The sequence below is a fragment of the Vanellus vanellus genome, assembly GCF_965231255.1.
Source record: "Vanellus vanellus genome assembly, chromosome: 13".
Taxonomy (NCBI): domain Eukaryota; kingdom Metazoa; phylum Chordata; class Aves; order Charadriiformes; family Charadriidae; genus Vanellus; species Vanellus vanellus.
Genome location: NC_138918.1, coordinates 620883 through 682247, shown reverse-complemented (window position 1 = coordinate 682247; position 61365 = coordinate 620883). Strand labels below are relative to the sequence as shown.

General features: G+C 42.3%; 2 protein-coding genes across 2 annotated transcripts; one reads left to right on the top strand and one right to left on the bottom strand.

Annotated features, from left to right (window-relative positions):
* Positions 1–4071: 4071 nt before the first annotated feature.
* On the bottom strand, positions 4072–36986 carry LARS1 (leucyl-tRNA synthetase 1). The gene is made up of 32 exons (XM_082489821.1): positions 36975–36986; positions 35488–35606; positions 32115–32202; positions 31375–31455; positions 30792–30932; positions 29493–29654; positions 28695–28807; positions 28227–28290; positions 27623–27690; positions 27047–27272; positions 25828–25915; positions 25648–25724; positions 24927–24980; positions 23842–23982; positions 23098–23175; positions 22087–22172; positions 21930–21995; positions 21744–21826; positions 20935–21073; positions 18631–18843; positions 17168–17225; positions 16197–16260; positions 15412–15595; positions 15091–15181; positions 14094–14234; positions 13413–13553; positions 13207–13317; positions 12000–12110; positions 9817–9921; positions 8076–8171; positions 6961–7093; positions 4072–4442 (listed from the first exon to the last, which is right to left on the bottom strand). Exons 1-32 carry the CDS (start codon positions 36978–36980, stop codon positions 4237–4239), a joined length of 3534 nt encoding a protein of 1177 aa, XP_082345947.1. The 5' UTR covers positions 36981–36986; the 3' UTR covers positions 4072–4236.
* Positions 36987–37760: 774 nt separating this feature from the next.
* LOC309677235 (RNA-binding protein 27-like) lies at positions 37761–60949 on the top strand. The gene is made up of 21 exons (XM_082490004.1): positions 37761–37896; positions 40613–40731; positions 41577–41701; positions 44219–44325; positions 44904–45097; positions 45913–46170; positions 46729–46962; positions 48091–48225; positions 50319–50468; positions 52313–52460; positions 52740–52893; positions 54101–54364; positions 54489–54617; positions 55458–55580; positions 56133–56207; positions 56315–56479; positions 56896–57000; positions 57107–57298; positions 59078–59164; positions 59630–59740; positions 60398–60949. The coding sequence occupies exons 1-21, from the start codon at positions 37838–37840 to the stop codon at positions 60482–60484; spliced, it is 3021 nt and encodes a 1006-aa protein (XP_082346130.1). The 5' UTR covers positions 37761–37837; the 3' UTR covers positions 60485–60949.
* The last annotated feature ends 416 nt before the right edge of the window (positions 60950–61365 follow it).

The following is a 61365-nucleotide window of genomic DNA, read 5'->3' as shown; positions in this document are numbered from 1 at the left end:
GCGTTGGAGAATGGAACAGGAACACACAAAATTAAAAGATTCTGTCCATTTTTGATCACACACACACACTACATATTTGGAGTGACCTTGTGGAGGAGGAAAGAAGATTCATGAGATTAGTGCTACTGTTCTGCTTTACTTTATACCAGTTCAAGACTTTGGTTGCTCCCGCACCTCCTGTGCTCCACGCTCCTCTCCGGCACCCTCCTCCTCCTCCTCCTCCTCAGCGAGGCACGAGTGCTCCCAGAGCAGATGACGAAGCCCATAAGGATTTCAGCATCTGGCAGCCGTGTCACCACAGGTCCCCTTGGGTGCTGACAGCCGTGCTGTGACCTGCCCTCAGCTCCCCAGCCCTGCTGGTCACGCACCGCACCAGCCACGGCTTCGCTGGAAGGGCATTCAAGGGCCCATTTTTCCAGGGTGGGGGTGTCCATCGGGTGCTGGTGGCGTCACTCTCTGCTCCCGAGCCCCAGCAGCCCGGCGCAGCGCCCGCGGGACAGGAGAGGGGGCAGCGGGGGCCGCGGGGAAGGGGAGGCTGAGGAGACCCCCAGTCCCTTCATGTTAAGCAGATGGAGCCAAGAGCCCCACTCTGCCGCAGCACGACAGTTTACCGCTCCCACGTGGACAGTTCAAGAACCGATTGATACAAATGGGGACCCTCCGAAGCACAGTACAGACATTACAGACAACCGCTCTAACCCAACCTGACGGGTGCCCTGCCCGGCTCGGCAGCACATGGCAGCTCCGGCTCCTGCGGGACGATCGCTGCTGCTCCCGCTGCAGCACGGAGTAATTCACCAGAGGTCACGCAATCCTCCTGACACAATAAGGCACTGCTGAAGAATAACTGTTTCTGCTTTAAACAAAATATAGATTCTGGATACTCTGCTGGTGCCACGGAGTCAATAATTCTTCTGCCTGCACAGCCCGGAGGGATTAATAAACTGCTTTGAACCGAATTCCTGGGTAAGAGGAGCCCTGCCCAAGCCTCGCTGCCCAGAGAGATTTTACAGCGTAATATGCGACAGTGAGCGCTCATTTCTCATCAGCTATATGGTTCTATAATAGATTTTTATTTGTTTTTTTTTTACTATGCCAGATTATTTATAACGTTGACCAGGGATAGGGCTCCTGACTTCACTCCTTACTTGAAACCAGGAAGAACAGACGTCCCATCCTCCGGCGTTCCCCAGGAAAGAATCAACAGTGACGGGACCTCAGCGACGTCCAGCCAGGCGTGGAAAGGGACGCCTGGGAGCAGCCCCAGTGGGTGGCACAGGTGACATCACCACACTCCGCACCATGACGTCATACCAGTTCCCCACGCCAGGGCAGCCCCTCACCCCGCTCCTGCCGCCCCCGGGCAGCGGGAGGTTCACAGGTCAGAGCGTTCAGCCGCATCAGGTTCGGGGACGGAGCGAAATCCCATGGACGAGCAGGTGAGCGCAGCTGCAGCACGACTGCCGCGCCGCCAAGAGCCCGCGGCGCCCGTAGAGCCTCCCTCCCCGAAACACACCGAACCCAAACCCGCCAGCGGCAAAAGCCGGGGCCAGCACTTTGCTGGTGCCGGGGAGGTTTAATCCATCAGGGGCTGAGTACTTTGTTTTTATAATGAGACAAATTCATCGAGCGCCTGCAGTCAGGCACAGAGGAGGAACAGGTTCCGCGGTGCCACGGTCGCCCATCGCTGCCTCCTGCATGACGCGAAGGACCCCCGGCTGGACACACACGGGAGACAACCTGATGGAAACCCGCCGCTTCTCTTCCCTGCGCCCAGACGGGCGGAACAGCGGCACGGGGACGTACCCCTTTCACTCCAGAAAACCCCTGCAGGGGGACTCGAGCCTGCCCTGTCCTGAGCTGGTTCTCCCACGGCGGACGTCGCTGCGCGGCGACGGGCTCCCTCCAGGCTGGCGCCGCATCAGGCCGTGCCGCTGGTGGCACTTGTCCTTCCTCTGACCTTTTCCAAATTATTCCCCCTTCCTTCCATAAGAAACGTTATTTATGCCTTACAACACATCGGAGAAAAGTATCCACACGTTTTCCTGAGGAGATGAAAACTGAAGGGCACAGAGAGCCGAGGCAATACCCCACGGTGCGGCAGCAGGAACCTGGACGCGCCGGGAAACAGCAGCAGTGACCTTGTTGGGTATGGCTGCGAATTTATATATTTCGAAAACTGGCTCAGTTAAAAAGGAGAAAAAGATTCCCTTTCCAGATTTCTCTAACCAAAATCGTAACAGGAAGGGTACTAAGGCCAGAATTTTGTTAATAATGTGGGAAATCTGATATCTCTTCACCCTGTTACCAGCTTTTATCAGGGAAAATGCACAACCACCAGCGTAGCAGTGACATCTCCTGGAAGCCAACAAACCACTGTAGACAAAAATTCCAGCTTTTTAGTTCTACCTTGCTCATTAACAGTCAGTTTGGCTGATTCACTTGAACACCGAGGCTGTATGAAATACCACCGCTACTTCACGTGCCCCTGTGGCAGAAATAAAAAAGCAAACCAAATGGCACAGGCACCCCCCAACTGTTCCCGAGCGAGAAACCCCGAGATGAGGTCTGGGTGTGAAACAGCCACGCGCTGACAGAAACGTGGAGTACTCAAAGGTATGTACCAGAGCAGCACTGGCACAGGCACCTCACCATCACCCTCCGAAACGAGCTCCAAACGCCTCATGAAAACAGGCACATATGAGAAGCGGCGCTGGGTGTGTGCACTGGGGCTTATTTTTCCAGTTTGGGAGGGAATTTACTCAGAATACACGCAAGTCAGCCTTCAGCAAAGCGCCGAGTCCCGGCGGCAGCGCGGGGAGTGACCTGCGCACCACTGCACCGGGTCCCCGTGGCCGTGCGGCAGTGACGGCGCTTCTCGTCCCGCGGCTGCGCCGAGGCACCTCCGCCAGGCGCAGAGCGCCGAGGGCCGAGCGCACCCGGACCAGCAAGCAGCCACCGCCCACCACAGCCATTCCTCTCTTCCCTCCCGGGTTCTGCAGCAACGTGGGAGACCCATGGGGGTTGGGGTGGCCAAGTGTTTGCCCCCCAGGCCCTGCAGCAGCCGGAGCATTGAGCCCCGACCCTTCCACCGGCCGCTGCCCCGCGCCCGGGAACTGCCTCAGCCCATGGCATCACCCGTTTTCTCCTGACAAGCAAACCTTCTTTGAGAACAGCGGGAGTAGTTGCTTAGCAGGACTGGGGAGAAGCCGTAGCCGAGGAAAGCTGGGACCACAACCCCCACCTGCCTCTTCAAAGGGAAAGCCAAGGGAGGGGCAGACAACGGCAGCCCCGGCCAGCAGCGCTGGTGCTCTGGGCACGGCCGGCCTGGGCTCCTGCGCCGCTCTCCTCCCACACGTAACGTGTTGTTAGAGGAAGTTCAAGTGTTAAGCCCTACGGAGCAGCGAGAATTGTGAAACAGCCGAAGAGCAACGGGGCAGAACGAAGCGTGCTGCTCGTCAGCAGCCTCCTTCACGAGTTTGCCGACAGAAGTCCTGAAGCTGCACACGTTGATTCCCAATTCAAAAGAAGGGAAAAAGCAGCCTGTGATAGGCATGAAACTACCAAACCCCATCAACTTAAAACCTACAAAAAGAACACTTAACCTTTCCACTTAAAATAGATTTATGAGTATTTATATGAAAGAATAATGGAGGAAAAGTCAGTCTTTAACAGCGTTTGCCACAGGCACTCCCGTTTCAAGAGCTGAGAAGCACAGAAAATTTCCTATTTAACTCTTGCTAAAGAGCTCCTCAGCGTCGAATTACTTCTGAACCGCCAGTCCATGTAGAAGTGCCCTAACGGTGTCGAGTCATCTGGGTCATTGAAAAGTAATGCAGAAGTGTGCAAGCAACTTGTCCCCCTCTGTTACAGGAGGTTTACAACCAACCTCTCTACCCAGACCCCAGCCTGCTCAGGAGGCAGCGGAGTTCTGAGTGTGGGACTCCAGTTTGCTTCCGAGAACGCTGCCCACAGCTGAAAAGGAAGATTCGCCACATTAGCGTTCAGGATAACTGTTTCTTTCCAAGAAAAGCCAAAGGGCCAGAGGAAAATAATTTTATTGTATCCACATTTGAAAGAGTAGGGATGAACTTGCATGCTAATTAGGTTGGCTTGGGTGGGCGGGTTTGTTTTTTTTTTTACAGAACAAATTGTCATCTTTTTTCATTACAGATGCTTTCAAAGTCACGCTACGAACTTTCTCGCTGCCAGGGATCAAGCCAGGTACGTGCCAGTTTAATGAACCAGATAAACAATCGTGTCACCGATGTCCTTTGTCAGACCATTCTCAGAAATGCGAACACGTTTCTCGTCCAGGTCAATGTGGAAGACGGCCTGCTCCAGAATGGGCGTTTTCTCCGCTTCTTCTTTGCCAAGGACTGGAACACGGCGTGGCCCGAGCACAGGGTCATCAAACCGCATCAGCTTCACTTTAGAGAGATCTGCAGTAACGAGACTGGCTAGTCAGGCTACGGGATCTACACGCAAGCTGTAGCATCAGCCGAATTAATCAAAACAACACTTAATACTTGGTACTTTAAAATATCTGCTCCAAGGAAATACAGTCTCTCGGGAATAACGTTCACATGAAGATTTACACCCACTACAAAGATGTCATTCGCTGGTTACAAAGCAAGCGACCAGCGGCAGCGGGGATAAGCCACACAGGAACACCAACTCCCGACACCACCCTAAAGCACCAAATTTGCCTGATCCGGTCTTGGGACAGCTACGAGTAACTGAACAGTTATGGTATCATTCTCTGAGGAATGAATTTCAGAGACTGGGAGAAAGGAGAAGGTGAGAGTTGTTTTAAATACAATTCCCTAGTAACAGAAAATAATACAAGGCTGCTAAGCAGACCAAGGAATCTTTCGGAAGCCTGGGATCTCTCAGCCAAGCCTTCCTCCAAGTGCAACCTTCCAGCCCTCGTGCACCAACAGAACACTGACACCTTCTGGAGAAGGCAAAGAGCGAGAGAGAGGCACTGCTTAATCTCACTTGTTTTAAATCCCTTCAAAATATCTACCTAACAGGCGGCCAGGTGATACGCGTACACATCTACTGCGGATACAGTGCATTTCCCCCACCTATATGTTGCTACTTTATCACACGTCCTTCCCTGTGTGCACCATCATCAGTACGCAGTTGTCTTTGTTCTGCAGATAAACATTAATATAAACACAAGCTGTTGAAAGATACAGAAAGAAATGACTCTGCTGTCACAAGCTTTTGGATGAGGTCCAGTTTGCCTTTTATACCCAGCTCATGGTGCTTCGGATTTCTTTGATTCTTAATTCCTGCATTCTTCAACAAAAACACAGCTGCTGTTCCTTTAAGAAAGCTATTTCCTTTCATTACACTGTCCAGAAACTTAACGCTTGTTTCAACGATGTCTAACATGAAATTTTATCATACTATTCCGTGTTTTCCTAAAATATCTCTCCAAGTAGGTGAAGTGAAGAATACCAAAATTATCAACAAGTAGGCCAGAAAAAAAAAATTGCTTATTTCCAAGAAAAACTGAGGAAAAGCACCTGCTCTGAAACACTGCTACTAACAAAGACCACCTTTAGACTGTCAAGGTACCACGAACGTTTAAATTGACGACAGCAGCACTCCAACGAGGCAGCTGTTACTCCAACTGCAACATGGCAAAAAACTAAGAGGCCGAGATTTTCTCAGTGCCACACAACGAGACAGTGACAAAGATGAAAACAGCACCTCTCCTCTTCTGTCCTGCACATCACCTCAAGAATTTACACGGCAGCAGCATAGCCCTGCATAAAGTTACCAGACAGAAAACTATTTCGAAAGCAAAGAAGCAAGAGGAGGCAAAGTAATTACGGGCAGCAATCCCAGCGTTTTTTTGCCAAAAAAAGGCATCTCCACAGAGTCGGATTTTTCCCCTACGCGGGAATTCAGGTTCCCAAACCACAATACACCAGCCACTTCGGAGCGCTCCGCACGCCCCGAGTAAATACGCCGTAGCAAAAGCAGCACCCCCGGGCTCGGCCTGGAGACCTTCACCGGAGCTTTCGCTGCACCACCACCGAGGCACCAACTTCTGGCAAGCGAGCGGCGACCGCCGTCAGACACAGCGGCAAGCTCTGCCCCCCCCGCCGCTCTCGCTTGGGTCCCCACCAGCTCACACCAGGGCACGGAAGAGGCAGGGCTACAACAGCTTAACTGCAAAGTGGGTTCACGGGTGATGAAATGCTTTTGTCTTAGTGCTTTCAGGCTGGAATCCACTATGGCCGCAGACCGAGCGCTCTCCAAGAAACTCTTCCAGTACTTATTGCCTCTCTTACCACCGCAGCGTTCAACGTTTAACAGTTGAAATAAAGTATCAGCGCATAAAGACTAGAAGAGTAGAGAGGGAAGAAATAGCTCAGAAGATCCAAAAGGAATATTAAACTAGTTCCCACAGGGCTTCCTAATTCGAGTTTGGCGTAAACAGCGGTAATTGATCGGCTATTGAGCAATTCTTCAGTAATCCCAATTTTAAGTGAGCAGATAGTTTTCCACTATGAAATTATTAGGAGCCAACATAGCAACTGTTAAATTAATTCACCCTAGGCTAAATAGAAAAATAAATTTGACAAATTTTTTTCAGCCCTGGGCTCCAAAACAGAAGCAGCAGAAGCTGCCTATAACCAGAGTGGGACTAACTCTTTTTCTTGGAAAGTCAAAGCACAAGGGGAAATAAAACCCCTATTAATCTCCGGCTGCAACTAGGTTTCGGTGTGGCAGAACAAAAGACTAATGAGGCAAACCCAGAGAAAAGCCTGCCTATTTGCAGATTCTCTCTTGTCCTGGTCACTCAAACACAAAACTTCTTGCTCCTTTCTAAGCATCTATGACAGCAGCACCGACTTCAGCAGCTTTGTTCCCACTTCTGTCCTGGAAACATTAATCTAACCAGCGTGTGACAGCTGTATGCCTGTGCTAGTGTTTTACCTTTGATTCCTCTGTCCATCTTCATTAAGCGTCTGATCACTGTCTCTCTGTTGTCTCCTTGCCTGATTTCAATTTTTGTAGAGAAGTGGCCATTCGATGGTTGAGGGTTCACCAAAAATACAGACACGCTGGGCTGTAAGGAAGTTAATACAAACATTAAAGGAGAACGTTCCTCTGGCCTCAGAGGAAACGTGAAACTAAAACAAATAAACATCATCTGTCGACAAATATTCCGGAAGGACAAACTTCATTTAGAAAGGCTGACTGCCCTTGGCAGAACGCGAGCACTCCCACAACTCTTCCAAACATCAGCCACAGTATACACAAGCTTTTAGGACATACTTAGGGAAACAGTATTAGAGCTAGAAATATTCATACACGATACCAACGTTGCAGAGTTTCACTAATCTTACACATTACTCACTAATTCTTCCACTAATTCTCCACGACACAGCTGGAGGAGTACTTTTGAAAGGTTTTATTTTTATGCAATTGAGTGCCGTGTATTAGCCCATTAGAAACCAACGGATAAAAACAAGGGAAGTATTAAAAAACACTTTAAGATTCAGCAAACGAGTAATACAAAGTTTCACGTGGAAATTTATAATACCTTAAAACAAGTATAATAAGCAACATAACTCCTAAATAACAGTGGTGAAGTGAGGTTCAGCCACACTTGCACAAGACCTTCTCAATTCTCTATCATTTGTGGCCCATGTTTTAACGGGAATACAATCGGCCTTATCTAAAGAGCAGTAGTTGAGCCATATGCTGAAAGAAACAGATATAAGAATATGCCAGTGCTCGGGTCACACGTTTGTAACTGTCTTCAGGTCAAACCATTACATTGTGCTGGCTGGAAGAGCCTTAAAGTGAGGTACAGTCACAGTCAGAGTTCTATACAGAGGAAGAACAAAAAAATCGTATTTGCTTCAGGAGACGTTTCTTGTTTTGAAGGGCTGTTGGATCAAAGACAACAAAATTCCAATATTCACGTCTGATTCAAGGTTTTACATGGCATATTTGCTTTTGTTTGGTTTTTTAATTTTGGGGTTGTTTTTTTTTTTTTTTTAAGTAAGTTTTCAGACTTCCAATATCTGAATTTCTGATTTTACCTCAGTTCTGAATGTGGAAAATGGTTTTCCAGGACAGCAGTCTTCTTTTATTTTATCTTCTGCTTCAGATGCAAACTTCACTTCAATATGATCCAGCTGTTAAGGAAAAAGGCAAAAAGAGGGTGGGAAGGGAAATAAGCAGGAGTTTAATCGCTTGGGAGGGAACAACAGGAGTTACCAGGTCTATCAAACAACTGTTCACGTAGTACAGCGGAAAGTAAACGTGCCTTGACCTAAGGCAACAACAGCACGCCCAAAATCACAACGTCCTGTTTTGGAGGGACCTCTGAGGGTCACCTCCCCCCTGCCCGAAGCGGGACTACCGCCCGCGCTGCGCCGGGTCCGGCCGGAGGCCAGAGCCGCCGCGGCCTCCCCGGGGCAGCCGCCCCCACGCTGCGCCCGCAGAAACCTCTCCTCTCGGCCCACCCCAGCCTCGCCAGCGGCACCTACAGCCGGCCCTCTCCTGGTTACCGTCCCTCCTCCGGCCACTCTGCGCAGCGGCTCTCTGCCAGGCCTTCCCCTCGGCCAGCCCCAAGCAGCCCGCCTCCCCCAGCCCCGGCCGTCCCCAGGCTCCTCTGCTCCTCACAGCCCCTTCAAACCGGGGCTGCGGACTGGGGGAGGCGGAGAGGGGGGCACGGCACCGGCACACACTCCCAGTGGGGCTCAGCAGAGCCCAGTGGAGATGGATGACTTCCCCTGACCCGCCAAACCGCGTCCTATACGGGTAACTCCTCCTAACGTAGGTCAACGCGCAGCGTGGCTCGTTCGCAGCGACAGCACACTCGCATTAAGTTTATCTTAATCTTGAGAAGCCCACAGAAAGCCGTCTGGAGCAGAGCTGAGGGCCGGCCAGCCGGCTCCAGCTTAGAGAGAAGCGTGGGGTAATTCTGCCCTGCTACGGAACTTGACGATTCCTGTTAAAACTTCGGGGGATTTCACAGCCCAGTTCTTAAGTATCTCAAGATTCTCCCTCGTGAAAGATCCAGTGTTTAAAAGATCCAATAAAGTTAAATAAATAAAGTCCAATAAAACCACATTTTTTCCATACTGTACAGGTTACAAAATGAAGTTTTGCAATATATATGTACTGAACAGGTGCTTTCTTTTTTTTCCCCTTTTACAGAAACCCTGCTAACATTATTAACACGTTGCCTGTTGAGCTAAACTCTGGTTAGCACATGGAGCAGCGCAACTGCTACGAGACTGGTGTCCATTTTACTGCGGAGCAGAGCTTTACAAGCCCTGCCCAGAACCGGCTCCTTGAAGAGGGCAGGGTGATCTGCTCCAGCCAACGCGCCGTGGTGAGAGTCCAAGGATACAAGGCTGAGGACTCTGACCGTTCGTGCTAGTAAAGCCTTGAAACATCTCCCTCCGATTTCTTCAGCTGAAAAAGCGTAAGTCGCTGGCTGGCTCAGAGAAAAACATCTCTTCAGAAGCGTCGCTGGACTTTGCTATCACAGATACAACCAGCACTGCAGCAAAACCCACCTCTCTTCTGTGGGAAAACATTTGTCTACTGCACAACTACCACTACGTCTCACGTCTCTATTTAACAGATTTATACACCTATATTTGACAAATTTAAACAGCAAGATCAAAATACAGATAGCTGATAAAAACCTATCACTTGAGCAACGTACACCCAGAAGCTAATGTGAACAGGCGTAGAGCCCTAGGAAAGGCTGGGCCTCCAGCTATCCCAATAAAAACCAAGTAAAGAACATGCCAAGTATATACCAACCTCCAGGGAATTTGTCAAATAGACAATATTCTCCAGGAGCACTGCACGTTCATCAAATTCCAGTTCCAGATCAAGAACACGTGAACCATTCTTCTCCAGATTTTCCTGTCAAAGGAAAGAAAAGGATTAAACCCCTCTAAATGCTGCGAGTAAAATGATGCTTCAAAATGGCCAACTATCTACATTAGTCATGAAAAGAACAGGCTTTTAAATATGAAAGCTCTCTGCTGGCACAACATGCTAACGTAGGAGCAATAATTTTCTTGTAACAGGGTTTCTTCTGCAGGGAATTAGTGACACTGATGGGAGGAGTAAGAGCAATTAGAACACATTTTTAATATAGAATTGAAAAGGTGTTTGACATTCACAGTTATTTATAATCCCTACTTAATGTGCAGGTTGAGAATTCACAAAATAAGTCAGCATTCCAGTTGGAGTTCACAGCAGGAAATTCAGTCTTATGACCCAGTTTCAAATAAAGGACAAGCACACAGCAACTGGACATGTTCACAGCAGTTGTAAAACAAGTTCGCTCAGGGAAATAACAACTGCTTTATACGTTAACATAAAAGTAACTTAATTAGTCCAGAAAGCCAACAGCAACAGTCACAAGAGAGAGTATTACAGGCAATATAAAACCATGTGAAATTTTTTTTTTTTTTTAACTAAAACAGAACTTCCTCTTCGGAATTGAATCTGTTCCTGTCTTGCCTTCATATGCTGAGCCAGCTGTCTCCTTTGAAGCTCTGCTTTGTCAGACTCAGCACGCTTGTGGTTTCCTGGTTTCCTTGTCAGTTTAATGTGAAGGATTCCCTACGTTAACACTGAATTGTTTCCCTTTGTAAATCACAAAGTTTCTTCTACATTTAAACTCTCCTTTGATGAATAGGAAGCACAAGCAGAAACGCTCCTTGTACCGTGGAATTGCTGAATAATTGGTTTCAGAGAAAAGCATACTGATGTAGGGAGTCTGAGCTCAGAGGTTTCTACGTCTTTATGTGGCATCGCTTACTGCTCTTTAAAAGTGAAAGGATCGATTATTGGGTAAGGCGCAGCACGCCAACCCGCTCCCTGCGCGCCCCTGATCACTATTAACTACGGACATCAAACAACAGGCGTGTTTCAGACCCAACGCACTTGTAGGACTGACAGCCTGCCTGACCTTTGCCAGCTCTATCCGTTGATCTAACACACCAGTACGTCGCTTTGCAAACTCCACTTAGACAGGAGGCATCGCAGCTGCTTGTGCTCTCTGTTCCCCTGGAGGCTTCTGAGCCACCATGAAAAGGAATAATTAGAATAACCCTACAGAAAGGGCAAACGAGCACCTCCATATAAAACATGACAAAGCTTACAAATAGAAGACATTATTACGTGCATTTTCCATTACTAATACCTCTCAACTTCTGCAGATCATGAGTAGAAGTCAAAAAGGTTTTAAATCTGACTCCACACTCCTTTTTTTTTTTTATTTTTTAAGATTTTGCTTATTCTTTGCTTCTTGAATTTTCCTAGTTGCTGTACTGAGTTTTTATCTGCAACAGCGAGCACGAAAACATTTCTTTAAAATGAAAATGCAAGCCAAGATTTTCATAGGCTTGCATGGCTCTGGGAAAATGACAATGAAATATCAGAATATTAGTGATAAAAACATAAGAATGATACAAAAAAACCCTAATTCCATTCAGGGCTCAGAACACTCCCTTCTTTCCTCTCTTAAATGTAGTGCAATCAGTTATCTCCAGCCTTGTTCCTAACTTTCTAAGCATTTTTGTCTCCAGAGCAACATCTTATTCTCATTTCAGCATGAAGAACTGGAAGTGTCAAATGCGATGCATTCCAAATGTAGAGGAACCCACTGGTATTTGAAGCACAGACCGTATAACCTGCAAAATACACTACCAAGCCTCAGCTACACCATTCCTTCACTGGGCCAATTCGGGTAAAGACATTTTTATTCTATTTTTCTTCCAGGGATGTCAAAGTAGTTTATAAACAAAAACATAAAGATGCCAAACAAGCAAGGGACAGGACAGAGACCGAAGGCAAAAGTTAGAAGGAGATCCAGGAATGAAAAAGGAAACAATACCCGTATACGGAGTTACGGACTATCCTTGCCTTTGTCTGACACGTTTCGTTCACGAAAACTTTTTCTATACAAGAACTGTCCCTCTGACACTTACCTTAATCATGGCAACAAAAGGCATAACCTTCTTCATATACTTCTTCAGCTCCGGCAGGGTGTTAAGCTCGCTAGCAATTGCTTTATTGTCTGGCAGTTGGCCTCCACTGACCTAAACATTGATGAACATCCATTAAGAAGTATAGGTATTATTAAAAAGACGTGCCCTTTAATGTCATATACCCTTCATGCTTCCCCATAAACACCAGCAAGGTTTGTCATCATCACTGATTCCACATATAATAATTTTCCCACCCCTTTGAAACATTAAGAGTAGTATTTTAAAACTTTGGGAAAAACCCAGATAACTACTGCCATTCAGGCAACTCAGAATTAGTCTGCATTTTCTTTATTCTTTCCAGTGACTATATATTAATACACTGACATTTTCTACCAGAATGCATTTTAAATCTACATTTAAGCCTTATCACAAGCACGTTTTTAAGCACTAGTTTCCTGAACATTTGGGGTATTACATCCAAAACTTAGCTATTTGCATTTAGTGCATCACACCAAACAGCAGATTTTAACACCGATGCAGAAAAAAGCCTACAGAATGCCCAAAGTTTAATATTCGTTTATTTCAACACCCCAAGTTGAAAGAGTCACGACTCTAATCTATCAGCTACAATATGGCTTTGTTGAAGCTGAGGACGGTTCCTCAAGATGCCAAAAGCCACTCTCATCAGCTGCCCCACATCCAAAGCACAGATTCTTCTGCTCTCGGAAAAGCTTATTTCTTCTGCTTACGACTGATGTATTCATTTCAAAATATTTCTTGTAACATCACTGAATAGTTTACACCTATTCAGGGACCAAAACAAATGTTTCTAAGCCCACTCCCACTGTCAGGCAACATTAATCCCTCAGTCAACAATGTATCCTCAGAAATATACTCGGGAAGAGTATTTTAAAACCTATCCACTTACAAATGAAAAAAATAACAGAACATGGGCCACTTTTTACTCAGATTGTCAAAAAACAAAGAAATCGTACTGTCAAATCAATGATACTCCTTGGGACATTTTCATTAAGTACCTACATTTGCCAGACATAGTTGTAAAAGCATAAAAAAAATTTAAAACTATCTTGCTTTATATTTAGATAATTTGGTAACAAAGTACAGCTTATAAACTTGTTTAGCTAGAAAAAAGGAGCCCACAAAAAAGCAGGTAAGCAGCCCAAAGAAACATGAAAAGGACGACCACCTGATAGTGCTTGCGCAGAACCGATAAGGTGGTGTGCTGCCACGGCGGGTAGTTCTTTGCCACGTAGATGGTACAGTGAGAAGGCTTCTGGGAAGGTTCTTTAGTACTTTTCTAAGGACACAAAGAAGAAGAATTAGGAAGGAGAGCTAAGGCAACAGAGAGTTATCAAGTATGCACACTTAAAAAGATGACCAAGCAGACCTCACCTTTCCTTTCACAGGTGCCATGTAGTTCTTGAGACGGAGCCGGAGGTCATGAGCTACTTCCATGAGGTACTGAGAGGAGCGAATTAATACCTCATCCACAGGACCTGCTGTCGGCCAGGAGGCTCTCATGATGGAATCAGGCTTTGAAGAAAGGAAGAAGTGACATGCACCGAGATGAACACACATGAGTATCTGGTGGGTTTTCAACCCATTATAGCTTGACTGGAAACTGGAGTTAAGACGGTTTGAACCCCAGTGAGCACCCACCTGTAACTAGATTGTAAAGGAGGAAGTATACAAGCATTTATTTGCAAGCACGTTAAGGACTACACGCACCTGCCATACGGCTACACAACTTCATCTACAAGCACAAGGCAATTAAACAAACGACTAAGTTTCGCGCACAAGTGTAGGAATACTGGATTATTTGGGTTAATTTTAGATGACCTCTCTGCGAGTACACAGCCAAAGTGACTTGCGTGAAAGTTTCATATATCATCACAGTCACAGGCTAACTCTAGTTCACTGTCCTACGGACAATACGCTATTATGGCTCTTCGTGTTCTAAGACACGTTTCTCCTACTGGCAAATGAAAGACACCCATAAGCCCGGTACGGGCCTGACTGAAAATCAGTAAAAACTTAGATCCAAACCAAGTGGCAAAACTGAGACTTCAGTACCTTTCCCAGCAGCGACCAGATGTGCTCGCATAAGTGGGGGCAGATAGGAGCCAAGAGCAGAGTCTGAACCTCAATAAACTGGAACACCAACTCTCCGTGCATCCCTTCTATCGCCAGCTCACGGTATTTATCTTTTGCTGCCTGAAACACAGCCAATGCAACCACCATTAACACACTCCAGCTGCCATGGAGAAACACTTAGAAGAAGTCACACGCTATTTTTTTGCTCTAATATGCCTTTAAAAGGTAAGCAGCTTAAAAGTCAACAATGGACAGTTACAAGAACTGTATTTTCCTGAAACACCTGAGTGTGAATCTGTCTGTCGGCTATTTGATTTTTGCATTAATATGATACTTTTAAAAACATGTTTATTGGCACAGACATAAAAGACAAACATATCTACAACCATGTATCAGGTACTATCATCCCAAATAGCTTGCATAAAGATACTAATAAGCACTAAGAAAAAGGCAATGAATATGATGTATCATTATATATATAATTCAGCCTTCTTAATCATATTCCTGAATATCGCAAAGGAGCCACATAAAGGAGTCTCTGTAATTCATTAAGTGAAGTGGCATGGTTCAGCAGACACTCCGGAGACATGGTTCGTGGAATATATCACAAAGCACTCTGCTTCCAAACAATTTCGTTGACGTATTATCTGGATTTCTTGTGAAGAGTTTCTTATTACAAAGGGGCTAAATAAAGGAAACACTTTTTAATAGTGTCTTTTTTTGAGCAGCTTTTTGCTCATATTAGATATCTGGACTATTTGCAGCATCACAGTTGTCTTCCTCTGGACCTTTGAAAAAATGACTCAAGCAGACCTTTATAATTTCAGACTTATTCCATTAAAGTACTCTTGTTTCTTGGCACAATTCTGAATCCAATTCAGCTGTATAATTAAGGATCAGAGACATCAGGATCAAAAGAAATCCACAAAGTAACAAATACCAAGTGTTTTCTTATACCTAAAAAGATAGCTCCTACCTGAAATTCAAAGAAGCCGGTTTTCAGAGCTTCCTTAAACATCATCTTCTCATAATTTTGATCTGTCTTCATTATACCTGCATTCATTTCACTAGGGAGGGAAGGGAAGTGAAAACATCAATATCGCATAGCCTACCCCACATAATGGCAACACTCTGTAAAACAACACTATCGACGTCACCAGTGCAGCACAATCGCATAACCCATTCTGTAACGTGTTTTGTTTTATATTCATTAATATGCAGGAAAAAAAATAACTACAAAAATGCTCCTTGCGAGGAAAAAATGGACCAAAGTGCATTATTAGCCTTTGTACATTACCTGGCAAAGACTCTGTCATTGAAGGTGTTGGCAGGACCACTTCTTAGACTGTCTCTGTTTGCAATCATCTCCTTTACCCACTCCACCCATGTGTAGAGACGAAGAATACCAGCATCTGCCATGGCTTCCACAAAGTTGGCATCTTCAACAGTGTCTCCAGCATCAGCCAAGGCTAAACGCATGCCTGAAAGAAAGTTGATCAGCTAACAGGGCCAGCACGTGATTAGCTCAGAGATACAGATGCAGGGACTCAAAATTAATTACAACTAACTTTTCATTATGAGTTAATAAAATGCAAAGCGAATTTACAAACTGCCTGGCCAACTAGAAAGAGGTGTCTCAACGGACGCACTTCACCCAGGAGAGGCACACTGCCCTCCTTAGGAAGGAAACCAGAGAGACACCAGGAACCAGGAGACGAGTACAACCACTGTCCGAACAACAAGAGCATGCAAGAAGGAACCAGGGCACGCACGTATACACACAGTGCGCAGCGACAGTACGTGTCGTGTGTTGTGATCTCTCAAGTGAGTGTGGAAGAACGAAACAGGCACCCTCTAGGGGCTCCCAGCACCAGGAGCAGTCCTTGCTTGAAACAGATGCTGCGCTAACATGCATCCCGATTTTGTAAATAGAGCTCGGCTTTTCAAACAAGACCAGGTGGGAAGCACTGGATTTATTGCAATTCATTACTCCAATAAACCCACTGCTCCTCTGAGAGCAAAACACTAATTTTAGTCGTTTTGGCGTAATTGAAAACCAGACGCAGGTCAGAACATACTTACCATCTGCAGAAAACTTGTCAACAGCCTGAGTTAGGGTAAGAAAGTTGCCCGTAGATTTAGACATCTGAAAGAAATAGAAGAGTCCGTGTCTTCTCACGCATCCATTTTGTTGTTGGATAAGCAAGACAGACTCAACAAGGGTTTGAGCAAACCACTGAGAAAATGTTTTCTCATGAGCCATAGCAAAAGCAATTTGGTAAACCTGAGTGAAAGCAGACTGAACTTCGCAAGCGCTCATCTAACTCCTGAATGTTGAACATGTCCCGAGGCTGGCCTACGTTGTTACGGCTGAGGCCCGTACAGAGCACAGCCGCAGGGCAACGGCAGCTGCCGTCTGCATCGCTTGGGCTCCGGCCCAGACTTTGGCAGGCTTTGAAAAACGGGACAACTGGTACCAAAATTTAATTCCAGAAATTACCTAAATTAAACTTAAATATTACTTCAAAATTGGCATTTTCAGCTCACCCTGCACTGATTTTTCAAGGAAGACTCTGTGGGTTTTTGTCTTCATATTGAACAGTCTCCAAGGCCTAATTCCTAAGTTCAGGCACTTTTAAATTCAATTAAATTCAATTTCATAACTTGTATACATCAGCAAGTTATTGGCACTAACCTTTTCCCCCTCACTGCCCCTACTCCAATGCTTAACAAAGCTAAAATATAGCCAAAAAAAAAAAAAAAAAAAATCATTCTACATTCTATATTACCCTAGAACTTAACAGAAATGCACTGAAATCTCTACTAAACTGGTGAAGCTATAGAAGAGCTAACTTAGGAAAAGCATCAGATAGACTTGGAGGAAAGGCAAGTCTCTACCTCTGATGAATGAAAAACTGGAGGACACCAGCGAAGAAACTAGCATTTTCACTATCTCCTCCGCTTAAATTCTAAGAAGGATTTTTCCAGCCTGGCTGGCAAGTGCCTGTTTTGACAGCCGCCAAAGCCACCGCATACACGAAACCTCACTATACCTTTTCAGAATTGAGGAGGAGATGTCCATTTGCTCTCACAGCTACTGGCCATTTCTCTCTGTTTCAAGACAAGATACAAAGCGTTTGGTAAAGTAAATACATTTTCTCTTTTAAAAAAAAGAGCAAACATTTCATGTTCCAGGACAGGGACGAACACCTTAAGGGGAATCTTCAAAAAAAAAATACCTATGGGGTGTCTTAAAAAAAATAAATTAAGGAGTGTCCTTGAAGATAGAAAGAACTACACTATAAGGGTTAGGAATTATCGTTGCTGAAATGCAAAGCAGGGAGCATCACACCTACAATTATACTTCATTTACCCCAACTCCTTCTATTCAGCTGTCTTTAATTTCCAGACCAGTGATTGGCATTGCCCACCGGCACTTGATAGAGCGAAGTCCCACCTATCTCCACCAACGGAGGAAGCAGGTATCAAATTCCCCGGGATCACCTTTACTACACATGAGAAAACAGCTTTTCCTATATACAGTTTTATACAGCTCTTAAGCAGACATTCAAGGGAATGCAAACACAGTATATTAATGCACAGAACTACATCCTTCTGGAAGCACCAAGTGATCCGCAAAGATTCTCAACCTGTACTGCACAATCTGTATGTATACACCATTTTATGATCCTTGAGAAGTAATTAAGAAAACTTTATTATAATAAAGTTACTTAAAATCCCAGTGCAGGAACACAAATCAATACTGGAAGACACATAGGAGGATATATTTACCGAAGATATCTGACTTTTATAAAATAGGCCAATGAAAGCTAACATTAAAATTTGTTGTCCACTTTTAAACATGCTTTTTCACATGGCGCCCTCGTTTGAGCATTTCATGCCTCCATAGATAGCCAAAAGAAATTGAAAATAGCATCAAACACTGCAATTCCAACATCAGCTGAATTCGGATTTAGCTCTAGATGCTGCTACTTAGTATTCTCTCCACTCCCAAAGAAGGAAAAAACCCTAAAGATACTGAAATGGCATTGGTGTATGTTTTTATACATATTCTCTAAAGAAGCACCAAGCCAAGGTACTGTTTAGTTCGGACACATAAATCCTTAGGTTTGCTCTACAGCTGATGGAAACGGCCATCCTCAATTGTGCTGCACACTGGAATTCCAGAGTTTAGAACAGACAGGATTTGAGCAAGTCAACTGAAGTCATATTATGCAGTTAGATTTCAGTTTTGCTTTAAACAGTGTTTTAGAATTTGTATGTTAGAATCTTACATCTTAAAATCTTTAAAAGATTCTAGAAAAAACAGGGGAAATAATGGCAAAAAGCCTTCAATTTCAGTAACTTTTACTATAGACAACTGTAACAAAGCTGCAATATGAAGTAAGACATTTTCAACCTAATTCTGAATGTTGTAAAGTCCAAAAAAGCCATTAGCAAATGTACCAGAACTACAAACTCCCGCACACCTGCTTTGCGTTATCTCCAAACTTACCTTTGATCTGACCACATAGCCACGTGATTATAGAGATAGTACGACAGATGATTTGGAACAAGATCTTTGCCAGAAATTCTGAGATCCACGGGATACCAAAATTCAAACTCCTCCTTTAGCTTGTCCAACTTTTCTTTTGGAATCTCTGTTTTAGGAAACGGAGCTGCCTTGAAGAAGATGTAGTCCCAAACTTCTTTGCTCATTTGATGTGCCCTGCACAGAATTAGTCCCATATTGACGTGGCAGTAAAAGTTCCTCTTACACCCCACAGCATTTTGATTAAGACGGCTTAAAACCATTGATTCACTCTCACAACATACTCCATTTGATAAGCAGAGCAAACACGGACAACGGGTTTACGGGTACTTTATCGAAGAGCAGATGAGTGAAGCCAACATTAGAACCAAAATCAGAACTGGGACCTGCTCGAGCCATGCCCTGCTTAAAATGCCCACTGATATTTCCCAATAAAGCACAAAGACTCCCATAAAGAAAAAGTAATTAATAACTGAAGCATAATCTTGAATGTCCTGGAAACCTGATTATTTCTTTTCCAAATGCCACCTCCCCCCCCCCACTTGCGACCTTAACTGAACACTGAAAACCTATTACCAGCACCTAAACCTCTCTGCCCTCCCTCGCACTGGGTCATAGAGCCACTGCTTCTGCCTTCCATGACAGCGAAGCAGCAAGAGTACAAGAGAACCACTGTACATTTCAAGGTCGCCTCCTTCCTGGAAAAATTAGTGGCCTTTTCCCACTTCCAATGGAATTAATCTGTTCAAAATTAACATTTACTATACGACACATTTTACCAATTACTAGAGGTAGGATCTACAATTTTGAATGAAAACACCGGTGAGGTGCAGCTTAGACCCACAGTTCTGCAGCCACTGGCCTGCATTAAAAAAAAAAAAAAAATATATCTTTCTTGTTTCTACAGAGATTTTTATTCCCAGCTCCTTAAAATTTCACTGGAGTCCACCAGATACTACCTGCACACATTTCAAATGAAGTCATTTCAAATCAAAGTTTACTGTTAACATCTACCAAGGTGCTTTGGCCTGTGTTAAGCAGAGAGGAAAAGCATTCTAGATCCCAAGTACCTCCAGTACGTGTTGAACAACTAGTTCGAAGGACAGTTGATACCACCAGTCTAGAATAAAGTCTTATGTGCACCAGTTTACTGGTTTAGATCTGGTAGTTATTGTTCTATGTTTTAAATTACCACTGGGTGCTGTGACTTGGCTCCTATGTTTGGTGCCAAAGATCGCTGTAACCGAATGGGGACTGACACGACGCGCCGTAAGTCCCCTTTTGCTTCACCCCACAGAGTAAGTCTTAGTAAAAAGTGTTTGCTAACACTGTAAGAAAGATGTTATCTACTTGCATAGAGTAAGCTCTAATTGTATATACTTAATTACATCAAATCTATAATTCAGTTCTCAGGATGCTCACTTCAAAGTTCGTTTCCAGACATGACTAGTATGTAGGCAGCCTCTCTATAATTAGAGAGGTTTGAGCCAAAATTAAAACCTTGCCAAGACTTTCAGAACTATTTCTGTTTATAAGAATCTTCACGTTGGAAATGGTTTTCAGATTAGTTATAGGTAAGTTCCAGTTCCCATGTGTAAACTGCTCCAGAAAATAGTTCACAAAACATGCAGAACTAGAGCATAAGATTCAAGGGAAGATCGGCAGTGGCTTTTTTCAATTCCAGGTGAGTTGTACTCTCGGATCTCTATCACTGAAAGTTCACAACCACTCCAAGAGGTCACAGAGCAGTCTTAGAAGGTATTTTGGTACAAAAGCCTTCTCCCTCTTACTTTGAAGGTTCCCACATACGAGTTGTTGATAAAAGATGGTGCTAAACTTCTAAGAGAGCTACCAACTTTTAATGCAGTGAGAAAAACCAAGTGCTGAAGCGCACAATATTTTGTAGTTGCAGAGCAGTCTCAATAAGCAGAGACACTTCTGCAGCCACTGAAACCAATCACCCAAAAACACTCGGCAAGGACCATTTCAAGGCAAGTAAAACAAGTATTAAAAAAAAGTGATTTACTCTACATACAGTTCTGCTCTCGGGGACATTCCTCCTCTCCCTCTGGCCGCCAAACTCCTTTCTTTCTTATTTCCCTTCGGCAGATTTGCTGTAACTTAGCTAACAGCGGGTTAAGTTTTAACAACGAGGCTTTTTAAACACAAAAGCCAAGGATGGGCCTGCTTGGCAAGTCTTTGGCAAGAACAATTCGGGAGCTAAGCACACCTAATTAAACAAGCAGCTTTATAATTCGCTCTCCTTACCTGATGCCTAGAGGGGATTCTCCTTGGCCCCTCAGGTCACCTCCCTGCAGGAGATGAGCCACTGTGTAATAGGCCATGTAGATAGTGGAGTCGGAGAGAGACTCTATCAGCCACTGCTCATCCCACGGCAAGCGGGTACCTGGAAGAGAGGGAAGCCAGGGCTCAGACCCGGGCAGCACCACCCCTCCTGACAGGCGTGACAGCCAAGCATAGGGAAGCAGTTTATGACTTGCAGCGGGACAGATATACACACACACACGTGTGTATATGCAAGTACTCGTGCTTATGCTTTTAAAAATCCTTTTTTTAAGAACCCGACTTCTGCATTTGAATATTTTATTAAAGAGAAAGTACTTGCTACTTTTGTAGTCACCTTCTGAACACAGCTGTCAAATTTCAGCTCACGATGGTTTGCTGTGTATCATAGTGCATTTATAACAGTTGTCCCATGTCATAGGCTACACAAGATGAAGGCTAGTCAGAATTTAAGGAGAACACCCAAGAAATGTTATTCTTTCTTTTGAGGTCCCTTCCAAACCATTGGCCCAGGCAAAAAGCTACCTACAGAGATGCTGCGTAGAATTACTGCAGCAAGGCAAAAACTAAATTCCCCTGGCCACGTGTTTTCAAGAACGTGTGCCTTCTCCGGGGTGCTGGATCAAGGTGTAGTGTTGGATAAATCTGTTCTAGACTTTAATAAATAAATAAATATATATATTTTGGATTCTAGATAGCACTTAAGCCTTTAAATGAAGCGAAGAATACCATCTTCATGAAGCGCTGAGCAAGAAAAGGAGTGTTTCACCTACCTAGGCCATAGGTCCTGGAGCAGGCATGCTCCTGTAGCCAACCTAAAGTAGCTTCAAAATTTCTCCTAGTCTCTTCACAAAACCTGTAAGAAATAAGCAATTACTAATTACTCCTCTCAACCCTCTTAGACCACTACCACCACCCGCAAATGATCACTCCCCTTTCCGTGCACTTTTATAACTCACGTCTCCAGATGTTTCAAGCACTCTGATGCCTGTTTCTTCCAGTTCACTTCACCATAGTCTAAATACCTACAGTCAGGAAAAGTTTATTGCAATAAAGCAATCCACAAGTAGGATATAATTGGCAGTAACTTTATAACTACAGCTTTACTTCACTTACCACTGGTCACAAAGGGCCACGACGCATTCGTCGGCAGACCTCGACATAACTTGTTTCTCAGGTTCCATATAAATCATGGCTTCATCCTAAGAGTTGAAAGGGCAACAAAATCTAAGTACTTAGCAAAGTCTTGAAAATCCTCACATCTTACTGAAAAGCATCCTCTCCACTCTAATTTGTTTTACAGCATTTATTGCATGCTTTCACCACTGCACAGGCTCTCTGCCTCGGTACTCACTTCAGTCAAATGAGGGCAATACTTGACTATGTACTTCTCTGAGGTATAAGTTCACATAATTTTGTTAAGGATGTCTGCATGCATGACGAAAGGGAGGACAGAAGCACAAGATATCACTCATTGACTATGCTCCTACTGATTAAAAGAGCTACTAAAAATCCGGGGGGGAAGTGGTAAAGAAGAAGTAACGGTGAACTTTAATTCTGCCTTCACAAACTCCGTATTCCGATGTGCGATGAAACGGGACAAAGTGTTATACTATAATTTCAACATAACCATGCTGCATCCCCAGGGGAATACTGACTAAATAACTGAAGCCTCTCTCATTTCCAATCCTCATCAGCAAAGTCTTATTAGAGAAATGATATGATCACTGTTCATTTATTAGCCTTCCTTCTCCGCACGATGAGCCCCAGAAATGAGGCGTCCGCCTGCCACGGATCGCCTTTACGGGCAGGCTTGAAAGAGACTGGCGATTTAGATCTTACACCTACAGTATCTTCCCAACTGTATCAAAGATTAAATCAAACCACCAAAATATTTTCTAGACAAGGTGGAGGGATGAAGCAGGCAGTGAAAGGTCTCCAATTAAGCTATTCACCCCACTTAGACACAAGGTCTTTCTTTTGCCAGTATTTCGTGCTCTGTAGCTATCCAAAGCACCACTAAGAGGACTGCAGAACCAAAACAGAGAGGTTTCTTCAGCAACTCAGCTACTGCGAAAAAGACAAAATTGATAATTTAAAAGGAGCTGTGTGCGAACTAACACATACATTATCCACCATCATCTTCTGAATAAGTTTCTTGACATCTTGAACTTTTTGTCCTTTGAATCCATCCACCAACATTACCTGTAAAAGATGGGTCATAGGAGTTGGTATTACTTTTTTTAATTAACAAGAAATAGGTGCAATAGCTCCTTAGATCAACATAAAGAAGTAGTTGTTACTGCGGTCCTTGACACGCAAAAAATAGGAATATAGGGTTTTTCATTAAACAGATGGTCATCTTTACCCAAAATGCATTTGTATACATATCAGCATGCCCATAGGCAATCTAACACAGCTAGTCAGAAATAAAAACTGTTGTCAGCTTACAAGAAAATAGCTGAGGAATGCATCATAGTAAGCCGTTACACAAGTAAAGATAAGAGATTAAAAAAAAAAAACCACCCTACACCACACACCACCACATTGCTCTGTTCATGTAAATTTCCAAATCAACACTTGTAACAAATCTGATCAACTCCCCAGAAGGTGACCACTCGCTAGGAAACTGGACCAAGTGTCTCAGTTTGGAGTCACGCTCCACTCTCTTTCTTCTGTTCTACAGAACTCCTCCAACTGCAGAACTTGACCGCAGGAGAAGTCTGAATAAGAAGTAGTCTGGGGAAAAAAGAAAAAAAATCTCTTTCTTTCAGTCTTTTTTTTTTTTAATTTTGTTCTTGATCTTTACAATTTTTCTTCTCCTAATCAAACTCAGCGAGAAAACACTTATCAACATCTTTTATTACTTACTCCCTCATAAAATCCTTTCAGGTACACTCTCTCCTTGGCCTCAGCAAGTTTCTCTCTGTCATTCTGACTCTGGATTTTGAGTTCATCACAGACTGACGGAGCACAAAGGTTGCCATAGCCTGGGATTTCAATGATGGGCACCTGGGAATTGACAAAACAGTCTCAGATACTCAGTTCAAATTATCTCAATGTAATAAAATTAGCACAAAGATTTATTTCCCAGATTTCACAGGCTTCACTAGAAGCGACGCACTGAACGAAACCGAGACAAGCGCGTATAGCTTGGTTTGCAGTCCCGAGGCAGACCGGAGTCTGAACCAGAGACTATGAGGGGAAAAAAGGGCAGCTATTAATTGTTACCTGAAAGCATCTGTGCTGCATGACATCGTGGCCAAAAGCAGCATTAAACAAAGAACCCTAATGGCAGCAGAAGCAGGTGCTAGGGCTAATGTCAAACTTCTACTGTATTGTGCCGCTCTGTGTACGTTTGCAGCATCTATTACTGATCGGGTTACGCAGGACTTAAAGTATCAGCGCAATCCCACTCATCAAATTAAAATTCCTGGCAGTCCCCAGTGTGACTCCTGATCTGCCCCCCTACAAGCCATAACGCCAGCACTGAAGCTGGCGAGTGGAAGCGAGGGTAATGCACAACGTTGGGACGGCTTTACCTGTAACCTGTGTTTTCTCATGAAAACGGGTTCAGCCATGAGTCTGCGTGAATAGTAAGGGACTTCAGCTCTTTGCGTAGAGCAAGTACAATAATGATCTGGCCGTTAAGGCTGGGAGTTTTAACCAACAAACAGGTTATCAGTATAATGATGCGATCCATTCTCCAAAATAGTAATGCCCATAAAAATTAATACTTTCATTTATCTCCGAGTATAGCATAGAATAACGAATCTTGGTTGCAACCCCTAACAGACCAAATAGTATAACTCTAGAAAAACAGGAAAACTTGAAACTTTTCAGCCGAGGATGATTTTAAACAGAAATTCTGGAAGAGGCGGGCACAGTTCTTGGCATATTTCTCAGTGACTACAAAGTCACGTGTACTACAGATGGACACATTTGGGAGTACTTACCGGTTCAAACGGCAGGACCATTTCATCTTTGATGCCATACTTCACCCTCAAAGCCTTTGAAAGTTAAAAGAAAAACGATGCAATATGGTTAGAAGAAAAATCTTCTAGATTTAAAGGTTTTTATCAATTCATATGGTCTTCCTTGTACATAAAATTTTGTTATAAAGCAGATAAAGCCAGTTTCCTGCCTTCTCACTATTTCTCACACCTGAGTTTAATCCCCAGCCCATTTCCAGATGACTCTTTATGATAATCGTCCACATTTCCAAGAGGGAAAAACCCACTACTGCTCTACCCTGAAAACAAGCGGGACAAAAACTCAGTAGCCAGGGATAGCTGTTTAGACACTCGTGTACTCTTGAAGCTGTAATAGCAACAGCTACCTTAAGTCTCATTTGCAATTCATACAGAGGTCTTAATCTTGCCTCTGGAAGTTATTTCCACAACTGGAATTTATTTCTACTTCACTGGTACTCTTCTATAGCTTAAGATACAGCAGAAGCTACATGATTCTTGTCCAAATCTCTTCTTGAAGACTGCGGATAAAAAAACATATCACAGCCCAGATCAGTTTAACTTCATTTATTTTTAACTACTTTGATTTCAAGTTAGAGCTGGCAAAACTCCAATTAAAGGGAGTTTCATTTTACCCACTGGACATCCACTTTTGACCCTCCACACTATAGAAAAGAAACAGAAGCAAATCAGTTAACAGACTGACCTGTTTTTTTTTCAAGTCTCTCAGGGCTGCAATGTCATCTGGAGCATCAGAGGGAACACTTGTTACCACTCCAGTTCCTTGACAAAGAAAGAAATAAAACAGATAAAAAGATCAGTGAACACATATTGAATGCGCAGTGCGCATCAAACAGGCTTTGGCAAGATGCTGCTCTAAGGTTACCTTTATCCTCCTTGATCGTGAGCATGGGAAGAGCGTATATAACTTTGTAGGCGGTGAGAGGTGCTGAAAGCGCAGCGCCAAGAATCTCCTATGCAGGACAAAGGAGTATCATTACAATAAATAGCACTTTTTCAGCCTAGCTAAATAAGCTCTCCTGGCTGATAGTCTTCAAATTTGCTGCCGTTCCTTACATATTACAAACAAATAAATTTTAAAAAAATTATATGTATAGTTAGACAAGAAGAAAGTACATATGAAAAAGCCCCTGTGTACCATTTGAGACAATATATGGACTGTTTACTGGTAGAAAAGTCAAATACCAGATCATATAGACAAAGTAATTCAGAGAAAGCAAAACTACTAAAGTGTAGAGTTGGAAAAAGATAGTAAGCAGGAGAACAGTTTGCCTCCAACTATCTGAAGCACATCAGCATCACAACAGGAATGAATTAGGAAGCCAGTGTCAAAAGCTGAATTAAACAAAGGCAGGAAAAGTATATTGTCAAGACCATTTATGCACTGACAGGAGGTAGTCTACATGTTGTAGTTACCTTCTACCTCTCTAATTTGCTTGAATTCACATCACGTCTACTACAAAGAAACAAAACCTGTATTTTCTACTTCATCCTTCAAAGCAGGACCAAGAAAGACTGTGAGAAGTTTTAGCGAACAGAGATCAAGTGATGTAAAGAGCACGCAGGTACTTTGTATTAGGATGAACAAATGCCACTAACTACACTTACTCAAAGCACACAGGTTAAGGATAGCAAATACCAAAACCACTAACACTCAACTACTAAGCTAAGAAAGCTTCACTTACAAAGATGTATTGGAAATTTCAACATCAACAAAAAGCCTGTTTCATAGAACCCTTTCTAGCCATTACTTTTTCTGTCCCTTTCCATTCCTCCAAGAAAGTCATCACTCTTCCCAGCATGCAGAAAAAAAAGTTACTTAAAACCATTCATTCACCCAGTAATGCTAAGGCACTAGTAATGCATTTGTTCGCAGGTAAGCGCATCAGGGTAATCTCCCAGAAGTAGCTGTAGTTCGGCTGCCAAGAAAGCTGTCTTCTGCTTGCTTTTTTAGTCACTAAACACTCCGAAATTTTTGAAATAGTTCCTGTATTTTCTTTGTAAATAGAATTCTACCATCACCTTTGTAAGCGTAAGCTTCACAGGAACAGATAAGCCTGACCAGCAAGCTGCAAGATGCTTACTTCTCCCATCAGCTCCTTGACAACAGGTACGACTCCGTTATCTTTTGTAAAGCCCTGGTAGGACATGTTCCTGGCAGCTCTTTGGGTACAGATAAAAATATCCCCATTCACAGTTTCAAAGCCGATGTACTTCATATCTGGGCGAACCCAGCAGTTAGTCTGTCCAAACATGGTCTCTGGCCTGAGCGTAGCAGCCACCAAGAAGATATTTTTTCCTCTTAGGCCACTGGGGGGAAAAAAGTATTTTATAAGTCACCAAAATAAAAACATTCAGGGCAATACAGAACATGCTTTTAAGCTAGTATGAACTCTTAAGTAACATTTCCTAAGCAATGAAAGTGGGTCATTATCTTCTTTGTGGGTTTTTCCTTTTTTTTTGTTTTTTATTTCAAACTCCAATCTGAGTTTCACACAGACTAGCGAATATAGCAGCTCAAAACAGAGACCAAGTCTTTGAAGTGACATAAATAATGGGGTGAAATTACATTCTGCATTAGGCAAAACAGACTGTCTAATTTAATGGTCACTTCTGGCCAGAAGATAGAACCTACTCGCCATTATGAATTCAAGACCTACCTTAATTTTGCGGGATAAGGATCTAACACCTTCATTTTTATCAGCGTATATTCTTGAGGCCCGACACCCTACAATTCACATAACGCAGCTATCAATATAGGACACTGACGCAAGCAGCAAAGAAAACAAATCTTATTTTGTAGTAACCTAACCTCAATGCTATTTAAGGCACCAAAGCTTTCGTCAAAGTAAATCGTATTTCCATTGATACAAATGGCTGTTTATTAAAACACAGGCTGGAGAGAGAGGTTATACTTTACTCCTGTGTCAAAAAATGTCCTCGCCACAGCCACTATCTCAGCAACATGTAAGTTAATAACAGCTTATTTGTTTTGTTCCAACAGATAGATGATGGTGTGATGTAGTGATCTTGCCGGCACAAATTGCCAAATAATCACAGAAAACAGCTACGATGGAAAATACTATCCACAGTTCAAGGCAAATATTCTCAATAGAGGAGTTCATTCAATTTTCACGTGTACTGACAGCTGAGAACCCACAACTCTGTACATACAAAATCCATTTTGCTCCAAATACAATTTAGGTTTCCATTCAGCTTTTCAGATCATAAGCAATACATAAAAATGTCAATTAAAAATATTACCTCTCCTGTTTGCCTGTCATGATCCATGCAAGGCTGTCCATCTTTTGGAGAATAAATTGTGTATCTGGAAAAAGGTATATTTGCACTTAGTAGCAAATAAAATAATGTGTAAAACATGAGAAAAAAATATCTTTATGAAAAAGAAACCTCTTAATGGTATTTTCAAATTTTGCATCAATGTTTCCACTTATGTTAACACTCAGTTTTTGCAAGAGCTTTCAGTACTGGCCCTATTTTGCTTTGAGTTGGCACCCACGGAACAACTAAAACCGGAACACAATCTCACACACTTTGCTAGCACAATAAACGCACTACTTTACTGTGACTAGGAGAGCATTTGAAACGAAAGGATTTCAGCCTAATGTGAGTTATAAGCATGTTCTAGGGACGTGTCATCGGGTTCTGTCTTTGGTAAAACTGAGCTTACCCGTAGTCACAATAAACTCAAGAGTTGAGTGGCAGGCTTACCGTTTCCCAAACTTAATCTTATTTCTTTCCTTTAATGTAAGAAATTGCCATCGTACAAAGGAATCATAATAAGGATTAACATCCGTAGTAATGAAAGAACGCCTCCAATCCACCTGGAAATGCGTAAGAGTCTTCGGTAAGTAAATAAAATAAAGAAATTCAAGGAACTTCACAATAGCAAAATCATTATTTTAGAAATAAGAAGTTTCTCTCCAAAAAGTTAATGCAAGTACATATCACACAAAGGGTGCACGCTTAAAAACATAACTATGCAGTCTGTATGTGCAGGGTCTTTCAGAGCCGAGACGTCAAAGACTCCAGGCCCTGCCTGCCGACTGTGAATTTTAGATTTTTGTAGTAGTTTTAACCAATTGCTCCAGCCAAATTTCAGCACTACCTCATTTCATAATCTCTACTTGTCTTTATTTTTTAAAATCTGTTGTCAGCAGGACAAGTATCTTTAACATGATTCCTCTTCCTAAAACTACCGTCAATACTGATTACAGAACAGTTATCTAATACGGAAACAAGAAGTGAAAGTCGTAATTCCTTTATTCGATTCTTCTTTCCGGTTGTGATCACTGGATAGGGTGTAAGCTCTATATAAAAAAGCACTTAATTATCACCAAGACTATTAAAAGGTTAAACGAATAATTCCAAAAACACCAGAAACATTTCCACAATAATGTTGGTATTATGCAGAAAATCTTCTCAAAGGAGAAGCAGCATATTTGCGAACACAATGACAATACCAGTACGACTGCTTGCATAACCGAGTTTTAGATCTCAGACAGTTACCTTCAGGCCCATGCTCTTCAGATCCTGCACAGCACGGGGAGGGAAATAATCCAGCCAGTGCTCAGCTTCAGAAAAACTGACTACTTCTTCATCAGAAAGACCCAAAGACTTCATGATTCCCCACTGGTATTTGGAAGAGCCAGTCTTGGCAGCAGCCTTACTCTGAAAGGATAAGTGAGATTAGGAAAGAGTGCACGTTCTGGTGTTCACAATAGCTTTATATGCTCGAGAGCATTTTTCTCTATTAATGTCATGCTTTCTACTTCCAGATGTAGAAGGTAATACAAATATTCCAGCATCCTTTCTCTCGCAGTGAAGATTAATAATCAGAGTTTCTGATCTACACTATTGCCCAGCTTGTATTCAACCACGCAGACACTAACCCCTCTTTTCAACCGTTCCGTGCCTACAGCTAGCCGATACCTCTGCAGAAAGGGTGCGCCGTGACGGACTGGCAAGAAACGACCGGTTCACCGAGGACCTTGTCAAACAAATGTGTGGCTTTACCATGAAAAGGTGGAGCAATCCTGCACTATACCCTTGTATCAAAAAACTCTTCTGCTGTTACTTTGCTCATAGTACTTCTTCCAGCTACCGTCCTTTGATGATCTCGTGTCTCTACCCAACAGCAACTTACTACCTGCACGAGTAGGCAAGATCATATCTTCCAGCGATGTAGAGCAGACTGAATCCCAGATCGACTGCTTCCAGGGTGATAATCTCTTTCGCATACACAAACAATACACCTAAGAACATCTCTACATTTGTCCTGATTTGATTATTTTCCTCGCTTTGTGATACTCCCAAAATCATAAATCTCATTTAAATACCTAAGCCAAAATAGTTTGGATGATTTTACTTAGCGTATCTATCCAGAATAGGCTAGATAACAATTTACAAGAGAATAGTCAGAATAGTAGGCATATATATATTCCCGACCGCTGAGAAAGGGGGGTTATTTCCCACACCTTGTTTGTGAATGCTTCATGCAAGGAAAAAAAAAGAAAAGAAAAATCAACATATTACTCTGGATGATCTCATTTTTCTCAGGAAACTATTAAACGGTGCACCAGCTCACCTTTAAGATTTCATGCATTAAATGGTATCGCAGAAAGCATGCAGTTGCTGCATTTTTTTCAAGCCGACCTAAAAAAATACCCAGCTATCTTGGAAAAAACAATCTAATTATCTGTATCACAGGTTTCTCTGAGGAGTGTGAAGGAAGAAAAACCCGCAACGTGTACTTTGAAGCTTTGAGAGCACAGCTACCAATCCAGAAAGTCTTTGTCTAAAGTTTACCTTCTTGCCTTTTGCTTTGTCTTTGATGATAATTTCTTCTTCTTTTTTAGCAGAACTTTCTTCCTCTTCTTCCTCCTCATCAGGAAATTCAGGTGGGCAGCCATATAATTCCATTTCTCTTTTTAGCTTATCCGCACAAGCCTAAATAAGAGTTATTGGTAGTCTATCAGCACTTTTCCACGGCAATTGCTTCAATCGTAGCTAAGGAGTGCTTTTTACTGATAACACTTTGCATTCCACTACAATGCCATAAACTTTTTCTGGACATTCCATTCACTTCTGGGACATCCTGCAAGTTCAAGAATGCCCTCCACGGCAGGAAGGGCCTTACAGGGAGCATTTTCTTGCAAATGAAAAAATACAATAGGTAAACTTAATTTTAAAGCATTTTATTTTCTAGAAAGTCACAATGTATAACTCAAGTACAACACATCTGTACTACAAGTTCAGGTTCAAATCACACTATCTCGATGAATTTTTGATTAAATTAGCATCACGTTATGGATGGACAGCAAGCAACGCCCTAAGTAGCCTTAAGTATAAACGACACTGAAAGAGCCCGCAGTGACTGAGACCATCTTACCTTTATAGGCATCCCGGTGCAGTGGAGACCAAACGGAAACAAGCAGGTCTTTCCCTTCAGCCTCTGGTACCCAACTGCGAACTATATAAAGGGGAAAAATGCAACAAGAATGGCATACGGCTAAATCAGCACCCTGCTCAAAAAAATAACTGTAACTCCTTCTGTAACATGAAACTATTGAAAGATAGACAAACGCAGTCAACAGCATCTAGGAAGTTAATCAAAGGAAAAGAGGGTGAAACCAGATTTTGTCATCAGGTCTGCCACTGCCTGGCTGCCTAAGCACAAGCTTTCCTAATTTTCAGGGGGCTGTTTTTGTCTAGAGAAGAACGAGTGCAAAGAAGAGATCGATTTTGTGGAATCCTATCCACTAGATAAAGCCTGCTAACATACAGGTAACAGAGCGCGGTGTCCACAAACAAGGGACAGTAAGATTTCTTGTGAAGTTCGTGCCATTTAGCAGCTAGACAAATGGTAAGCAGCAGCACCTCCTAAAAATCTCGGCAAAGATGGAAGAATGAGTACGTGAAAACATCTGCAGTCTAGTCTCCTAGAATTAAAAAAAAGCAATCAGTGGTATTTCCACTGAAAATACGGGGGAAAAAAGGGAAGTTTGAATTAAGTCATTATTGAATCTATAAAGTAATTAACCAGGCATTCTATTAGCTCAAAATTTAACTACAAAATTAGCGCTTGTTCTGGAGTAGTATTTAAAGGTATTAGCAAACGAAATTTTTTACCTCACATTTAGATAAAGAAAACGTGTGTCCCAGGTGAAGGCGGCCGTTCATGTAGGGGTAAGGAAAGGTAACAAAGTACTTTCCTTTGCTGAGAAGAAATTCAAAGAATTAAAAGATGTAATTAGGTTTTAAAATGACCATCAGAAGATGCAAAAGTAGAACAGTTAACTGATATGTTCACCCCACAGTGACATTAAAATACCTTGCTTGCCAGTAAGAGGAGTCTTTGATTTTAAAGAACCGATATACTAAAGGTTTTACGTCTTTTAAAAACGTGCAAAAGAAAACACACATATAGGACTGACATCACAGAGAAACCCTGAAATAGATACACCATCTTCCCAAAGGTGACAAGTTCTAATCCTGCTGCTGTAAATTAATTACCAAAAAGGCTTGAAGTCATTCATTTAATCTCCCACTGTCCGAGTTCCGTTCTTCCAGTGGCAGACTGTAAATAACTACTCATTTCACAGAGCTATATTGCTGCGCAGTTTTGAATGCATATTACATTGTTGTAACCTCACCTCTGGAGCAAGTAAGACAATTTCTAGATCTTTCGGACATTGTAAATTTCTGCCTCCACTTGAGCACTCTACTTCATGCCTCGTCTTTCCCCTTCAGGCAGTACCACTGATGTACAAACATTCATAAATAAAGGCCAAGCCATTTGCTTGCTTGCAAAACATTACAATTTAAGAGGCGGCCACCTGTTACACCACTTCAGTTATTATCAGGGTTCAGTTTGACTTTCCCACCTAACAAATGACTAACCTCATATAGCCAGGGTCACAGCTTGGTCCCTCAAAGCAACCCAAAGGACTAATGCTGTTCCACAAGGAAGCCTCCCTCTACACGGTAAAAAGCATCGATCCTACTGATTTGAGAGGAACTGTGCTCCCGGGCACGCTCAGCACCTCCCGAGGTTCTGTCTTAAACAAGTTTCTCAGGGTTACTCTGGGGCAGAAATCAAACCGCGAGTTAAACAGTGTTTCCCAACCCTGTGGGATGCTCCCTTTGCCCGTGAAACACGCTTCCACCAGCGGCTCTGCTCCATCCCCTCCTCGGGCGGCCAGGAGCACAGCTCAGCGGGCGCTGCCACCCTCCGGTCCCCGGCGAGGGCGAGCAGGGCTCCTCGGCAGCACCCACCTACCCCGGCAGCCCCGGGGCGACGTGGAGGGCTGGAGCCAACGCTGAAGCAGACCGCATCGGCGCCGCAACAGCAAACGGGGTCCAAACCAGCCCTACGCACACCTGCCATTTTAGAAGGCCCTTCTAAACTTCCTGAGAACTTCAAAAGGCAATTATGAAACCAACCAGGAGGGAGAAAATTTAAACAGAGAAATAAGCACCGTCTACGATCAACAGACAGCAGCTTGGGAATATCCTACCACAAGACCAGACAGCCATTATCACAGCAAAATGTTATGTTGACCAAAACCAGCACAGACCAAAAGCAGAATGCTCTATAAATCAAAAGATTCCTTAACTAACAAATAAGAAAACCAAAGTAAAATTCACAGCAGTTCAAATGAAGAGGCAAATACCAAAAAGGAAAGGAAAAAGAGCCAGATAAACCTCAGTACAGATTCACGCACAGAGATACTGTCAACAACTGAGTTTATTCTTTTATTTTAACAAAAGAAAAAAACAAAGGTAATCCTACCAATGGCATTATTACATGGAAACGGCAGAAAACGAGATGGTTCAGACACAGTCCCTCCAGAAACACAATGAAATTATGTTAGCAGAGGAAGCTTCAAGCAAAGAGGCAGAGATTCAACAAACGCAGTGACTGGAACTGAAGTTAAAGAAATTCAGAGTTAATAAAAATCTTTAGATAATAATAAAAAAAGAAAAATCAGGAATGTTGTTAGCCATTAAAAGAACTTGAGAAGATCTGTGGTGGAATCCCATCCTTTTTTAAGTAAGGGTTAGATTTTTTCCTAGGGAATCTCCTCTAGTTCAAACAGGAATTATATCAAAGAATTTATTAAGTTTGGGCCGACCACGTTACAAGTCACCTCTCCTGGCCCATTTTCTGTGAATAATATTGACACAGCTGTTCCTGCTATCATTTCCTAGGATTGAGTTTTCCATGAATAGCAATAGATCTCTTAAAGCAGCTTCACCTACATCATAGTAAAGCTTTACTAGCTCAACGCAAGAGAAAACACTGTAAGTAAAACCTTTTCCTGGCACGGGATGAAATCCCACTGTGACTACATAAGGACTGACCACAGAAACGCTGATGCCAGCATCACCTCTCTCTCCTCTAGGGTAGCTTCCAGTAGCAACAGCTATCTCATAACAACAGACAGAAGTTTAAGACAACATCCTGAAATAAACACATGGCATTTTAAGTCTAAGCGTAAGAACATCAGTTTAGGAAAGCAGCTTTTTCTCTATTTATCAGGTGGTCACATGTTACCATAATGAGCACTGAAATTTCATATTAAATCACTCCATATTGTAAAACTGACCTACTACTTTCATTTTCAGTCAGAAACTAAGTATTAACTACAGCATCAAATTTCAACCTGTAAGATAGTGAATATTTAAAAGCACCAACTGCGTTTAAGCAAAAAAAGTTCTACAGCGAGAGCAACACACCCCCCCACACACAGCAGTTTTTATTACACCTCCTAATTTAGCATTCAAATCTTCTGACCCATTTAAGTCCTTCACTGTTTACTCAGTCCTGAGACTAATTTTGCTGGAGCTCCAGATCACAACAGAAGTGGTGCACACTGAAGCTCTACGACTAACGAGGTAGTGGGACAAACGCCTGCAATATAGTTCACTTACTGAAAGCTGTCACAGCACCGCATCAGGGGAACGGAAATGACCACACGCCTGGCCCCCATCCACTCCTACACAAAGGAAAACAGGTTGGCCTACACCCGGACCAAAGATATTTGCTTAATAATTTTATTATTTGCTCGGCAAAGCAGAGCGAGTACACACCTTCCGTCAGAGAAAGGAATGGGCCTTTCTAACTGGGAGAGCAAAGCCCCTCCCACTGGTAAGAGCTCAGGCATCACATTGAGGAGCCTCCTCCATGTCAAAAAGTAGTAGTCATCAAAAAGAATCTGTTTTTAAAATCTCAAAGGGTACTGACACTACCAAGGAACGAGGAGAAGGCTTTTTACATCCTACTGGACCTCAACCAACACAGGTACACCACTGATTTATGTTGTCAACTACAGAAATGCCAACTTAATGCATAACTAAGTACCTCCAGATGATCCAAGAACATTATTCATTCAAAAGAGGCCACTTTTTCACCCCCTGGGTTTTGAAAGAAAAGAGTTCACTTGAAAAGACGTTTTAAGCACTTAAAGATAAAAACCTAAAAAAAAAAAAGTAAAGATACCTCTTTTGGTTCTGCCTATCCGCAGCATTAATCTCAAAGACTCGCTCATCATCCCACTTTTGCTGGATCTCTTTTTCAATTTTCTTCAGGAAATCAACTTTTGCTGTCCCTTTACGTTCCTGTTAAATGGAAAGAGGAAGAAAAATCTGGCTGAATGGGTTAACAAATACAGAACTGTAATATATCACAGGCCACTCCTGAACTCCTCTTGTTACTGGCAAGCATGTCTCTGGGCTCCCTAACACTGCAGCATAATCTCACAACAGAGCACCGTTAATGTGATCAATGATCAGACCGTGTAAATCTGTATCCTTGACACTCAGCCTTCTGAAACAAGACCAAAAATCTCTGAAGAAAGGGTTAAAATCCTTTTCCCAAGGCAAAGGACTCTACAGTAGCCAACATAACACATAAAATGCTAACTAACTGATCACCTTACCAACAACTACCAAATTCAAAGGTGCCTGAACTGAGGAGACAGAAGTGGGCAGATATAATAAGCAAAAAAAAAAAACCTCATGGAATGCTGGTTTTGTTCCAGGCTCTTCACAAACCCCATGTAATGTTTCTCCATCTTGCTACGTGTTAAGTGAGAGCAGCAGGTCCTACGCCAGGAGAAGAGTCCGGCATACAAGTCGAACTGTAGTCCAGAGAGGGAGCTCTTCAGGTAAAGTATTTCAAACGATTTTAAACTCCATCGGTGTTTAAACACCCCCATTAAGCGTTAAATATTCCTTCTCCTCGTTCCTTTATTGTACAACATCGCAAGTGTCAAAGGATACACCCACTACAGACACCGCAGCCATAAAGCCTGACAGACACAACCTTTGAGGGTTTGGGGTTCTGCCCCCAAGACCAAGGCACTACTACAATACCCGGGGCAGAAGTGGCGCCTACCTTCACCCACGTAAGCAAACAGAACCCCGACTAACAATGAAAGCACTGCAGCAAAGCTCAAAGTACCTTTAAAATAAAAGCAAAGGCACTGTCAGGCAACGACAGGTTCTAACTCACGCCGCGAAGTTTAGCTGAGCCTCCCGCCTCCCGCCTCCCCCTCCACGCCACTGACTCACCCACCGCGGCGCGACTCTACCGCTTCGCTCGTCATTAGCTCACCCCGAGCCCGCGGAGCCGGCTGCAGGAAGCAGCCCGGGCCTTCAGAGCCTTTAGCACCCGCCTACGGTCCCGGGAGGGGCCGCCCACCGACCGCCCGGCTCAGAGACCCCCTCCGGAGCGCCACGGAGAGGGCCCCGCCGCCCGCCACAGGGGAGCCCGCGCCGCGGGACCGCTCTCCGGCGGCTCCGCACACCGGGGGGACGACAGCCGCACCGGCGCTGAGGGGAGCGCGGGGGGCCCGGCCATCGGCCGTCCGCGCGCGGAGGGGCCGCAGCCCCAGGCGGACGCCCCACAGCGGGGCTCGGCCGGGCCGGGCCGGGCCCGCAGCTCCCGCAGGGCCACGCCGGCAGCCGCGCCCCGCCCGCACTCACCGCCATGCTGCCGCGCCGCCGCGCCTGACGGGAGACGGAGCGCCACGCCCCGCCACGCCCCGCCCCCCGGGGCCGGGCCAGCGCTCCCGCCGGCGGCCGGGCCGTACCAAGGCGGCGGGCCCAGGGGTTACCAAGGCGGCGGGGTCGGGCCGGGCCGTACCAAGGCGGCGGGCGCGGGCCTTTCGCATCGCGTAGGCCGCTGGCTGTGTCAGCCGAGGCGGAGGCAGTGCGCCTGTCCGCGGCCACACTGCCCTCCCGTGCCCGGCGGGACCAGAGCCCTCCCGGTGCGCAGTCACAGCGCGGGCAGAGCCCCGCGCCGGGGCAGTAGCGGGGGCGCGCCGCTGCGGCCGGGTTTGCCAACACAACGTGCCGCGTCCTTGGGGCGGCGCACGGCCGCGGCCAGCGCGGGTCCACCCGCAGAAACCTCGGAAAAGGGGAAAATAAAATTAATCCCCCTGCCCTAGGCGGGCAACACTGCCCGCGCCGCCGCGCTCCCGCCGAGCCGCTGGGGGCGCCATCTCGGCGGGCTGCTCGGGCTGGGGGCGCGCTGCCCCTTTAAGAGCACCCCCAAAGATGTCGCACCCGGGGTTCATGTGCTCGCTCCATGTAGCCTGCTGGTTTTCTGCTGACCTTCGCCACGGCACTTCGCTGCTGCTATTGGCTCGCAGAGCACGAGCGCCGCTGTCTGATTGGTGAGCGGCGGCCTGGTCCCGCCCCGGCTATGCCCAGCAGGTTGCGTTGCGGGCTGGCGGCTAGTTCCTGTACTAGGCCTCGGCGGGGGAAGGGGCCGGGGCGAGCGGCTGCAGCGGGGAGCGATGGCGGCGGCGGTGTAGAGCGGAGCCGAACGGAGCAGCGGAGCCACCATGATCATAGAGAACGTGGACGCTCTCAAGTCTTGGCTGGCCAAGTTGTTGGAGCCGATGTGAGTGCGAGCGGGGGCAGGGCCGGGCCAGGCCGGCCGGCGCTGTGGCGGCGGGGCAGGGGCCGGGCCGGGCCCCGCCGAGAGGAGGTGGGCACCCGCGGCTGGGCCCCGGCCCCGCGGAACGGGCCTACCTGGGGGGCCGGGGCGCGGGCGAGGCGGTGTGGCGCCGGGCCTGCCCCGCCTGCCCTTCCTCAGCCCGGGGCCGGGGGAGCCCCGTGGCCCGAGGCCCCGGGAGGTGACAGGGCCCGGCCCGCGGCCCCGCCGGTGGCTCGGCCGGTGGCCAGCGCTTTGAGCGCCCGCTGGGTTTACGGGAGGCTCCGGTTGAAAGGGCCGCGGCCGAGGGTTGGGATTTCCCACGGGCCGGGGAGCTGAGCCTGGCCTTTGGTCCCCAAATCCGCATGCCGGCTGCGGTCTCCGTGTCGGGCCCCGGCAGAGCCCGCCTGGCCCGGGCCACAGAGCGCTGCGGTGTCAGAGCGTGGTCTCCCAAGGCCCGTGTGTAGCGCAGCCCTGCACACAAAACTGTAAGCCAATTAACGCGAGTCGCAGGAACGACTGAGCAGCCGGTGGGGGATGCCTGCGGGAGGCTGTCAGGGCTTCGGCTAACTCTTGGCGGAGGGGGCTGGGAGGAGTGGTGGCTTCTTTCTTTTATGAGTGGTGGGAGAGAATTCTTTGGAGGAGTTTTTCTTTGGTAATGAAAACTGCGGTGTCTCTGAAGAGCACCTCACATGCTGACGGAATACCTGTGGCGCGGGTACGGTGAGGTGTTGGAAGAGTTTCATCTGTAGCAAGGGTCTTTAGAAGCTAACGTGTCAGGAACGAGCTGGCCTTGTAGTTTCCACAAAGGAAAACTAAGACCTGTTTGAAGTTGAAGGACAAACATTTACAGTGAGTAGTTAACTGATATTTCTACAGACATTTTTCTATTTTCATATTGCAAATAGGCCTTAGAACTACTCAGTTGTAGTCATTAAGTAGCAGGTCTTTGGAAATTCTTAATGATTTTCCTTTTTTCTTTTTTTAAGATAGCATGTCTGTCTGATACTTGGTCAAATCCTTCTGACCGTCTGTCTAGACTGGAGCGTAACTCTTGCTCCTATGTCTTCACTGCTAATTCCAATCAACCTTCTGTCTTGCTGTCCAGCGTTCCTTTGGTATCTGAGCTGCATTATAGGGATGTGAGTTGCAGACGAGGGTTCATGGCAGAGAATCGTAGAATTTGCTGGTGGGTCCTGGCAGTCGAGGATTCAGGAGTAAAAATACAAAATGGTTAACCCGGAGAAGTGTACATGCCTTACACGTGCTCCCGTAATGCGTGGTGTAATGCCTAAGAGAAATTAATATATGGTGAAAGGAATGGGAATAGTTATAAAGTGATGGATCATCTCCTTTATTTTAAATTGAAGGTTTATAGTCAGTTGCATGTGGGCACTAGCACCGAATACATTACATACACTTTATTTCTTTTTGTGAACGTGTATGTGTGTGAGAATGTAAAATCTGTAAATTTGTGGTTTCTTTGATGTTAATTGGTACATTTAACATGGCTTTCATCAGATGTTGGAAACAGCGAGCAAACTAATTTGAAGTAGAGCTGCTTGACTGGCTGCTCATTGAGGACTTTTATTTTCTCTCACCAGTTGTCACCTGCATGGCTTTTTGCGTTTTGTTTGTTTTCTGGATTTATTTTCTTTTACTTGTGATTATTTTGAGCTCAATATACTTTACACTGTTTCCTTCTATTTCCATAGTTAATGTTCTTAGAAAGTACACAATCCCCTCCCTAAATGTTAATCTTTAAAAAAAAAAAACTTTAAGTTGTCAAAGTGTTTCAGGTTCCTACCTGCCATCTGATAACTTGCATCTGCATCTTTTTAGACAAGCAAAACAAGGAGCTATTGCTTAATCATTTAACACTGTTAATCTAGTTCATACTTTGGGTGTTTTTCTAGTAGCTGTATAGTGGAATCTAAACCAATATCCAATTTACAGATTAGTGGCAGGGTATTGCTGCACAAAGTTGGCTATCTTTGGCCTTCATGAAGCTAGATAAGGGCTTAAGTAGTGCGGATGGTGAATCTCTATTAATGATCGCACCCCTTTAAGCATTTTAGCAGTGTTAGAGGATTGTTGTAAAATTTTTAAGCACGGAAATAGTCCTTGGGGAAGGAAAACCCCAGTATGTTTGGCACAGTAACTTAAGCTGTACAGAACGTATCTGTGTCCATATTTAAAATGTGCTTTTGTGATGTATTTCTGAACTGGTTTTCATGTTGATAATATTTTAATACTTTACGATAATTGTGCAGTGACTTTCCTGGTACTTGCTCTGCTGTTCTTGTGGAATTGTGCTTGGTGATGGTGGCTGCGCTTAGAGAAAGTTAAGAAACAATGGCATCTGCTCAGTTGCCCTAGAATTGGATCTTTCTGTGAAAAAGAAGAAAGGTAGTTCTTCCTGAGCAAAGGCAGAGCTCAGGAAGGAGCAGAAGTGTGGTAGGGGGTGTGGTGGGCACAAGGCAACTGAAACGTTGTACTGTAACTGCTAAAAACCTTTGCTGGTTCAGTCATCCCAGAGCAGCTGTGCTGGTGCTCGATGTCAGAAAAGCATCCAACGTGTGTTGCCAGATTTCCTTTGGTGGCTCTTCTGTAACAGTGACTGTCCAACACGGGGGTTTGGGCATCCTTCAACAGAATCAGGAATTGTTCTTTCTCTCAATAGATGTGATGCAGATCCCTCAGCCTTAGCCAACTATGTTGTGGCATTAGTCAAGAAAGACAAACCAGAGAAAGAGCTGAAGGCTTTCTGTGCTGATCAGCTGGATGTCTTTCTGCAAAAAGGTACTGTGCTTTCCACTACTTCATCCGTTCAGTGGTTTTCATTTCATTGGGGGGAGGAGGAAGGACGATGCACCATTGTTGCCTTCAAAATAGTTCTTGTTATCCATTAATTGAATATTTCTTACAGGGTGTGAAGGAATAAAGGTCTTGTGATTAAAATAAAGTCTTATGATGAAGTTGTGTAGCTTGATCTTGTTCATGGTGGGTGGGATGAAATCCTCTGAAATAAAAGCTAGCAATTTCATTTTAAAGTATCAGTCATGCTGCCACAAGCCTCTCTGACCGATGTGACAGATGTTTGATAACTTTTGAAAACCTGGTCCGTATTAATCTTTCAGGCTTCTGTGAAATTCTTACAGCAGTTTGGTTCAAATTCAAAGTTTTAAACACTTGAGATTCTGATACTTACTGGGCAAGTTATTTTGCATTTTTTTCATGCGCTGATGTTACACTGATGATTAGTCGTCTGTGAATAATTTACTCTCATAAAAATTGCCGTAAAGAGGCTGCTAACTCCAGCTGATGGAATAACTGTGGACTTGATCATAAGTTTCGATGATGCTCGCCCCTTAGAACATTTCAAAGTTGTAAATGTGATTGAAGGAAAAGTCTCTGTTTCTGTTTTTGATATACCTGATGAATTTCTTTGTCTAAATAAACCTTAAGTTCCACAACTGCAATTCCAGCTGCTTGAATGGAACTAATGTTCATTAATCTAAGATGAAGATGCTGCTGCTGCTGTGAGCAGTCCAGCTGGATGACTTTTTTCAGGGACTTCTCTGGTAAATCTAACAGTGTCCTTAAATCAGTATGTAACCATATTTTCTTGTGTTCTCTATCTGCAGAAACTTCAGGTTTTGTAGATAAACTTTTTGAAAGTCTGTACACAAAGAGTTATCTTCCTTCTCTGGAACCCACAAAGGTAGAAGCGAAGCCTGCAGGTCAGGAAAAAGAAGAAGTCAAGGAGGAGGTAACTTTTTTTTTTTCTATCTACCTGCCTCTAATTTTCAAATTAGCCATGCCGTAGACTTGTGAGACAAAATGTGAAAGAAAAAATCCACTTTATTGTGACTAATGATCTTTATGATCTCTGTGCATCTGAAAAAAAATGGAAGATGACCATTCAGACAAGACCATTTTAAAATCCCTTTGTAGAGTCTACCTTTGATCTAGATTCACAGTATTCAGAAATCCTATTCAGACGTCCCTGGCAATGTGAGCTGATAGTGATTTGGAAGGGTTTAAGAGAGGGAGAAGAAGCAAAAACATTCCAAAACATTTCCTTTTCCAATTTTGTATATTCTGTGAAGAATAGAAAATATTTCAAATGTTTCCTGTAATACTTAAAAGCAGTGAGATACGGTGACCTCTATATCGAGGGAAGATTACTTTTAAAAGTGAGGTAGCAATCATTTGCCAACAGTTCTTTCTTTTATCTTGTTTTTAAGTTTTATTGACAAAATGGAAAACAATCATGTTTTTGAGAAAAGTGTACTATTTCCATAGTTGTCCAAATCTCTTTGTATATTGTATAATCCTGTGCTATCACTTGTCTAAGAAAGGTGTTTTTTTTCTTCTAAGTTAGTGATTTTCCAAGGGAAGAGACCTCTTCTCTGTGTTTGTAGCATCCTAATGTACCAGCTTTGAGGGAGAGTTGGGGAAAAAAGTGCTATAGAAGTAAACATTCTTTATTTCCATATACTCTGATCACAGTTTGCAAAGATACTTTAGGCTGTATATGCGTTTTAATTACTATAAGAAAGATGCAAATAACGTCAGAGTATATATGAAATTCTCCTCCTTTCCCTTACTCCAGGGATGCTTATATCATGCAGTGTTAAGAGCTGCTGTCTTTATGAATGGACCATAGGAAGCATTTTTTTCTGGCAAGTACTCTAAATGGGTATTCAGATTTGTGCTTTTGTCTGCGAGTCTAAAATCACATGAAGGAAAGACCGTGCTGAAGTTAGTTGTCCTGTCCTCAGAGTTAAAACTGGCTGATGGGCATGAAGGTGACAATTGCAGATCGAAATGTCAGCCAACCAAAACAAAGCTGTATTATAGTGTATTGCAGAATGCAGGTCCTTATTTGACAGAACCTGATTCATCAGCTGATGTAAATTAAAGTTGCTATTTAGTTTTTTCTACTGAGGACGAGACCCAGAATTATGATAATGTACTATGCAGTCGCTTTGCTGATAGAAGTTCATAATTTGCAACTATACAAGACTTTAACAGTTTTCCGATCACTTCTCAAAATGCTTGTCATAATTTAGAAGTGTTTTAGAACTACCTTCAGTTGACTTAACCAGTGCTCTGCTGGGGGGAATGGGGAGGTTCTAGGGGTTTGGGGAGGAGGGAGCAGGGATAAGGCAAAAGAAGATACCTAGGACGGCTTTATGGGACAACTTTACAGGATCATAGAATCATAGGGTTGGAAGGGACCTCTGGAGATCATCTAGTCCAACCCCCCCTGCCAGAGCAGGGCCACCTTAGAGCAGGTTGCACAGGAACGCGTCCAGGTGGGTTTTGAATGTCTCCAGAGATGGAGACTCCACCACCTCCCTGGGCAGCCTGTAAGGATCAGGACATTAGGTAGCTATTTCAACATCAGTAGGGCCTTGATGATTTGTCATACAGCTCAGTGTGTTACAGGATTCCTGCAAATGCAGAACACAAAATAAACCAAGTGTAGAATCACAGATAAGTCTAGGTTGGAAAGGACTCTGGATATTGTGTGATACCACTTGTGTTGAAAGCAGAGAGCCTTAGGTTAGGCTATCCAGAGCCCTGTCAAGCCAAGTCTTCAATATTTCTACCAATAGGTAATCCTAAGCAAGGATGCAGAAAGCCTTCCTTTTTGTTTTGTTTTATTTGGGAAAAAATCATTTAAAGATAATTGCGTGTAAACTTTTGCCACCAGAATTTACAGTAGCTTCTAAGGAGTGTAAAATGGCAGCCAAGGCAGCAACGGTACAAAACGGGTTCAGAGTGATTTACAGTAGTGGTATAGCTGACAGACTTCTAAAACTGCTTTTGTCGAGGCCAGCAAGAAATGTGACTAGCTCAACCGTGTGAACAGTTTTTTGCTTCAAAGCATTTATTTCTAAGTGTAAACTAGTGACATGTTTACTTGGCTAAATAACTCTCCTTAGTTGTGTTCCAGTTACGAGATTCAGAAAATACCTCATTAGTAGAATTGTGTACTCTAACGAATGAGAGAGAGACTAGATTTCGAGAACTTGTCTTTTATGAATCCTGTTTAAAAACAAAATATCAAAGTAGTTTTGTTTTGGGACATCTCTGCGGAAAATCCTGAAAGATTTGAAACAATCTCCAGTACTTGAGCACTTGTAGTGCCTAAGTGTTCTGTGCAAGTAGTACTTAAATATTGGTTTTATACGGTATGCTAACTGTAACTTGAACTAAATCTTGATCTTACTTTTGACCTTTAAAAAAAATATTGATAATCATTCTTGGTTGGTAGTTGTCTCTTAAACAGAATTTTCAAGAGTCAGTTGAAGAAGAGCGGGATAGCAGGAAAAAGAAGTATTCCAGTCCGCAGAGAAGTCGTGCAGATTCCAGTGAACAAAGGTTGGTTTTGAACCAAAATATTAATATATGCTTCTGTATTTGCTGGCAATCTTTAACTGTGGATTTTTACCTCGTAGGTAGTGATTTTCTTATAGTGATTTCTTCCTTACTTTTCTTTATCTGCAATGTTTTCTTTGTATGCTGGTCACATGCATGAGAACCCTTCCCTAGAAGTTGGTCTGTTCTGAAAAAACAACAGTATTTTTCAAATGTTATTGCCTAGGGATGTCATAGATTCCATTCTTTCCCCTGTTAAATAAGTGAAAAGCACTGTTGGGGGGTTCTTTAGGGGTTGGGGGGTTGTTCACCCAGTGTCAACATCACTTTTAAAACGTGTTATGTTTTGCTCATCTAACTTTTTCACCTCTCCAATTCTTCTTAGTCCTCCCCTTGCTGGTTTCTACAAATTAGCGATTCAGCTTTGGGATTCTGTACTTTTCTATGCAATTTGGGAAATTCTGACTCAAATGCTTCACTGTCCAAATTGGATGGGAAGGATGACCAGTGTCTTGTTGCAAGCTTGTTTTTTAATTTGGTTTCTCTTTTCATGAACGTGGTCTGCATATTCTTTTTTCTAGAACCAGAGAGAAAAAGAGAGATGATGGAAAATGGAGGGACTATGACAGATACTACGACAGGAGTGACTTGTACAGGGAGAAATCTAGCTGGCGACGTGGCAGGAGTAAAAGTCGTAGTAAAAGCAGAGGCTTAAGTCGAAGTCGTAGCCGCAGTAGGGGTAGAAGCAAAGACCGTGACACAAACAGAAGTGCTGGTGAGTACCCGAGGTGCTGCTCCAGGAGAACATCTAATGTCAGTGATGTGGGGGGGGCTCCTACGTACTGGATGTAGGTGTCCTTAAGCAGTTGAAGGAAATTTTGAGAACTTTGTGTTCCTGAAATTATTAATTAAGATGCTCTTCTTCAGAGTTGAATAATGAAAGGGATTGTTTTCTTCTTTGCTAACCCCTTAATTTATCCACAGGTGTATACCAGTGGATATCGGTAGCTGATATTTTTGTGCTGTATGTGTTGACAAAAGCTGTTGATTCCCCCCCCCAAGATCTCTCTTTTTGCAAAATAGTGTTACCCTCTTTTTTACTTTGTTACTGTGTATTTTTTTAGAGATGGTTTCTTTGTAATTGAAGGTGGTTACTATGTGGTTCATTGTTCTTTTAGGGCTAATTCAGATCAGTTAGAAAAATAAGAGGCACAGATTACAATGGATTTCAACGCATGTTGAGACCATGTTAGCTAAGGGCGGGGTGTAGGTTTGTTGTTTCAGGCTTTTTCCCCCCATCTTTCTACTTTAACAAAAGCTGTAATCCAGAATGGAATAAAGAATAGAGGAATGAATGTGCATTTTGCAAAGAAAACATTTAGATTTCTGATGTTAAAACCCTGTTTGCATTATATTTAATTCTTATTCCATTGGTAAGACTAAGTTCCTTCAAGAACAGTTTAACATGCAAAATACCGAATATTTAAGGAAATGTTTATACTGTTGTGTAGTATCTTTTTTTCAAGGCTCTGATATACAGAACAAAGCATGAAGGCTTACCTAACTTTTTTTTTGTTTGTTTTAAAACAGAGCACCGAGAGAGATCAAAATTCAAGAGTGAAAGAAATGATGTTGAAGGCTCGTATAATCCGGTTTCCGCGTCTCCCAGTAAATCTACTGAACAGTATTCCTCTGCACAATCTATTCCCAGTGCTGTTACTGTAATTGCACCTGCACACCATCTTGAAAACACAACAGAGAGCTGGTCAAATTACTATAACAATCATAGCAATCCCAGTTCATTTGGCAGAAACCCTCCTCCTAAAAGAAGATGTCGAGATTACGATGGTAAACTATATGTTTCTTAGTTTTGCATTTCATACCTTGTTTCAATTATTCTGTGACCTTTTTTAGGTATTTACTAAAAGTAGGCAGCAAGTCAAAATGCAGTAGCGTGTGGATTGTATCTCGTATGTAAAAGATGTGTGTATGACCTATATGTTAGTGGGGAAATAACTAGTCTTCCTGGAATCAATTTACTTATTATCTGACAGTTGCTGGATAGAGAACATACGGAGTTTGTTCACAATTCTGTGTGTGCTTGGCACATATTTCAAGCACTGGCAGTTGTGATAAAGATTGCTCTGTATGTGTTTAGTATAAAACAGGTGGTACTTCTGACTTTTTTCCACAGCTTTTATGGTGGATGCGTGTATGTTTTTGTATGCTTTTATGGAAGATTATTCTAATTTGAATTATTTTGAAACCTCATCTGATAATGTAATGTTGGATCAGTGACTGCATGTTTTCTTTAGTAAGAAATTCCAGCAAAAACCGAGATGCTACATATTGCTGACAACTAATTTTTTTTTTTCTAAAAAGATTGTTAAATGTCCTGTTTTGCAGAGCGAGGATTTTGTGTACTTGGTGATCTTTGCCAGTTTGATCATGGAAATGATCCTTTAGTAGTAGATGAAGTTTCCTTGCCAAGTATGATTCCTTTTCCTCCACCACCTCCGGGACTCCCTCCTCCTCCTGGTATGCTTCTGCCCCCTTTGCCAGGTCCAGCTCGTAATTTGAGGTTGCCAGTTCCACAGGCTCATCCACAGGCACCACCTCCTGTTGTGCTTCCCGTACCAAGTAAGCCAAAACATTGTTCTGTGTTTCCTTGTGTCACCAAGTTAAAATGATGGCTCTTTCTGGAAGATCTATGTGTATTCGAAGTAATGAGTCCAGGTTTCTTTGCTAGCCATGTGCTATTCAAAACACTGCCAAAATAATTCTGAAAAATCAGCTTGTAAAATAGGATGTTCCAAGTGCCCCAAATTGAATTAGCTAAGTTGGGCAGGGAAGCAGAGGCAGGTATCTTTCAGATTATCTCATAACCCTGGTGGCGATTGGATTGATCGCTGACAATTGGATTACTAGCTGCTTTTTTTTTTTTCCCTAATGCAGTGCTGTTGAAACTTAATCTCCTAAAAGTTCTAATAAATCTCTGTGTTTGTGCTATATTATGTATTGCTTTTTAGTAGCAGATAATTGATACATCTAAGATCTATTTTCGCTCAACGGTGATCTCTGAGACTGTTTATCCTGTTTTTGTTATCTTCCTGCATCTCATAACGTAAATTCTGTGAAGAAATACATTATTAGCTGTGTGGTCACTCAGTACTCTATTCCAGTAACACAATACACGCTGTGATAGTTGTATCAAATAGCAGTGATGGGATGAGAAATAATTTTATATAGGATTAACCCTAAACTTTGCATGAGCCTCTTAGTGAGTGGAATTGGCTTGCCACTGGGTGAACCCACAGTGCTCTCTGATGCAGTTGTGTCTTGATAGGTTGTGTAGTGTAACTCATTGTCCTTTTTTGGCCATTTAGTAAGTAGGAATGTATGTATCGTGTATGGTACAAACCAAGCAAAAATAGCTAGTCAAATTCCTTGTCTTTGAATGCTTTTTGCCCTGTAGTTCTTGTTTTAGAACTGTAATCTAAATGTTGGTATGATCTCTTGCTCTGAGCAAGCCCTGATTCTCCACGGCGGAGCTGAGGGAGGAGCTGCTTTAACTAATGCAAGCTCTAACAATAATAAACCTCTGGGGAAGAAAAGACACTTTGTCCTTTCTGGGAAGGAGCAAAGGTGTTGAGATCAGAGTAACTTACCTGAGTGGGGCTTCTCAATACACAAATTGCATTTAATTTTTCACATGTTTTATTTGTGGAGTTACAAGTCTTAGTGATCTATTCTGTGGTGTCATTGTAGGACCACCTTTAACACAGTCAAGTTTGATAAATAATCGTGACCAGCCTGGGACAAGTGCAGTGCCCAGTCTTGCACCCGTAGGAGCAAGACTACCTCCTCCTTTACCCCAGAACCTGCTGTATACAGTATCGGAACGTAAGCAAATACCTTTTTTTAAAATCTGCTTGACATATACATTTCAAAATTCCTCTGCTTATGTGTGATTAGAATTTATTACCTCTGTCTTCCTCCAGTGCATACAAATCTAAAAAGAAGTCTGATGGCTTTCCTTGTGGTCAGTGCATCATCTGCTGGTGCTGTGTGAAATAGCAGTAGTGTTCTGTCACTGTCTGGGGGAAGATCAACAGTGGGGAGCTTCATCTGGGTTTCATATGCTCAAAGCAGTAAGACAGGTGCATAAGAAAGGGATCCTTTCATCTTCAAGCTGTTTAGCTGAACATCAGTAGGCAAAACATGGATTTGCAAACCTGTAATTACTGTTTAACTCAGTCTTTATTCCTATCTGGTTTTGGCTACTATAGATGAGGGATGCTTATCTTTTTTGTGTATCACAATAGTCTCTACAGTCTTCATATACATTAGTACTTTCTTTCTATCCTTTTTCCCCAGAATCTACTTAGTTCTAGCTTTCTAGCTAAAAAAGAAAGGATAGCTTCCGATGGACATGTACATCTTACTTAACAGAGCTCAAATTTTTAAAAAGTGGATTTTTATGAGGGGAAAATAGAAAAAATACCTGGAAGGCCCTAGATTGTTCAATTTAAATCCAACACAGCTTATATTTCTTTGGTAATGAAAGGCATAATGGTATTTCTATGTTTTACATGAGCAAAATAAGATAATTAAATCTCAATGTTTTATAATATTCCTATCTGGGATTTTTCTACATAAATATTCTGAATTTTATTCAGAGGAGGGCTCTAGTTCATGATCCGTGTCATTTCCTTTGACTTCCATGCTTTTCAGAAGCTCAGTCACTCAAATGTCTTGTTAGATAATCTGTTCAATTATCTCCAAGAGCGATTAGGCATTCAGATGTTACCATCGGATTCTTTCAGCTTCAGAACTTCTTCTAACAGGCAATTCTGTCTGTCTTAGCTTGCAGGGCATCATTTGACTTCAGTTGCACTACATAATTCTGTCCACAGAACATCTGTGGAGATTCCTGTGTCCTCTTCTTGGACTGTTACGGTAACAACTGCTGGTTGCCCTCTTGCAATCAATCGTATGCCAAATCCCGGAGGAGGATCTTGTGGTTCAGCTTATGCAAGGTTAATGAAAGCTCTTGGCAGAGTCTGGAATTAAACTAAACCATCAGTATGGAAATTCTGGGGCATCTGTTTCAAGTTGTAGAGTCTTCATTGTTGCTGTGGAATAAGGAGCTGACATTTAGAGTGCACAGAGACGTTTCAAGTCTGTCAAGTCACCTTGTATAGGCATTCATTTCTGTTCCAGGATGTACTGTGTTTCTGTGGAGGCTTTTCATAGACTTTATTCGTTGTAGTTCTCGTATAGCTTTTCTTATTTATGGTTGGAAAAATGCATCATCCTTGATTTGAGCCTTGGGCTGGAGGAACAATATGAGTCAATTCTGTCATCCTGTGTTCTCATGGTCACCTCTTTTAATGAAAATAATCATTAGTACCTTAGTGCAGCTAGGTGTATGATCTCACTCTTACATAAATCAAAGAGAATTTATTAGGTAAGTATTGGTCAAATTACCTGATTTCTCAGCTTGCTTTGATTGGAATCGTTTAAGTACGTTCTTCCCCAAAAATCCTTTTCTGAAGTAAGCTATATTGTTGGGCAGCAAAGACTGAAAATCTCTTTGCATCTTAGGCCCTACAGAATAAATGCTCAAACTAAATCTTTTGTTGCTCCCCTTGAAACGCTGTCAGATGTCATGAAGATTGTCATACAGACACCTCATTCCTTTTTCAGGCAGCTCATCAGCAGTACTCAATTATTCTGACCTATGTGCTTTTGACAAACAGTAACAATCAGATTTAAAAAAAAAAAGCGAGAATATGCCCAAATAGACTTGGGCGTAAAGTTCAGTTGAGGGTTTTAAATGGTTACACACATCGGCTGTACGATCGCTTTTCTCTCTTCTCTTCATCCAAAAGAACTTCCGATTCTTGGACATCCACACATTTCCTTAAAGGAAAACTAACCCTGAGTCTTAAACTCATTTGAAAAATTCTTTCATTTCTCTCCTTTTTTTATAGATACATATGAGCCAGATGGCTATAACCCTGAAGCTCCTAGTATTACCAGTGCTGGTAGATCTCAGTATCGACAGTTCTTTACAAGAGCACAAACGCAGCGTCCAAATCTAATTGGCCTAACATCTGGGGAGATGGATACAAATCCAAGAGGTAGGAAGGGTTTCTAGTCATTGCTGTTGCTATTTTTGTCCAAGACCGTCAACACTTATTTTCCCTCTTTTCAGGCTGAAATCAATAGTTTTTGTCACTGATCTAGTATTTCAGAGCAATTTTCCAACATCTCTACCTCTTTTAAAATGCTAATATGACCATATTAAAGTCAAAGCAGCCTTTTTGATTAAAAATAACCTCTTGCTCTGGAATGTTACAAGTGTGTTTAGGTTGACTGGTTGGGGTTTAATTCCTCTTTAGCCTGTGAAGGCACTTCTAGAAAGACAAATGGTGTAGAAAATGGCTTTCAGCAATACAGTCTGAAGACTGCTTTTTATTTGCTTTTGATTTTTTGATTAGGACCTGGGGCACAGAGGTGACGATCTACAGTGCTTGGCTCCGCTGTTGTGATGGTAGTGAAGAGGGGAACTGTCGTGGCATGGTTTTGTACTTGATGGTCTGACTCTGTCAGCCAGTTGTTCTCTCTGAAATGACCGTTGCAGGCAGCATTCTAATTCTCTAGCCTGTGTAAATCCCAGTCTGCATTTAAGTAATTCTGAGTCCTTAACTGGATGAATGTGGATGTTATCTCTTAGTGGTGACATGTACAAAGTCTCTTTTAGGGGAGAGAACAAGTCGAGGCTCTTTAAAGAAATTTTTGTTCTGTTAGCATAACTTTCTTTTTCCCTCCTGCTTTCCCCACCGTGATCCTTAAAAGAAAAGTTGTTAAATTTCAGTGTTTCTTATTCAGTAGAGAAGAAACTTTTTTTTTTTTTTTTTTGTCAATATTTCCTTCCAGTTTCCAATATTTCCATCCTATAAAGAATATGGTTAAATATTGTTGCGGAATTTGCTGTTGCTGTTTTCATCTCAATGAACATCATAAAGGCAGGGTTGGGCCTTTATTGCTGGCCCTCAGATTCTCTCTCAGAACCCATTCCAGTTGTAAGGCATGGCTGAGTGTTCAGCTGCGGTGCTTCAGACCACGTGTTTTACTGTCTTTGTCAAGAGCGTGAAAGGCTTACTCTAAAATCATCCTCCAAAGTAAGATTGAAACTGTGCGCCCCAAAATGCCCAGTCTTTGTTCTCACCAGTGTTATCAGCAGAGCTCTGGCATATATAAAAACCATAGAAAATTGACTTATAACTCAGACTTCTTTTTAGGAGTTGAATATTTGGCATACACAGGAGACTTAACAGCAATAGCATAATCTTTAAAAGGTTGTAAATAAATACTTGGCAAATTGTGATCTAGTGCTTCAGCTTTGTGCTTGCAAAAGTTGCTTCAAACCTGAAATCTAATGTCTCTGAGAGTGTAATTTCATGTCATAGTTGTGCTTAGTTAACAGTTTGTTGCTGAAAACTGGATGGAGGGATAACAAGGGGATAGAAGTGGGAGAAATGGGTTCTTCATTGCTTTTTCACTGTCAAGGGTTAATACAGGGAAAGTTGGTTGTTTATTCAGCCCGTGCCACATCCCAGAACTCTAACCTGAGTCTGGGGACCTCCCCTTGTTTCCTTTCCGACTCAATTATTTTATTTTTTTCCCCCCTGCAGAATCTGAATTTTCAGTGCCTGAAAGATGAAGTTTTAGCTTTGTTTCTTCAAGCTAGTACTGATCTTAAAGGTCAAAATCTCATCCCTGCTGGTTTGATTTCCTCAAATTGTTTAGTTAGGCTAGCAAGGGATCTCTGAAGTAACCTCGTAAACAAAACTGACCAACTTGATAAAGTCTTCCTAATTTTTATGTTTTTAAACTCAATCCTATTTTGCTGTTTAAGTGAAAGCTTTTCTGATGTCTCTGATGTATGGTAAATAACACAGGCCTTTCTCTTTTCCTCCAGCTGCCAATATTATCATCCAGACTGAACCTCCCATTCCCATTACAAATAACAGCAGCAATGTAACTAGAGTTGTCCTTGAACCAGACAGCAGGAAAAGATCTCCAAGTAGCATGGAATGTCCACCATTAAAGAAACCATGGCTGGGAAAGTAAGAATTAACAACTGCAGTTGACTAATTGGAATGCACTTTGCTCTCAATGCTGTGAATATAACTATTCGCTACTCCCTGTAATCTGAGCTGGTTGGGTCAGAAAATCTGTGTCCACATAATATGGAGACTAAATATTTGGTGGTGGGAGGAGCTCTTTTTTGTTAATGTCTAGATTGTATACTTTTTATGAGAAAAATAAAAGTTAAATGGGCGTTAACATTTGCTGCCATATACATTTGCCTATCTAAGTTACTATCTTGCTCTCCTTTTCTCCAGGCAAGCAAATAACAACCAGAATAAGCCAGGATTTTTGAAAAAGAATCAGTATACTAATACAAAACTAGAAGTTCGAAAAATTCCATCAGAATTGAACAATATTACACAACTCAATGAACATTTCAGCAAATTTGGAACTATTGTAAACATTCAGGTAAAAAAACAAGTTCAGTTTTATGCCTTTATGTGGGTATTTTATATTCTCTGAAGCTTTGTTGAATGTTGCAGCTGAACTGTTATTCCTTGAGAAATATTACTGAAGGTTAACTGGGAGAGTAGGTAATCAAATCGAAGACACCATTTCTTGGTCCACTCTGTATTATTGTCTTAATTCTGTAAAAGTATGTTGGCTTCTGCCTTCGTGAAGTCTTACTAAATTTGAAAGGCTTGCAGGTTTAACAGTGTCTGAACCAACTCAGGTTTTTGAGCAACTTGTGTATAATTTTTGAAAGAGATCTTCTAACAATTTCTGTCTTATATGATAGTCCTGCAGTATTTCATAGTCAGGTTTTTGATAAAGATGCTACAGGAGAGACTTTGCATGCATCAGTTTATTACCACTTGGCATCCTAGAACTGGCTCCAGTTCAGGGGTGTTCCTTGCACTGTAAGAAGGGGAAAAGCACTATATAAGCAAAACACAGGTAGCTACATGGTTAAAATAGCATTTAACTTCTATTTAGTTTTCTAGACAAAACACATGCCTCTTAAGTCCTCAGTTAGACCTCTAAATAAAAGACAGATACCTCGGAAGCCTCTGTATTTTTTTGAGTTGATAATTTTATGTTTTAGCCCAGAAGATAGTGTGGTGCTTTCTGCACCTTGATAATGAAATAACGCATTTAAAACATGCTATCTCGGACATTACAATAGAAAGTCCAAGATATGTTTTTATTCCTGTGGTTAATTTTTAGAGAAAAATAGTTTTATTCAAGACTGTTAGAAATGCTTCTTTGAGAATGTGGCGAACCTTTGCACTGTACGTCCTTGGACAGCAGTCGTTGCTCAGGAGGTTAGAATGAAGACCTCTGTAGTCAGCACGAGGGTCTCTTCAGTAATACCCCAAGGGCGGTTCTCAGTGTTCTGAGTATATGATGCTATTTAGGGGAAGAGTCCTTTTTTTCTTCTTTTTTTTTTTAATTTTATATTATTTTACTGTGTATAGGCTTTGCTGCAAGTACATGTAATACTTGCCAAAAGGTACTTGCCTTTAATCACATAGAATGTTTTACCTTTATTTTGAGATGTTAATATCATCGGACATCCCACACATTATTGCAGGCTATTTGTAGATTGGTTTGCTACAGGTTGAGATGTTTTATTCCTTGAGAAATAACGCATTCTAATGAACTTTTGATTTAGGTTGCTTTCCAGAATGATCCTGAAGCTGCTCTAATTCAGTACTTAACTAACGATGAGGCTAGGAAGGCAATTTCCAGCACAGAGGCAGTTCTGAACAATCGGTTTATAAGGGTACTGTGGCACAGGGAAAGTGAACAGCAGCCCTCATTGCTGCAGCAACAACAGCAGCAGACGCCCACGCAGTCTCTTCATCACCAACTTCACCTTCAGCAGCAAGCCCTGACCGCCACGCCAGCTGTGACAATGCATAGCAATCTGTCAAAGGTATCGTGCTATTGCCACTCAATTAAGGATTGAGTGGGGGAGGTTATCAGCATTTCTAAATGACTACTACTTTAAAAAATCAGAGTATATAATCTTTCTTTTTTTAATATCTGTTGATGCACAGGTGATGAATAAACCACCGGCATCTGGTGCCTATGTCCTTAATAAAGTCCCAGTGAAACGTCGCCTTGGAGCAGCAGGTGGAAACCAGCCTGACTCAAGCCAGTCTGGAGCTGTGGTAGAGGATTCTCAGGTACGTTTATGAAGGCTGACCGTCTTCATACTTCAGTTAAAGCTTTGGCCTGGTAGCTGAGAAGGAACTAGCAAACAGAACTTGTGAATTGTTCCTGGTTCGTTCTGTCTTTTGACTAATGTTCCATGCAGCCGTAGTCAGTCACTTCTTCCTAGTTTCATTAGCTGTTTATATAAAAGAGGGACAATGAATTCAGAAACAGTATTTTAAGTAGCATAAAATATTTTTGGCAGTGTTTCATAGTAAACAAATTTGACAGCCTATATTAATATTAGCTTTTTGTTGGCAAATCTAATCAATTTCCGAGTGATTTGGGGGCTTATGCTGTGCTTTAACAGTAGTGCGAGAAGTTTATAGAATACTGCTGCATAGAGTTCAGGCTGATGCAATTTAATCTGCACTGATACAGTGCGGCGTGTGTTCTTGGCCACAGAGAAGTCCTCCTTTTAAGAAAGGAAGTATGCAGGTGGCTTTTGCTGCCTGATTTGATCAGGAAGTGTGATGTTAGACTATGACTGCAAAGCTGAATATAATGTAGATACAAAAGATGAGCTTCAGTGATCTTCCTAGTGGATGTAAGGATGCAGAGGGAATTAAGTACCTTTTGCAGAAACCTTTCGACAAGTGTCTGAGCTGATTGATTCCAAGCAAGTTGACTGTTAGACCGATGCCTTTAGGCATGTGTGTTAATTGCCACACTCTTTTTTTTGTTTCATGGCACAAATCTGGAGTTTTTGTGTTTGTGTTTCACAGAATACATTCCTCTAAAATTCCTTGATGGTATATCACATTCATTTTCAGCTATTAGATATTTTTGTGTGTGTGTTTTTACTGTTTCAGACATTTCCTACATCTACAAGCCACTCAAAAATGGTTTACAGTTCTTCAAACCTAAAGGCATGTATGAAGCCTGGTGCAGGGTCTAAACCTCACGATGTGCAAGAAGCCCTTAAAAAGAAACAGGTACTTTACTATTCATTGGCTGACTGACAGTAAAGCGCTCGAAGTATTTTATAAAGAAAGGTTTGATAGACAACTTAAACCTCAAATATTGCTATATAGCTTCTACATTAGTGTGGGTTTTGTCATCATTATCCAACTATCTTGCAAATGCACATTGAGGTTAATCATGGGTGAGGGAGTGTTCCTTTCGGGGTGTCTTACTTGACACACTTGGTCGTGTGTGGTTTTCTTGGGGCATTTCTCTGATTTTAATCTCTGCAGGTATGAGACACTTAAATGACATCATAGGATGTCTTTCTTAAGAGGTGTCCAAAGGGGACAAAAATTTAGTATAGTACTTCACAGCAGGAAGTTAGCAACTCTTTATTGGTGTTTTCCAGATCGGGTATACTTCATACTTGTGCATTTTGCTATTAGTTTTCATGATGTTCAAGGTCCCTTCCAACCTAAACCATTCTATGATTCTATAGCCTGAAGAAGAATATGATATATATGTGTACATAGAACGCTAGACTGCTTTTTACTGATTGAAAGAATTTTCTCCTCCTATAGGAGGCAATGAAACTCCAACAAGACATGAGGAAAAAGAAGCAGGAGATGTTAGAAAAACAAATAGAATGCCAGAAAGTAAGTCTGGAATGTCTTCTAATTAAATAACTTCTGTAGATACCTGTCTGTTCAGTGTTGTTTTTTTTCCTGGAATTTTATATTCTTGCTCTTTTATTAATACATAGATGTTGATATCCAAGCTGGAGAAAAATAAGGCCATGAAACCAGAAGAGAGAGCAGAAATAATGAAGACCTTAAAAGAACTAGGCGGAAAAATATCTCAGTTAAAGGATGAGTTAAAAACTTCATCTACAACCTCTACACCATCAAAATTAAAGTCCAAGACAGAGGTATGTATTGCACAAGACACTTGCCTGCCTGTCTTTTGTAACTATTTCTAATACGATGTCCTAAAAACGCAGCAGCATTAGATCAAAACACTTCCAAGCGGCATGTTGAATTTGAGAGCGATAAGCATGGACAAGCAAGCTACGGTTTTAAGCAACTTGGATGACCTAGTTTCGCATGTAGCTCATTCAGGCTTGTTCCAATTCTGAAGCAGAGAATTCTGGGCCCCTTAAAAAAATGTGTCAGGGGAGGGGCACGGAGGCAACTGAATTTAGAGGAAAGTATTGATATTGTGTACTGATCTGTCTATATCATTTACATAACTGTGTTGCTGAAAAAGTGGAAAAAAACATTAAAAGCACGCATTACAGTTCTGCTTTTCCCTTCCATTTTCTCTTTCTGCACCTTTTTCTCTAAGGCACAAAAGGAACTTTTAGATGCAGAACTGGACTTTCATAAAAGACTGTCTTCTGGAGAAGACACAACTGAGTTGCGAAAAAAGCTAAATCAGTTACAAGTAGAGGTGAGTTTGTCTGGATTGATGCTTGTAATGTGTTTATGATATATAAATGTTTTAAATCCTTTCAAACTGAGGAAGGCTTTGTACATTATTTGCCTTCTTTAAACAGGCTGCCCGTTTAGGCATTTTGCCTGTTGGTCGAGGAAAAACAGTGCCGGCCCAAGGAAGAGGACGAGGACGGGGTCGTGGTGGGAGAGGACGGGGCATGTTGAATCATATGGTGGTGGATCATCGTCCCAAAGCACTAACAGTTGGAGGCTTTGTTGAAGAGGAAAAAGATGAATTGTTACAGCACTTCTCTGTAAGTATGAGGTCACATTTTAAAAAAAGAAAAACCTGAAGAGGAGAATTGTGCCTGAACTATAAATCTGAGATTAAGTAGGTAACCAATACCCTTAATGTGTGCTTACTTGCAGAGAGTGGCACACTAAGAACTTTGTAAATAACTGTTTCTCTTCCAAATTCTTGAAGATGCAAGTCTTTTTGTTTCTGTTAGTGCAAACAAATCAATGGCTTTATCCTGAATTCATGGAACAGGCTATGGATAAGCAAACAGTTTCAAGAGTTAACAAGAGTGTTAATGTAATGTCTTTTATCGCTGCTTTACAATAGCTGCCCAATGCATTCTTCAATGGGACAACCTAAATAGCTTATTCTTATTCATTCTGCATTAAAATAGTTTAAAATAGATGTTAGAAGGCTGAAAAATATTTATCAGCCTCTCTCTGTTTACAAATTCTTTTTCAGATTAGCAATTCATACCATTTATCTTGTTTCTCTCTAGCTCAAAGAAAGCGCTGTTTTGCTAAACGGGACGTGCATTTCAAAGAAGTTAAACTTGCTTACAAACTCATGGTAGAGCAAGTAGCTTGCTAGTGCGCAGGCAGGCTAGGTTAAGGGACGTCTTAGCATCGTATCTAAGTTAACATACAATAATAAAGGAAAAACTGACTTTACATTTCCCTCGGTTACTTTTTCCAGAATGAAATGTTTTCATGTGCAAAGCTAGTAAACTTCTCGGAGGCCTCGTTACTTATCAGAAGGTTAGAGGCCACTACTACTGCTTTGATTGGTAAATTCCTTGAGAAATGCTGTGTGGTTTGCTCAAAAAACCCAGCCTGCTTTATGGTGTGATAACAGTGCCATGAACCCTGGGAAAAGTCCTAAGAGGGGACCAGAGTCATTTTTTTAAAAAAAAAAAAAAAAAAAAAAAAAAGAAAAAAAAAAAAACTTTGCTTTAATTCTATTTCTGAGAGATTTCTTGGTTTTGAAAGCTTTAGCCCTCCTTAGCTGCTAAAACCAGCAAAAGTTTTTACAAACAACTAGGGCTGTTGCTCAAGGTATTATCTTACTGGCTTTTAAACTACTTTTCTTCTGCAGTTCATAATAAATCTGAAGTTGACTACAGTTTTCTTTTGGGCTGCTTGTACTCCATGCATAAATCCTTTTTTTGTTTGTTTGGAAGGGGTATTTTTTTGGTGTGGTGGTTTTTTTTGTTTTTTTTTTTTTTTTTTTAACTATTTAACTCATTGCTGTGGTCATTCCAATTTTCACCATTATGCAGTATATAAATTCTAAAAATGCAAACTTCTTGTTAATCTAGCCATACTAGATTATATTTTTTGCTCCTCCCAGTAGTATACTTACAGAACGTATTTAGGAGCTCTATAGCAATGTTTAATTGCGATTACTGAAATATCTTTTGCAAATTAATGAGCTCTGAAGGACTGTCTTAACAGGTCTAAAGGAGTACAACAATGAAGCGCAGAACAGAATAAGGGAAATAGTTAATTCTTTGAATTCACTTCTGAGCTATAAATTAATACATTTATTTCGTTTCCTCCTGCAAAATTAAGCTCCACTTATTAGAATAACAATAAATATGAGCTTTTGCCCCAAAACACAGGTGCAAATGCTGCAGTATTGCTGGACAATGCAGCTGAGATTTCTCTGGCTCTCACGACTCTGTCCAAAAAATAAGGTTTTGCTGGCACTTCAGTACACTGCAGTTGCAGCACGTGATGATCGTGAGTTTGGAGGAGAACGTTACTACTATTCCTAATCGATTTTTCTCTCATAGAAATTTGGAGATATTGAAGACCTTCAAGAAGAGGATTCCCCATTAAGTGTTGTTCTAACTTTTAAATCTCGCTCAGAAGCTGAGAATGTAAGTAGAATAGTGCATATATTTTTTTTCACAGATCTAAAATAATAATTTTTAACTTCTTGTGTCTGCCTTTGTATTTTAAAATATAGCAGGCTTTGATCCCTCTGGTTTGAGCTAGGTAGTGTGGGTATGTAGTGACACTACGTGCAGTAGCAACAGAGGGGGAAATACCTCCTGTTTACCTTTATAGGAACATAGGTCTTCTGCTGAGAAAGGTTCCGTGTCATGATCAGTTCAGCGCTCTGCTAATCTTTTCAGATTGCTGGTAGATGAGCATTGTTTAGCAGATTCGGGTTTCAATGGAGTTGCTGTCAGAAGACTGTAGAGGGTGATTGTGGCTTATGTTTGAGCTCTTCAAGTGTGCATCTGCACCGAGTTCACTGGGTCTAGCTCATTGTTGGCAATCTTCAAAATTCTTCACGTGATCCTCTTTGTATTTTAAAGAAACATATTTTTAAAATCTAGGCTGCTAACCAGGGATCCCGCTTCAAAGACCGAAGGCTACAGATATCATGGTACAAACCTAAGGTACCCTCTGTGTCCACAGAAATCGAGGAAGAGGAGTCTAAGGAAGAGGTATGAAAATACTTTAAAAAGCTAATCACTCTTCTAGGAATCTAGTAGCTACGAGCTCTTTTAGGATACAGTTTTCTGTTTACTGAAGAAATTTTGTAAAAGGTGGTTTTGTAAACTGAAAACTTAATTGGTTTTGAATAATCAGGTACGTTTTCCATGTTTTAAAATAGGGAAAGGGGGGGGGGGGGGGTGGACACGACCAAACCACCACTTCCTGGATGTGATGTTGATTTGTCAACTATGACAATAAACCTCACATTCTCTATATGCAGGCTGCTAATCTCTTTACTTCACAGTATCAGTGCTCCACTGTAGGATAAGTTCTATATATTCTTTCCTGTAATTATGAACATATCAAGCTTCTAAAGGGTTTTCCATCTAGGCATTTAACAGGTTTAAAACTGTTGTTTCAGAGAGGGCGTGTGGGTGGTTGTTTATTCCTGCTTCCTTTGAAGTTTGCCTTTCTTTTCCTTTTGCAATGTGTGAGGCTGCTGTTCTCTCCGTAAAACTTGTTGAATGTGATTGTGTGCATTTCGGTGAGACATACGGTAAACAAGAACCTGATGCAAAGTACAGCTGGCGCTCTGCTGTGTGACGTGCTTCCTAGGGTACAGCGTGGAACTTCTTTGTTTAAAAGTTTATTTTTTCTTCATCTAGGAGACTGAAACCTCAGATTTATTTTTGCACGAAGATGACGATGATGATGATGAAGATGAGGATGAGTCCCGTTCTTGGAGAAGATGAAACTTGATGTTGGAAATGTATAATTTTAGGAATATAGTTCAAGCTACATCTTTTAAACGTTTATTTAAGGAAGTTGATGAGCCAAAAAAGCTTTACTTTCTTTTCAAACCACAAGATTTAAAGTGAGCAAAGTTTGTTATAAAAACATTTCGGATCCAGAGCTGTGATACTAAGCTAGCCAAAGGCCCAGTAACGTTTTACGTAATTACCGAGCTCACCAGGGTGGTGATTTTTTTTCCTATTTAAGAAGGATGAAAAAAGAGAGGGGGAAAAAAAATATTAGTATTTTCTTGTCCTCTTTTTGTGTCACCTGTATTACCTTGTTTTGGGTTTTTTACAATGTGATTGTTTTGTTAGTTTATAATTGAAAAGATATTACAGGTTTTATTTAGCAATATTATGGGGTTGGGGGAAAGATGCAAACTTTCATTAAATGTTATGAAAGAAAAAATTGCCTCATTTGCTAATTGAAAAAGGGTAGCATTTTATTTCATGTGGAATCACTTATCGTAGGAATTATTTGTGGCTGGATTCATAAATGATTTATTTCAATATGTTCGAAAGCCACACAATTTCTGTGTTCTGCTCCTTTTTGTGAGAGGAGATGGAAGAAGCAATTTAACAGGGTATCATTATAATCTTGTCCAGTTCACGCTGTTTCTTCAAATTCTGCTTCACAGAAAACATCAGCAATGACACATATTTGAGTGAATTTTCACTCACTGTTGATTTTCTTCTATAGTTTCAGTATAAGGTTTAAGTTTAAGGTAGACTGTTGTTTACTGCATTTCAGTATTTGTGAGCATATGAATGTGATGACTTTCATACTTCCTCAAAGAGAAAACTGACCTGGCGACCGCCTCCCAGCCAGCAGAAACTCC

Bases quoted from the DNA above. Each gene is read 5' to 3' on its own strand.
- LOC309677235 (XM_082490004.1), top strand. From the start codon at position 37,838: ATGATCATAGAGAACGTGGACGCTCTCAAGTCTTGGCTGGCCAAGTTG. The intron at 54,618-55,457 runs GTACGTTTATGA...TTACTGTTTCAG, and splicing joins CTGTGGTAGAGGATTCTCAG to ACATTTCCTACATCTACAAG. The intron at 57,001-57,106 runs GTGAGTTTGTCT...TTCTTTAAACAG, and splicing joins TAAATCAGTTACAAGTAGAG to GCTGCCCGTTTAGGCATTTT.
- LARS1 (XM_082489821.1), bottom strand. The intron at 21,827-21,929 runs GTGAGTTATAAA...TATTTCTTACAG, and splicing joins TGCTTGAAACATCTGGAGAC to GTTTTGTGAAGAGACTAGGA. The intron at 7,094-8,075 runs GTAAAATCAGAA...ACTTCCTTACAG, and splicing joins TTTCCACATTCAGAACTGAG to CCCAGCGTGTCTGTATTTTT.